This window comes from Lottia gigantea, assembly GCF_000327385.1.
Source record: "Lottia gigantea unplaced genomic scaffold LOTGIsca_19, whole genome shotgun sequence".
NCBI lineage: Eukaryota > Metazoa > Mollusca > Gastropoda > Lottiidae > Lottia > Lottia gigantea.
Window position 1 is genome coordinate 556,560 of NW_008708358.1, and position 72,089 is coordinate 628,648.

At 33.6% G+C, this 72,089-nt stretch overlaps 8 protein-coding genes across 8 annotated transcripts in view; 4 read left to right on the forward strand and 4 right to left on the reverse strand.

The window, feature by feature from the left end:
- The window catches only part of LOTGIDRAFT_159014 (hypothetical protein), a gene marked incomplete at both ends in the record, with an annotated part of 1,008 nt that extends 244 nt beyond the window's left edge, over positions 1-764 (reverse strand). The window contains one exon of the mRNA XM_009052682.1: positions 1-764. This exon is cut by the window's left edge and continues 244 nt beyond it. Coding sequence (XP_009050930.1) covers positions 1-764 — 764 coding nt within the window.
- Positions 765-11,573: 10,809 nt separating this feature from the next.
- On the forward strand, positions 11,574-15,510 carry LOTGIDRAFT_231339 (hypothetical protein). Its single transcript, XM_009052683.1, has 7 exons — positions 11,574-11,713; positions 11,944-12,114; positions 12,331-12,420; positions 12,739-12,828; positions 13,002-13,114; positions 13,488-13,638; positions 15,263-15,510. Exons 1-7 carry the CDS (start codon positions 11,644-11,646, stop codon positions 15,397-15,399), a joined length of 822 nt encoding a protein of 273 aa, XP_009050931.1. The 5' UTR covers positions 11,574-11,643; the 3' UTR covers positions 15,400-15,510.
- Positions 15,511-15,951: 441 nt separating this feature from the next.
- Positions 15,952-17,304, reverse strand: LOTGIDRAFT_78111 (hypothetical protein; the record flags this gene model as incomplete). Its single annotated transcript, XM_009052625.1, has 3 exons — positions 15,952-16,053; positions 16,548-16,665; positions 17,192-17,304. Coding segments are annotated over 3 exons (333 nt in total), but the record flags the coding sequence as incomplete, so codon positions are not given.
- Positions 17,305-19,003: 1,699 nt separating this feature from the next.
- Positions 19,004-25,031, forward strand: LOTGIDRAFT_213858 (hypothetical protein; the record flags this gene model as incomplete). Its single annotated transcript, XM_009052684.1, has 14 exons — positions 19,004-19,098; positions 19,333-19,369; positions 19,581-19,730; positions 19,969-20,077; positions 20,420-20,532; positions 20,838-21,070; positions 21,440-21,662; positions 21,767-21,897; positions 22,243-22,369; positions 22,646-22,729; positions 23,061-23,198; positions 23,584-23,820; positions 24,090-24,250; positions 24,584-25,031. 14 exons carry the CDS (start codon positions 19,004-19,006, stop codon positions 24,831-24,833), a joined length of 2,088 nt encoding a protein of 695 aa, XP_009050932.1. The 3' UTR covers positions 24,834-25,031.
- A 1,797-nt stretch (positions 25,032-26,828) lies between these two features.
- Positions 26,829-34,224, reverse strand: LOTGIDRAFT_203707 (hypothetical protein). The gene is made up of 13 exons (XM_009052685.1): positions 34,190-34,224; positions 32,951-33,113; positions 32,583-32,704; positions 32,180-32,364; positions 31,690-31,893; positions 31,145-31,332; positions 30,717-30,843; positions 29,763-29,974; positions 29,164-29,344; positions 28,877-28,972; positions 28,500-28,603; positions 28,113-28,275; positions 26,829-27,748 (listed from the first exon to the last, which is right to left on the reverse strand). Exons 2-13 carry the CDS (start codon positions 33,080-33,082, stop codon positions 27,561-27,563), a joined length of 1,902 nt encoding a protein of 633 aa, XP_009050933.1. The 5' UTR covers positions 33,083-33,113; positions 34,190-34,224; the 3' UTR covers positions 26,829-27,560.
- A 2,224-nt stretch (positions 34,225-36,448) lies between these two features.
- On the reverse strand, positions 36,449-40,985 carry LOTGIDRAFT_178121 (hypothetical protein; the record flags this gene model as incomplete). The annotated part of the gene is made up of 8 exons (XM_009052686.1): positions 36,449-36,909; positions 37,924-38,123; positions 38,343-38,550; positions 38,786-38,999; positions 39,253-39,440; positions 39,811-40,014; positions 40,277-40,461; positions 40,819-40,985. 8 exons carry the CDS (start codon positions 40,983-40,985, stop codon positions 36,449-36,451), a joined length of 1,827 nt encoding a protein of 608 aa, XP_009050934.1.
- A 7,282-nt stretch (positions 40,986-48,267) lies between these two features.
- Positions 48,268-51,141, forward strand: LOTGIDRAFT_187321 (hypothetical protein). The gene is made up of 4 exons (XM_009052687.1): positions 48,268-48,350; positions 48,890-48,966; positions 49,277-49,468; positions 49,914-51,141. The coding sequence occupies exons 1-4, from the start codon at positions 48,337-48,339 to the stop codon at positions 50,006-50,008; spliced, it is 378 nt and encodes a 125-aa protein (XP_009050935.1). The 5' UTR covers positions 48,268-48,336; the 3' UTR covers positions 50,009-51,141.
- Positions 51,142-52,371: 1,230 nt separating this feature from the next.
- On the forward strand, positions 52,372-68,912 carry LOTGIDRAFT_114323 (hypothetical protein; the record flags this gene model as incomplete). The annotated part of the gene is made up of 5 exons (XM_009052688.1): positions 52,372-52,680; positions 56,644-56,973; positions 65,739-66,020; positions 66,474-66,701; positions 68,229-68,912. The coding sequence occupies 5 exons, from the start codon at positions 52,372-52,374 to the stop codon at positions 68,910-68,912; spliced, it is 1,833 nt and encodes a 610-aa protein (XP_009050936.1).
- Positions 68,913-72,089: the final 3,177 nt, after the last annotated feature.

A 72,089-nucleotide genomic window follows, 5' to 3' on the forward strand; every position in this document is an offset into this window, starting at 1 on the left:
TTATCAACGGGACCAACTACAGTAACTACCAGCAATGGCAACCACGAAATAAAGAACAGTCCGAAAATTATCATAAAAGACCTCACTAACTTCATCTCTGATTCGAATCGACGTTTGTCATGAACAACCTCTCCGCAGCTCTTTCGCTGTGTTCTGCTGATATTCAAAATGTATCCATACAAACATGCTGTAATGACTGAAGCAATAAGAAATAAGACACCAACACAAATCATGTACGGCCGCGGTATCAGCCAAAAGACGTAACATGGTCGACATGGTCCCCAATGATTATAATACATTGGAATTGATCCTGTTATCAAGGAAAAAATCCACACAGACGTTATCAAAACAAGAGCCCTTTTACCAGTTGATATTAGTGGATAATGCAGAGGATATCCAATGTAGATCGTTCTGTCTACAGCAATGGCGACTATATGTAGTATTGAAGCTAATGCCGATACAAAAAATGACACATGTCGAAACAAACAGAAATATTCATCTTCACTATCGAATTTACGGACAACTGGAATATAGAATAATGCTTGTATTGGAACAGCCAAACCACCAACCAGCAAATCAGCTACTGCCAGAGAGACCACGTACATATTGGGTACAGTTCGTAATACTGGTGTTCTCCAAACCACTGCAATAGTCAGTATATTACCAGAACAAATAAATACACACAAAAACAAATTAACCACTGTATAAAATAGAGATTGGTCTTCAAATCCCATGAATTCTATTTCTAAAGTACAATTTTTCATCTTTAATTAGACTTATCAGGAATTTTTCACATCACAACTTTGTAATTTATTTTGCTCCGGTGATCATATGTACCGTTAAGATGAAATAAAGTGAATTGTATCCTCAGAAATGCCACATTTTGCAAATCCTTGACACATTAAATATAACAGATATTGTTAATCACAAAAAAAAAATAAAAAATTCATAAAAATCTTGTAATAGCAGGAATCTATAAAAATTAAAATTCACTAGTCAATAAGCTGTCAATATTTAGTGAAACACCGGGGAATTATGAGTTCCGGAGATGACCGATTTTATGAGTTCCGGAAGACAAAAGAACGATCGTTTTTTGATATGACAATAAGTTTATATTTGAACTGATAATCCTGATGAAATATATCCCAGAGAATGTCACATCTTAGGTGTGTTCAAGCAGAAACAATCGTTTTTTTTGTAGAAAGGTAATACCATTTTATTGTGACTGATAATCCTGATGCTTCTTGTTTAAGATTTTCATCCACACATTATGTATAACAGAATATTCAGTTCTCAGATCACAAGAAGAGTAATGGAGTAAAATCTCAAAACAGCAATTCAACAGTATACCTAAACTGTCAACATGTAGTGAAACATCCGGGGGAATGCATCCCGGGGAATGTCTATTTTAAGTCTTCAAGCTTTAACTTTGACATGCGGATGTCGTCCATATTTGTTGAATCTCGTTCAAGCTTAAACACTGACATATAATAATATCGTCCATAGTATAAGCTAAAACACAACTTTGATATCCTGATATCGTCAATAGATGATGAATCTAGTTCAAACTTCAATATAACTTTATCATGCGGATATCTTTAAAAGTTTATCAGGAAATATTCCTGCTATAAAGTATCGGATATTAAACACAATGCAGGTTATTATGATGATATTATAATAAACAGTTTGAAGACTGATATATGTAATTGGTGCCACAGTGATAAACGATCAACAATATTACTCTTAATGATTATTACATATTTAAATATCAAGATTTCCCTACTGAATAGCATCGCAATTCGACTACAAATTCTTTATTACACAGTTTCATTGATTATATGGTTTTGAAGGCTCCAATGGAAGCTCATTATTTTCTAATCCGAATCTTTTTTTTACAATTTTATGCTCTGGGCTCCAGTGGCGTTTTTAGGAAACATTAGTGGAGGGGGCCGAGAGGGGGCCGAGAGGGGGCCACAGAATTTTCAAGGGGGCGAAAGGCTATGCTTCACTATGTAAGTTGATAAAAAGTGGGGTGGAGGCCAAGCCCGGCCACCCCCTGGGCCCCTGTAGAAACGCAATACTTGGCTCCCTTTTGATTGGTCTGTGTTGTATTACTGTCAGAATGGATTTCGAGGGTGTTCATTAACTTTAACATTAACTTAACCAGTACATTTCTGAAAGTTTGCTCGCCTGATAATGACATTTTGAAAAGTGGAAACCATTGTTTCCAGCACTTTTTTTTATTTGAATAGTTTTATTGAAGAAAGTTTTATGACGAATAATATGATTCATGGAAAGAAAGAATTCAACGGTTTCCATGGATCTTCCATTGAATAAAGTTTCATTTTTTATATATATATATAGCACAGATGTATTTGATTATTTATAATTTTTGATTGAGTTTAATGTATATTTCTTGTCAAACGCTTTCATATTTTCATTGATTAATATCCTGGCATCCAGTCAAAGGTATTAAATGAAGTTTGGCTCCGTAGGTAAAGGTCAGCTGTAGAGGTAAATGAAAGACATGGCGCGTGCAATAATTAAAGGAGGAACTCGTTGTAATTTGCTGAGTACGTATAAAACATGTCTTTTAATCTTATTATAGATTTAGAGAAAAAGAAAAAAAAGATCAAACAAATTAATTTTCTCACATGATTACATTTAATTTCAGATCGAATGTAGATGTAAATTAAGTATCAAAAAGGAAAATTGCTAGATGGAAGTTGCATAAAGTGACTATATTTGAAGAGTATCGACCAAATCTCTATACGGTATATTGTATTTATTCCAAATCGATTTATCTGGAGCAAAATCAAATTTACAAGATTTCAATGCAATTATTTCCCATTGTTCTCATAATGCATGATTTAAGATGCCCATGAATAAATATACTAAACGATATTAGATGTGTAGACTCTCTGACATCCAGAGACAAACACAGGGCCCAAATGGAATATTATTTGAGGATTGATATCTACAAGGAAAGATTCCTTTAAGACAGTAATTGTGAGTCGGTGTATATCTGAAGTATATAATGATAATACCAGGTATGTAATATATTAGAACAACGTGAATCACACATTTACTTATATATCATTTATATATCATTTATAATCCGATACCACACAGATATAAAGTTCATACAGTGAAACCCGTATCAAAACTTCCCGTCTCTATCAGACATCTCATCTCGTACAGACATTTATTTCTGAGTAAAAAATCATACATGACGAGCATTAATAGGCCTTCTTATTTCAAAAGAACATCCAGATATGTATCGATATTTTTAAATTATGTAACCAAGGTTCAGAGCCAAAACCATATATCGTTGTCATATATCGTGGGCCATCGTGGTCATGCCTCGTTGGGCATCGTTGCCATATATTATCATTATGGGTCATTGATGTTTATCGTATAACGTTGTTGATCATTGTTATCTATCGCGGGTCATCGTGGTCATATATCGTGCAAGGTATCAAGCATACTGTTACTGGCAATATAACAGCTGATCATTATTTGTATTTAGAATCCAGACGTTGTAATTCGTTTCTAAACTTGATTTAGAGGTAAGAGATACCCCAGGCTGGGTATAATGATTTTGCCAAAGTTATTTCGAATCGTAACTGCCAATTCAGTTCTGTATTATCTATTCGATATTTTTTGAGATACATTTTTATTCAGTATTCCAAGGACGTGATGATCAAGGTATTACGTATTACAAAATAGCTATATGGACACATGTACTAATGAAAAAAAGGGGGAACAATTTGAAATATTGTGAAGTATTCAGTATACTGTACACCAGTATACTGTTTCGTCAAATAAACAGTGCAGCGAGTGCATGTTGCACCTGTTTTCTATATTCAAGGTAGATAATGCATTAATTGTGTTATTATTACAGTTTCTGTTATTATCTATTACATATAATGATTACATATTACTATAAATATTTATTCTGATATACTTAGCTACAGGAGATTCTGTTGCACGCTAATCAAGGCCGTTTGTTATTTACATTTAGACAAATTGATTTATATTATTGATGTGATTTCTGGGGGATACTTCTTTTAATATTGTTTTAAGCAGAGATTTGCAGCCTGGGGGTAATAAAGCGCTTTGTTGTCGAGCATAAAATGTTTGAACAATAATAATTTCAGTCGTTCTATTCAGGGAAAACCTGAGAGAAAATCACGAAATAGTCAGGATTTATAGGGGGCTTAGGGATGCAATTGATGAAGGATCCTAAAAGGGGTAATGGACAGAGTTAGAATGGACACGAGGGCATCCCAAAGAAACTAAAGCTTTTGAAAAACATCTACGTCTACACCAGGAACGTCAATGAACCCGAGAATATCAGCGACACCGTGAGCATTCAGATGAGCCCGAGTACATCACCTTACACGAAAGGTTTTCTGGCAGCAATAGAACATCATTAACGTCAACTGGTGGAAGTAGTCATTTTTGGATTATTGATGAACCTTGGACATCCTTGAACATGAACTCCGTGTTCGAACATCGATAAATAGGAGAAAACATTAGTAACAACAATGTCTCAGCTCAGTATCTCGGAAACGCCAGTGAACCTCTGGAAAATGCCAAAAACCTCAAAGAACGAAACGTCAATGGATCCAAAGCATCACGAAACTGAAAACCCTAGAGTACCATAAGAACTCCAATGAAAGGTGGATATTCCAGTATCTCGAAAAGTTTGGAGCATAATATATGTTTGTTGTTAATTTCAGACTAAAAATTTGATACAGCATTGCAACATCATTGAAGTAATGCACCAAAAACATTAATGAAACTTGTGTCTCAATGGAACAATTTATCACTTCAGGAATGAATTGGAAGGTAATCTACTATAATACAAAAAAGATGTATCTTATCTTAAAACCATTAAGTCAAAACACAATTTGTTATGCCAGTTAAAAAGTTAAGAGTAATTGGCAGAAGGAAGACATATTGTTAAACTAGCTGTCTGATTTGTCTTGATATCCTTCACAATATTCTACAGCAATCTGATATTATACACCTTATTTCTTATATATACTTCTTAATGTCAAATAAACAAACGAACATTGAACTGAGCGAAGATTGTTGTTTCGCAATCCGATAAGACTGATTTTAGTTTGGATTTTCTTTGTTTTATTTCTATGGTTTTAACTTTTACTCTTCACATTAGATTAGTTTTTTTTTTAAAAGTTTTTAAGAAGTTACACTGAAAAGGGAACGAAACAAAAGGGATCTGAATATCATTCTGAATAATATAAAAAGTATTCTTTCCTTGAAAGTTTAAATGTATAACGTTTAAGGAATGTTCTGATATTTTAGTTTTAAATCTATAGACGGATGTTCTGAGAAATTCAAATTTAAATTCAAATTCAAATCTTGAATGTAGGCCAATTGTATATCATACACGGTGTCATAGCCTACAATAATTGGCACTCTGTCCGTCTAATCTATTTATCAGTTGTGATTGGAAATGCTGACATGGCAAATTATCAGAACATTCGCTCATATGTTAGCACCATCTCAAGAAAAGTTAACATATAGGGCTTAGGCTGTCATAAGCATCATCTGATGATACAAAAAAAACCAATTTGAATTCGATTATTGTGTTATAAATTTTAGAAATATTCAGATACCAACAGATAAGCTATTCAGACAATGGGAAAGGAAAAGGGCACCACTATACATAACTATATATATACACGAAGAAGTTTGAAATCTGTTTGATTTAATGAATGGAATCAAACGAAATGTATATACATAACATACAGGCTACAGGTAAAAGTTTACTAGAACAACGTAACCTAGGCCTAACCAATGGAATCAATTAAGGAAATGTACATCAAAATATGATCGAACTATATTTAAATATACATACAAGAAAGTTTAAAAACTTACGCGTCTAAAATTTAAATCTGCAGTTTTGGATCGTCTGTAGTTCATTCTAAAACACAAAATACGCCACTTCTTTACTCCTTCATCAGACTTTGTTCCACCTTGACACTCTACTTCCGGTCACTTTCACCAGACGTTATGTGCAGTTACTGCACGCGCTAACTGGATGCAGACGTCGTCTTCTTATTATGAGGTAACCATTCACTGCAATCAAGTCCAACTTTCTTTCAGAATTTGTTCTCTTATCAAAATTTCCTCATATCAAATAAAGTTAACCACCACCTTTAAATAAAAAAAACACCAAATTTCCACTTGAAGTTTTAATTTATCGATTAACTGAATCAAAACAAGCAGAGTTTTTCACAAACAATATTTCGTTCCATGTTATCATCACAGGTAGAAATTTTAGAGATAAATCTTATCTTGAATATACCGTAAGGTAGTTCCAACTGAAGGTAATATAAGATATGCTTATCCGCGTGATTCCATGGCAACGTACCTGCCAGCTGTGTATGAAGTAAGTAAGTAAGGAGAGAGGGAGGGAGGATGAAAGAAAGGTAAAGAGAATTACGTGTGGTAATTCTTAGTAATGGGTACTTCAATTTATTTACCTCCACTAACTGACGATATGATACTCATATTAGTTACAGAACTTAGAAGATAACTTATATCTAAGTACGATCAAAGTTATGATGTGAGGAAGATTGGTTTCTCAGACATGAAGGATTTTGGATAAATAAACCATGTCCTAACGATCCGAACCGTAAAACGAAACCCGAAATATTGGCAAAACATTGGTAGCAGATAATGAGCTTTTCATATCATAAAGTATATCATTCATAAGTGAAGTATTTCATAATGAGCAGTGGTATCAGGTGTCTAGAAGAGTAAGTATACCCTGCTTGGCGCCACATCCGTCATAGCTGCTCAACACACATAACAAACACTGCAAATAGGAACTTGCAGACAGAAAAATAGCTTTCCTTTTACGAGAACTACTCCGTTTGATCATAAGCTTCTATACCCCTCTTATACGACCTTGTGAAATTGAGAACAAAGTTTCGCGTAAAATAAGACAAAGGGCTACTAGGGGAAACTATACATCAGACAGATAAACATTCACCCTTTGAACAGAGTGGTCTCAGAACGAAAATCTGCTAAGATCTTCCACTGGAACAATACAGAGGGACTCTAAGGGCTGTTAGACGCCATGGATTCATAAGAAGCTTGTGTATACTGCATCCTTATCGAATAGGATACAGGATGGTCTATAGATGTATCTGTTATACAAGGTTAGACAGGCTAACTTCACTTTGATCTGAATGAATGAATGAATGAAACAGATGCAGATAAAGATCTATTTATATACTGGTCTACCGTCCATTCGTCCAGTCACAATATTTATATGCTGGTAACTGGAGAGGTTAATGAGATATATAAAATTGATGAAGTGTTTATTACAGATTTTATGGTTTTCTGAATATAAAATACCAATAATGTAGCTCACTATAAAAGGTATTCATTGGGGATAGGGATATAAAATAATGTACATTCCCTTATCTTACAGCTCAGTTCTTGCTCAAGATATATTGGCCCTTACTTCGAGGACAAAGAATGTGAGTAAACTTACGACTGGAGGGCGTCAGCGTTACATAGCCGGCGTCTTTAATTTGAATCGCACTTGTTTGTAATTCTTTAAAGATTCTCACAAGAATGATCTTGATTTTGATATTTATTTTGTTACGGCATTAAATGGGAACGAACATATGGATTGCTTCATAACAGCTTGTGCTGCAGATAGATCACTTGAAGTTCTGTCTGAAGGCGATTAGGTGGTGCAAACCTGCTTCAAGTAATGTTAGTGACCCAACATATAACCGGGTGAATTGTTTCCGCTGCCAAACATCGTGAAACCATCTCTAGGAGCTCATATTCATAAAAGAAAACCCAGAAAGAAATCTGACAATTACTACAACTGAACTTTACAAATAAAAAAAGACCAGGAAAAAATTCAGACAGACATTAACAAGTAGAATCAACAAGACTATTACTAAATATATCTTTTCTTACTATAAATATATATTATAACATACCTTGGTATAAGTTCTTAAATAATATTCACCTCTAGGCTACTAGACAATTACGAAAACAATCTTTAGAATCTAGAAAATATAAGATATCACAATCAAAACCAGAGCGCCATAGGTAGATATTAGTTAAAAGTACTAGGTACTATCAGGAACTTCTATAGCCCAGTGCCCTTCTATCTAATCACAGACTGGTATCTGTAACCTAACACTTAACACTATACCAACTACTTTAATACACCTGCCAAAAAACATATAACACTGAACACATTCTGATAGACACAAAACATAGACAATCATTCTAAAAACAGTTCCAGTAATCAAACTAGATGTAATTTTCTTAAAATAGTTTTTAATTTCAATTTAAGTTCATCTGGTTTCATTGATAATCTTAAAATGCCAAATTAATTTAATCACTAAAGTATCCATTTCTCAAAGAAAGATTGAAGAAAAATGGGTTTCAAATAGAAAGTTTGAAAATTCAATCCTTTCTTTTTGTTTCCCACAAATTTAATATAAGTGCAATGGTATTATGAAAACTTCTTGTTAGATCAGTTACATCACGTAGATTTAGGGTAAACTTTTGGAAGCTTACCGCATAGTGTATAAATAACAAGCATATGCTAAATCTAATAATTTTGTCGATAATAACCAAATATTGCTGGGGTTTATACTTGTGGAATTGTGTCTCGGTATTTTCAAAATGAAGACTCCTGGTTTGAAAAGTAGGACCACTTTAACTCATTAATCAGTGCTTTCTCTTACAGAATTTAGTTAGTATTCTTTTACACCCTGGCAGATGACCAAAGAATTCTCAGGAACTATGGAAAATAAGATTAGTTTGAGCAAGGACTCAGTAATAACCAAGGTTTGGTTTGTCAGTAATTAATAAAGCATACTTTTTTCATGGTCCTGTAAACAACACAAACAGGTCGTTTTCAACATCTACATTACTATTTGTGGGTTGTGGACAGAAAATATATCTGTAACCTGCTGACCGCCATTCCCTCTGGATTGTCGACTGCAGTTTATCAAATTAGATGTCATGGTAAAAGGTTTCATCAATTTTTAGACATAAAAATATTAGATATTTTAAATCTAATAAAAATGCAGATTTGGATGTTATGTTAGGTTACCTATTTTGTCTGTGGACTGTCGGTGTCAAGCACATAAAATGCATGAGTATTTCGTCAGAGCACGGAAAGCAGGTGAAGTCTACGGCCCACGAAACAAACAAAAATGGATTGAGATATGCAGTTAAATCGGAATGACATATTTTATATTGTATGAAAGTTGTTTGAAAATGCACACAGAACATAAAACTATGGCTTTGTGAATCTTCACCTTGGAGTTATACACCTCACACGAATCTATTTATATAAATTAAAAATGTATACCGTAGGTTACAGAGACCAGTACTCAGCTCAATGGTAATTATCTGTTGTCAGAATGTATACCATAACACACTATATGATAGATATGCTACAACATTTGTTTTTTATTTATATATTGTATAGACAATATTCTTACTTCCTTTTATCTTGTCTTGAAGGCGTTCTATCTTGACCTATATATTCTACTTTGTAGGTCATGCTGTCCCAAATAATCGGCATCTTTTCAACCACCTTAGGCATGAAAACGAATAATCTTATTTCGTGGAATTTCGGCTGCATATTGAATTCATAAGCAAATCGTCGAATTAACATTAACACTGTGCTCGTATGACCAATTAGATGCAGAAACGTAAGGCACAACACTCCATTTCGTCAGAAAGAAACAAAATGATAACAAATTGGTCGTAGTTTTAGTAATTCAGAACTTCTCAATATTTATTCAATATGCGAAAAAGTACCATTAATCTGAAAGTAGCTGTGGTGCTTATTCTGATCCAATACTCTTCTGAGAGACCACAGGGTCTTCACAGGGTTTTCAACCACAGGGTTATGTCCCAAAGGGGCATTAGAAAACCTGTTCACATCCTCTTTGTGTAAATTCGACGAAGAAATATATTGAAAGGTTTCAAAATTCCCCTTCTTTGTTAGTTTAAGACTTTTCATGTTTGTGATTTTTTTTACATGGAGATTTCATTAAAGAGGCTGTCCCATATAAACATTTTTAGAAGACATAATCCTAGACCGGATAATTCTATTGAAAACCTTTGGCAATATCAACTGAAATAAATTTGAAATGAATCCTAGTCATAGTTTATAACTGATGGTGGCTCCAAGTCAAAATTGACCTTCACAGCCATAACAGTACTCTAAGGTACGGTCACCATTTTCGGTAGTAAAAAGTCAAATTTTACGTCTTTAAAGTACCAAAAAAGGTTGACTTACTGACGCATACTTGTTAAATCTGAAAACTAACCTATTTCAAAAATAAAGAAGACTACTGTAGGGTAAAACACCCATCTGGGATATCACCTGCGAATGTCACATGCTGTTTTCTTGCTTTAATCAGAATGATACATAAAGGACATGCAAGTGATGTTTACATACATCAATATCGCTATGTTTATATAAAAATAAAGAATAAAATAGAAACTGCAACTATAAACTGCCCGCAAATACACACAAGAAAAATGTTTGTTCTGTCATTTACAAGATGATTTCTTGAAAGAATATATTTAAAAACCCTTCTTTCACATACAAATTGAATAATGACAAACACACCCTTGACAAACATCCTTGTTGAATAATCAACAATAGCCTAATGATGTGCGTTATTGATATCTCCGGTACATCTCACGTCGTATAATAATAACTTGAAGATAATCATGCTAATTTGATTTAAAGGAACTGATACGCCATTTGGGGGGGATTTCTGTTCAAATTCTTCAGAATTACTAAAAATGATAGAAAATCACATAATTCTTTCAAAAATACTTCGGAACTAGGAATTCTACTCTACATATGTCTTTTCTATATATCATAGAGTATCTTAAAAAGACAAGTCGTCATTTCAACACTCAACGCGGATAATTTTGGATACACATGGCTTTAAATGCTCCAATTTCGACGATGAGCTGTGAACACTATTACTGTTATCCAAAAAATAAATTGTTGCAACTGTCCGTTTAAGATTAAAGGGAAACAGGAACGCAATTTCGAATTTTCGATTAATGGTATGCTCCCTCTAAGGAAGATGTCAAAACGATAATTAAGTAATTATCCAATAAACTAAATAATTTTGAAACCCGCTTAAAAAAATTTTCATGGATATATCGTCTTATATATAGATTATATTCTTTAGTCATGGAAGTCCATAATACTCTTATTGACAAAGTTTGAGACTTCAAATTCTAAGAGGTAGTATCCCTTTAATAGGTGTAACCATCGTCCATGCAAATAATGGAATCTGTGAGCAATTGAACTGTCAACGACTCGTGATAGATAACATTGAGAATAAGTCAGCCTTAGATTCTTCATCGAGAGAGCAGGTTTGAGTCAAAATCTGAATTACCAATTTTCTAGAAAATAGAACAACCCTTTTAACCTTTTTTAACATAGAAATTTACATTATAGCCCTTTACGTAAATAACGCACTTGGAGTAAATTGGATATATTGTGATGGTTTAAGATTAAAATCACCATCCGGGATTGGGGTATTTAAACCACCAAAACTGTTAAATTGTCACACTATTACAAATATGTCCAAGATGGGATATATGGCATATATATTGGTGGTCTTTGCTCTCTTGTGTTTCTATGTTAACGCAGGTAGGTTTAGCGTTTTGGATTGTCTGTCGTTCTGCCATAAATCCGAAATTTAAAAATCAGAATTTCGTTCAAGAAAAACAATGCAAAGATTGCTCCATTCATAACCAGAATGGAAAAGAGCATAAATTATTTTACGGTAACAAAAATTGATAAAGCTGTGTACACATGGGAAATGAGATTCTTGTTCTTTTATTTAGAATTTTACAAAATGTTCTTTTACTATATTTTAGATCAATGTACCTATCGAGGAGGACAGTGTAAAAGGTCTTCCGGTGGTTGGTGGTTTTGGTCCAGGAGGCCATCATGTTACAATGGAAGATTTGTCAATGGTCTTTGTTCTTCCAACTACAAATGTTGTGTTCCAAATACTCCAAAACCAACTAAAACAACTCCACCCCCAGGTAAGATATTTAAATCATATCAATGAGCTTTAATCTAATCTCCTGGAACACCAGAAAATCTGTAAATTCTTCAATTGTAATATTCCTATGCGTGCGTGAAATAGATGAAGAGAATTTTTTCGGTCAGAGTCTCATATCTTTCAGAGTCCAATATTCAGAGTTCATTTTCCAAAATATTTCTTTCGCTAATGATTATTGGTTTGTTTTATGATTAAGTTTCCTACCAGTGTTATGGTGATTTTATGAAGTTGAATCCAACAGGGGCCGGCAAATTAACTTCTGGACAAGATTGGTTGAAATATACAGGTAAGAATTCCAAAGGGTATACATGTTTTCTATTTTTATAAAAAGATAAATGCCTCAATTATCTTATGATCTGATGATTCCATAACATAACAAGAATATTGTGGCACTTTTTTAGAAAGACGAAGGGCGAAAGTTCATCGAAATGTGTGCCATTGGTGCGACAGATGACCATCAATCGATGTACAGAGAGGATGCAGAAGCAAACCATCACGATGATTTTCTGTCGTTTTGTCCTCGATAACTAGACTCAAACTGAAAGAAACAATTTCTTGGTTTATTACTGAGTGATGATGATAAACATGATGTTTCTGTTTTTAGGAGTACGCGCGTCTAATAAGATGTTGGATACTGATTTAGCTGAATTGAACAAACGTAAACAGTGTTACATCCGAGCCGGAAGAAACAGTTGTAAGTTCTCACTCAATAATTGAAGTTGTAGCTATTGATCAATGTGTCAAATTTCAGTTTAAGTAATTCGTTGTTTTGGCATTCACATCTTTTATCAGCTGGAAAAACGAACCCAGGATGTGGGGGTTTGACACAGAAATTTATACCCTTTTGTGTTCCGTTTTATAATACAGGTATCCATCCAGCGATTATTGCAGCTATTGCCAGTCGTGAGTCAAGGGGAGGTAGACTGTTGTATGCTAGCAATGGATTGGGAGATAAGAAGAAAGCGTGGGGCATCATGCAGGTAAAACTACCCAGTTTTAGTTAAAAGACGTGTTGGGCTCTTAGATGTATCTTTGAGGTGGTATGTTAACCACGCCCCCATTCGTCATAAATGTCAAAACCCGTATTCGGGATACGATGGTTATTAGTCAAGCGTATCTTTCGTTGTCGTTTGCATATAGTTTTCATGTAACTTCAAACCTCCAAGCAAGTTCTTCTTCTTAATACCCATGAAAATGGTGTGATGTGTATCTGTTATGCTTAGTTTTAGTATTTACGTTCCGCGGTCCTTTGAGAAACTGTCTAATGGAATAAAGGGACCGCAACTACTGTAACTACGGATCTGATTTGGTTTGCTCTAAGCACACACGAAGTTCTTTTTTTTATACATTTAGTGTGACTTACACAAATCCGGACAAGATTGTAAAAAATACAAATGGGACAGCTGTGACCATATCAACCATATGACTCAAACAGTCTTATTGCCGTTTGTTAAAACTATCAAACGTAATCATCCAAGTTGGGCTGCGAAGTACCAACTTAAAGGTAAGTAGTGCCTTTCGTTATATAAACTAGTGTTCAAAAGAAACGATACCAACTTATTTTCAAAATTGTTTTTTACTAAGTGAATTGTCTAATATGAAAACATGCCAATTCGTATTGCACATCCCAAACACAGCATAGTCGATAAAAATACCGGGAACACGTGATCACTTCCGGGAAAAAACGTAAATTTCGTGAAAGTGACATTTCCCTCTCTAGCATGTTCTGCACGTGCATAAAAACTGTATAAAACGGCTGATCAGACACGTTGATATCACAGCAACAAAAAGAACACAAGATATGCCACGTTTGACAGCCATCGAGAGAGAGATCCGTTGGAATGGTCCAACAAGGAGCGACACACGTCGACGTCGCCAGAAGGTTGGGCTGCGCACGCATCACTATCACCAGGTTGATGCAGCGGTTACGTCAGACGTCAGACAGGCCCAGAAGTGGAAGACCACGAGTAACCACGCCCCGTGAATATCGTTACATCCGGGTATTACACGTGAGGAACCGCACCGTAACAGCGACGCCCACGGCGGCTACAGCACTGGGACACAGGATCAGTCGACAGACCGTCTACAGGAGACTACGGCAGTATGGTATCCGGCCTCGTCATCCCTACCGCGGACCACTCCTGACGCCTCGACACCGGAACAACAGACTGATCTGGGCCAGGCGAGTTCGACGTTGGCAACGGCGGGACTGGGCACGTGTTATGTTCTCTGATGAGAGCAGATTCCTCATCTTCAAAAACGATGGACGGCAGCTTGTATACCGACGATTTGGTGAACGTTTGGCGCCTAACTATATCCAACAGGTCCGGCCGTTTACGAGGAAACCTGAATGCACAGCGTTATATTGATGACATCCTACGGCCTGTTGTGGTGCCCTTTATTCAGCAACAGCCTCGTGGACTCCTTTTCCAACATGACAATGCAAGGCCACACACAGCAAGATTGACACAGAACTTCCTTGCCAACGCCAACGTACAGGTTTTGCCATGGCCCGCATGTTCACCGGACATGAATCCCATCGAGCACTTATGGGACCACGTCGATCGGCAAATCCGACGTCGCCGTGTGCCTCCAGTCAACGTCCAGGACTTGGAACGATGTCTCCTCGAGGAATGGCAACGCATCACTCCCAACGTCATCAGACGTTTGACGGCATCAGTCCGTAGGCGTGTTCTGGCATGTATTGATGCTCACGGTGGACATACCCGCTACTGACTTGACTTTGTGACGTGTGGTGTGACATTTCCCGTTGTTTCTGTGATCAGTGCTCTAACGAAATGTTCTTTTTTCGACCCCACCCATCTTTAAAGGCTTGTCATATTGGTTGTACAGATTTTATTGAAATGAAATTTTTGTACAGATGTTGTGAAAGGATTTCTCAAAAGCATAACACCAATCCTAAACTTCTGCATTGTTTAGTTTTTCTTTTATGTCGTTGCAAACAGGCGGTATCGTTTCTTTTGGACACTAGTTTACTTCAAAGCAATGAATACCGTGCAGTTTAGCTATCTGAAATGCAGTCACCATTTTGTTCCTTAAGCTTCATCGATGGCTTAATCAGTGGCTTCTGGGGGTAGAGTTCATACCAATCTTTACATATTTTACAGGAGGGGTAGCAGCCTACAATTTCGGTCCCGGCAATGTTCAAACTATTCCTGGAATGGATGATAAAACGACTGGTGATGATTACAGTAATGACGTCATTGCTCGAGCACAACGTCTTGTCAAAGCATATGGCTGGTAAAATGTATCTATATAAAAGAAGTTTATTTACAAATTTAAGCGATATTACACTTCATTTATTATGATTTGTTTTGTTAATACATGTAGTCTAGTATTAAATTTTGAAAATGTACATTTGTGTGGTAATGTTTTAATAGGTTAAGATATTGAGTTCATCAAATCCAACATAGCTTAGGATTATTACTTTAGTTATAAGAAGTTATAAGCTTAACAAAAACATTCTATTTAGAAATTAAAAGGGTGTAAAATTGCGGTAAAGCAAAGTTTACGAAAGCACAGGCACAGGCATGCACTCATTACAAAAGTGAAAGGGTACCCCTGTCCTTCTCTATCCTTCTTAGCAATCATATGATTCAAGTCTATGTACACTCATTTAGATATAGTGTTCAACCATCAGCATCATTTAAAATGTCATATTATGCAGGTACTATGCGTCAAATTTGTGAGATTAATCCGGTTATCGCCCAACAGGGGCATGAATGATTCTGGTTGGCCTTTTTCTCATGGTCATTTTAGACAATCGTGCGGCTGAACCTTGCCACCTTGACCCATCCGAATAACCAATAACACAACATCCCATTCTCGAACCAGCATTACCAGACGACAAACTTCCTGTATTACCTCCCCTTCCCAAATCATCTTCTCTACTGTGCAACTATAATGATGAAAATATCATTATTAGCCCGACCAATCTGGCCCCATCCGTTCGGGCGTTATATACGAATGTGATATCATCACGGTTACATAGAAGTCAATATCACATCTGCATATCACGTCCGAGGAACTGGAAGTGCCGGATTTGTCGGGCTAATAATGTGTATACGAAATGGCGTAAGAGGACATGGAAGTATGGAGGAGGATGGGGGATGAAATAAAAAGCAGGTTAATATTTTCTGCAATTTTCTTGTGATTCTGAGTTGCCTATAAATATGTATTTGTAGTTGCCAAAGCTGAACGGTTGTTTGTCGCAAAGTCCATATAGGGTTACGCCTCGACTGATCATCAGGTAGCATTTAGGACAGTTGCCAAGCCATTTACGGCTGGGTTTGTCAACTTGGCAACTCTTGCAGAAAGCCAACATATCAATTAAATAAAGCATTTTGAGGATATTTCGACAGAAACTTGCCGTCAATGTACTCAATTACTTACCACCATAGATCTACCATTGATAGAATATGTACCAGTCAATGTAGCTACTTTATCAGTTAAAATGGTTTTTATATTACCATAATTATCTTCTTCCAAGTTCCCTAAGTCACCATAATGTCTGAAAAATATACATGTATGAAGCTATCGGGAATTTAAACTCTTAATCATAATCACGAGGCTAAAGGAACACCCTGAGCAAATGCTCTAGCAACGATCGGAAGGGCACATGATCCTCTACTCATACTTCCCCTATTATATATCATAATATATATTGCCGAACTCCTTCCTATCTATCCTGACTGCTTTGTATATATTTATCTTTACTGTCTAGTACCTTATACCTTTCTATCTTCGTACCTCTCTATTTTGGCTGTTCGTTACCTATCTATCTGACTGCTTTATACCTATCTATCCTGATTGTTTGTTACCTATAATATATCCTAGCTGCTATATATCTATTTATACTGCTTTGTATCTATCTATCCTGACTGCATTGACATATCTACCCTGTTGTTCTGATCTATCTATATCGACCGACCGTATCTATCTATCGTGACTGCTCAGTACCTACCAATCCTGCATTGTATTCTCTATCTTGACTGTTAGGTGTCTATATATCCTGACAGTCAGTAATCAGTACCCACCTATCTTGAGTGTCCGGACCTCCATGCTGACCACTAAAAGGATTGTAATGACCACCAGTAGGATCACATCCGTTAGTTATATCCCCTAGTTGGTGGATATGGAAACCATGCTTTTTAATACTATCTGTTATAGGTAAACCTTGAATATCAACTTTCATCTCTAAGTCTCCTGTCGCTTCACATCGTGTATTCTATAATACCAGAAAGTAGCGAGTGAGAAATATCATCTGATTCAAAGAGATTTTCATAGAAAAATTAATAGACGTTCTGGAAGAGTATGGACGCGAATGGGGGCGTTTTGCCAAACATTGTTCCGTTCTGGCCATAGAAAACTGTCGCATATTTGATCTTCCAGAGCCTTAAAATGATGTCTCCTTCAACTTAAACCGAAATGCAAAACACACCTACTGATTTGTCAAAAGGTAATTGCCAAGGCGTTTCTTGACATTCACATTGTTTAATCCCATACATGAAACTGTCGTATAGAGCACCAATAGAAAATACGACACTTGTTTTGGCACTTTTCTGTGGACTGACAAATTGCATCTTACCCATTCCAGTTTGACAACCAACTTCTCTGGTTTGAGCTTGTATCGTAGCTAATTGTACCATCTGTAGAAATGAATTCAAATTTAGCGCCATTCCATTTCCTCCTAGAGCAGGCGGCACATTACTTATTGCATCCATTGCAGACATCTTCTTCTGTAGATCAAATATAAACTTACATGAAATAAGATATTAGAAATATTAAAACAGAACTTGCAACATGTTGTTACTCGGAGTTTCAGGCTATGTGATCTTCAGACAAATGAAATAAGATATTAAAAAAATATTTTGACGCAAGAGTAGACTAATCTGCTGTCCAGGCAGATATTTCCTCACTGCACACTGCTAGGCGTTGTCCATCATCATTAGCCCAATCAGATGCAGTAGGATGTTTGACTGCATTTATTTCAATTGAACAGGCTTTACAAAAAAAAACTATGAAAATAAATAAAATACTTACTGTTTCGTCCAAGAAGTATTTTGCAAAATATCAACAGAAAAAATTATTTTCTGATTTAAATATTGTTTTGATCTTTTAATGTTCTAATCTTCTATTTGATGTCAACTTTGTATCGACTATTTCTCTTGAAAATTGTAAGTTTAAAGATACAAAATAAAGAAGAAATTTGGGAGTCACGTTTTGAAGTATCTGAGTCAATAAAGAAACACGACTTTAAGAAGAATCCTTTCAAATATCGTGACTTCGTCACCTTGAAGATGATAATGTATTTACAAGATTTAGACTTGATTAGGCTATAATCTGAATTAAACGAGATTATGGCTGCTAATTTTTTAATTAGCTATTCTTTGAAGTTCAAACATCCAGATTGACAGAAATTAAGACTTTTGTGGTGAGACCTAGTTAATTGGTTTCCACGACTCATGTCACAGAACGATCGCTTTATATTAGCTATAGTCTGTAGTAAAAAGAAATGGAGTTCTCTCCCCTCAACTGTTTTACTGTTTTTATCAAACATTTATACTTCTATGTTTTTATTTCAAAACATCAAATCTGATCGTGAAAATAATGTTCTTCAGTTTACACAACAAAAAATAACACGAATTGCCACCAAAGACCTCATTAGGATATAATTACATTTAATTACTTCGTTAATTTGCATAATTCATTCAAGAAGAGTTGTCTCCCCCTAAACAAGATGGCAGCCTCCATGAAATATTATTGGATACTATGAAATGCTATTTGTTTTTAATGTTTTATCGTCGTTTTGGGTGGAATCTTTCAATCATATAAAACAAAGGGTCAAAATGAGCACGTTTACTTCCAGGCTGTGTCCTATAACTGGTAAAATGCAGTGGATATTACAAGATGAAGAGTATGATTATCATCAAGAAATAGCCAGGTAATAAACTATCATCATATCACTTATCCATATCCGCATCAATATCGATAAATGGCATCAGATTCGAAGCCTTTTAGACTATGTGTAGATCAAACACTCTCAAGATATCTCCCGTCTGCCTAGTTTCTCTATGACTATGATAATGAAATGATCCACCTCTTGATCCCTTTTTGCAGTGCCCTTTTCTAGGCTACTAAGGCCATAGAGTGTATTTAATTCTATTAATAATTTCAGATCTGCGTATGCTGATATGTTACACGATACAGAAAGGGTAAATATTAATCATTTTTAATGTGTGGAAATTCATAAAGATTTCTCATACTTCTGAATTATTTAAATGATAAAATTTGGTACATATTCAGATCCATTTCAAATTTCATTGAGATAAAGCCTACACCTTTAAGAAAAATATTGTAATCTTCCTTCACACTCAATGTAATTGTTGCCTTTTTGCCATTGTTAAACTGTATTATATGTTTTAGAATAAGAAGTATTATACTGGTGTAAAGAAAGCTATAGAGATGATACATGCTAGAGGTGAAAAAGCTAAAGTATTAGATATTGGAACAGGTACTGGTTTATTGTCTATGATGGCAGCTGCTTCTGGTGCGGACCAAATTACTGCTTGTGAGGTTGGTAATTCTCTATACAGACTAAGCATTTTTGTCATTTTTGGACTGGATTGTAGGTTTCATTTATCTTTTTACTTTAAGCAAGGTCCAAGTTCAATTAAGCAATTTTGTCATCAACCATTTTGTCTTTAGAAAAAATATAGCAGACAAGAGAGAAAATAAAAATTTTGAATTATTAGGTTGCAGGAATCATAAATCTGCCCAAACAACTGTAATAATCGATTCCTTCCTATTTTAGGCCTTTGAACCAATGGCTAAATGTGCTGAAGAAATAATAAAGAAAAATAATTATGCTGATCAGATTAAGTTAATTCCAAAAAGATCAACAGAAATGAAATCAGGGCCAGGTAAAATTGATACATATCGATTTATTTGGTACTGACATACATTACCCTGAACTAATAATACTTCATATATCCTAAACTCCCAGTGATATAACTTGAGGAAAAAAAATGTTATATGGTTACAGCCGCTGGGGCAAATATTGCATAAATTTTTTGCCAGTATACCCGCCGCTAGAGTCAAGAGTGTTTGAATATTTTTAGTAGGGTTTTAAAGCAGTATTTTAATCTTATTGCATGTCAGATGAGCAAAACCAGGCAGATCAAGGGTGTTCTAGAGGAAAATTTTCTTCCTTGTTCCTGTTTAATGCCAAAGATATTCTTATGCTTAATTTGGCTTATTTGTAGGTAATGATATGGAAGATAGAGCCAATATTTTAGTAACTGAAGTTCTTGATACAGAGTTAATAGGAGAAGGGGCTATAGGAACTTATAATCATGCTCATAAACATTTATTAGAGGTAAATACAGCACATGGATATATATAGGCTCACTGACAACCCTTAATACACAGACTGAAAAGGGTATCTTATCCTTAAATTTCTTAACAGTCAATTTAGGACCTTCGATCTTCTTATTTGTATGATATTAAAAACATAATATAAATAACTACTCAAAGAATTTAAACTCTATTTCTAAATATTTCTGTTGTAGTTGGAATTGACATTTAAAGGTAATTACCTTGAACTGATAATGTGATTAACTTATCAATAATTTATAACATTTTAAGTGTTTCATATTTGAATATTTTTTTATTATTTTCCAGAAAAAATGTCTTGTCATTCCCAGAGCAGCTAATATGTATGTGCAATTAGTGTCTTCAGATTTCATCAAGAAATGGAATGTTTTACAACCAATAAAAACAAGTGAATCTAGGGCTATTTCCCCACCTCTAGCATGTTGTAAATGTAGTGGAGCTGCTTCTTTACATGATATACAGTTAGATCAACTAGATTCTACATTATTTACACCCATATCACAACCAGTACAGGTCTTTAGGTAAGGTCTGTTCATTAGTGTTTGCAGTATGTTTCTGTAATTTGAAATAACGTTAGGTTTTGGTTGGATTGTACACTAGTGAATACAGCCAATCAAAGCACTCAACATAAAGATTGTTAACAATATGACTGTGTGTGTTTTCGAGGGCTGTGATTGGCTGTATTTAAAAAGTGAAAAGTGCCAAATATTGTCAAGGTAATAAACAAAATTCATTATAGCTTGTCATTTAGATGACATTTTAGAGGTTGAGCTATTATTCCATTTTGGTGGCTCAATGCTACCATGTCATATTCTGTGTAGATGGACGTGAGGGTTGTGTTTGCTGGAGGCATTTTTTTCCTGGTTTACAACTCCTTAATTACCTTACAGGTTTGATTTTGCTAGTAAAGAAGGAATTCCTGAAGATGATAATTCAACAGTTATAATTAAATCTTTAAATAAGGGCAGTGTTGATGCTGTATTGATGTGGTGGGATATAGAAGTTGATCCACAAGGGGAGGTCATTCTCAGTTGTGCTCCTCGCTGGGCACATCCGGATGGTGATAGGCTTCAGGTAATTATAGGTATATCTATCATCAAATTTCTAGCTGGAGTAGGGGCTTTATCAAATTTTTGATTGCAGTGTGCCAGATTCGTCAAAGCAGTTTCCCCTTGCTAATGCCACTGTCCTCTTTTTTTTCTTTGTTTCTATCACAGTGGAGAGACCATTGGATGCAGGCTATATATTACCCTACAGTACCTATAACAGTTGATGTAAATCAATCTGTTAAAATATTGAGTAGTCATGATGAATATAGTTTATGGTTTGAAGTAGTTGACAGTCATGAGTAAGTTTTTAACATATTATGTATATTGTGTTATGTTTTCACAATGCCAAGTAATCTGTACTGTAAAGTCCAAATAAAATAGGTAGAATTATCAAAATGAATTTCAGTATGTACTTATACTTATAAATACTGTATCCAAAATAGTTATAAGTGTTTCTTACAATTAGTTTTGATTTCTGATTAAAGCCTTGGCTTGATTTATGTATATTGGTCTGGTTAAATATCATTATGATATTTTATACCACATGTACTTTTAAGTTTCTTACTATGGTAAGTATTTTAATGATGATTTGAAATATCTTTTTATTTTTAAAAATTTTATGTTTGATGTGCTTTTACTTGCAGTACGACCCCAGCAGAATTAGAAAGACCAATCTGTGAATGTGGTATACATACATCCATCAGTAGAACTAGAATAGGTCAGATTAATGATACACGAAGAAATGATGTCTTTATCTCAGTTTTAAAACAGGTAATCCAGAAATACTTCATATTAGTTGACTCTTGTTCTTGTGAGATTGGCTTAACTGAATGTCAAGAATGTAGTTATTGTGTTCTGAAAATGAATGTACATTCACCCAGATATTCTGAAAGCTTACTTAACTTTTAAGAAAAGTTCAAAGTAAGCAAAACATATTTTCCGAAACATAACAGTACATGTATGTAAATTATTCTATCATTTCTATTATCTCTAAGTTTTCTTCTTCCCTTTCTGTTCAAAGATTAATTTCTCTGTTTTGTATTTTAGAATCTAACGACCAACTCTATATGTTTATGTATAAGTGATGGAAGTTTACTTCCCTTGATGGCTGCTCAATTAGGCGCAAAAAAGGTAATTATTAGATTTAATTAGCTTTTGCGTTGTATGTGATAATGAAGGTTTTATCATAATTTCATGAATTTTGAAAGTATTTTTGATTATTTGTAAAATAAAAAATTGATATTTGTTAATATTTTCTAGGTTTTTGTAATCATTTTTCTAGGTATTTGTAAATATTTTCTAGGTATTTGTAAATATTTTTTAGGTATTTGTTAAAATTTCTCAAATATTTTCTAGGTACTTGTCAATATTTTCTTGGTATTTGTTTATAATTTCAAGGTATTATCTAGGTATACTTGCATATTATCTAAATATTTGTTAATAATTTGTTACCATTTTCTAGGTATTTGTAATAGAATCGAATCCTATGTGTGAGAGAGTATTAAAATCCTATATAAATTATAATAGACTGAATGATAAAATAACAGTATTTACTAAACCTTTAGAAGATATTACAGCAGAAGATTTATTTAAATACAAGGTTTGTAATTGATTGCTATAAACATATCTCTTTTCATGTCCCTCATACAATACATTTTTCGATGATTGATTTAAATTTTCAAGAAGTTTCCCAATATATTTATTTGTCTTCAGTCTCACATTTTTCTGGAAAGATCTTTCCCATTTCAAAATAATAGTATGGCATTTATAAGACTCAAAACCTGCGATCAACAAAACTATGGTCTTTTAGTCATCTCCTTAGAAATCAAGACCCTTTTCAGCAAACATTGCACATGCATGTAAAGTAGTTACCCTTCAAAACACCTTATTTCCATCCCACCAAGTAATTTGTCATTGTATCGCTTAGAAAAGGTCACACAGCTATCTATTCAGTGTTTTATCTTAAAAAATGTTGTTATTTTCAGATTAATGTAGTAATTGGTGAACCATTCTTCATGTCGTCTAACTTACCCTGGGAGAATATGTATTTCTGGTATGCTGTATCTGAACTCAGACAATTCATGGTGCCTGATGTAGCTATCTTACCCTATCAGATGACTATTAAAGCTGTAGGAATGCAGTTTAAAGATTTGTGGAAGATTAGAGCACCTGTTGGTAATTGTGAAGGGTTTGATTTAGATATATTTGACAACATTATACAGGTATATTCTATATGTTTATGGTGGTGATTTTTTTTTTTATGGTGGTGATTCACGGTTAGAAAGAATTTATAATGAAAGCTGGTTGCCCAAGTTCCAAGATTGTGTTGGATAGCATTGATCTCTCGTGTTGTCATTAAATATGCCACTGATCTTGTGATATTTATACAAAAATATCCCAATGAGTGCAAATTAAATGCTAATTTCTAAGAGACTGTAAATGAATATGATAATCAAATGACAGATTTTTAAATAAAATGTATTTATTTCAGAAGTCATCTGAAAAGTCTGATATTAATGTAGAACGTCAGCCATTATGGGAATATCCAGGTTTACCTCTAACAGATCCAGTGTCTATAGCTCAGTTGGATTGGTCAAAATCAGTATTTGATACTAAACCTGTATCTTCTACTACTAAACTACCATTCAATGTGTAAGTATTTTACTTTGTTTGTTTCAGATAATCGTGTGTTTCTATTTAACTGCTAAGCAAAAACACACATCAGGATAAATTTTTGCCAACGAATAACAAAATGTATATAAGATTGAGTGAAATCATTTTGTGGAAAGATCCTGTGGTATTGTCCAAAATAATTAACAATGTTTTCCTGATATTTTTAACAATGAAAACAAGTAAGTAATTATTTAAACGACTGGAATACAAATAAACTTTTGATATTTTTGTGAATTGGTCACAGTATACAGAAAATATTTTGCGTACAGTATTAATATAATATGTAGCTTTAACCCATCTTAATTTTATTAGGTCTGGTGAATTGAATGGTATTGCATTATGGGTAGAATATCAGTTTAGTGATAATAATGTGATATCAAATGGGCCGTTATTACCAGTTGTTAGTGAAACTAATGTTCGATGGGACTACTATTCTCAACAAGCTGTTCATCTATACAAACAACCAATATCCATACAACCTGATCAACATGTCGATATTAACTTTCATTTTAATCCTAAAACTGGAGAATTAGATTTTAAATTCCCTGCCACTGTATCTTGATGATGATTTTATCACTTATCTTGGCTCAAATGATATTGGGGCATATATACACCATGTGAATAATTGATAAAATGCTGTTATTATGTACTTTATTATGCTATTTCGCTCAAGCATTAATATATTTGAATAATTAAGTGTGCAGTATGGCTGCTGAAACAATGCAAAACTGAAATGGTCATAAATGATGCCTTGTATATGACAGATTGATAGGTGACCCTTTTAGAAAGATTTTATTCTCAGAAAGGCTTCATGACTTCAATGAATTTAAAATATCTTTTTAAGTCAGCCTTTCAGCACATTTTGTGTTAAATCAAAACATTTTTTATAAATTTAATGGCACATTGCTATAGAAAAAGATGGTTTCCCAGGACTTGAAACATTACAAGTACACAAGAAGTATAGGATAGGATAGGATATAAGGTTTAGAATGACAAAAATTTCTCACTGTTACAGTTTATAACAATGATTACACACAGATAGGTTTTTTTGTCATAAATTGTGGATAAATGTTGTTTGTTATTTGAGAGAGATTTAGATTAATGCACTTTTAAACATAATCAGGTACATGTATATATATTGTCTGCAACTTGTTGACTCTTATTTGATCTCTGAGAGATGTCATGCAGGTAGATTCACGGAAACAAGTTCTGCTGTATTATAATCTTTTCTGCATTTCCAAAGTAATTTTTTTAATGTACCGGTAACTGTATATTCCAAATTGTTCAAAAGTGAACATTATAATAATCAAAAAACCTGCTTTCTTCAAAGGCTTGTTATTCCCACTCCACTTAATCGACATCTATCATTGTAAATACCAAAGATCAGATAAGAGTTGGAAAGATTCAGACTTGTATAAATAGAGATTGACTATGCAGTTTTTAGATATTTCATTGTTTTTTGATAAATGCTATTTGATACAGTATTATATAGTTATGGCTACTCGATGTTCCAGTGGATGTAATCATAGTGTTTATTCTAGTTGGTGTGTTCAGATTGTATCTATTATTACAAACTATATCAATGGAGTGGTCATGGTTGTTAGTTGAGTTTGGGAAAAGATTTGATGTTAAACCTATGTGATTAGGTGCTTTGGTATTATTCATGTGAAAAAAAGAAATTGCTGATTCTACTTTTAAAATTGGTTGTAGTCTTGTCCCATCTATATCACCTAAACTAAGTATTGGGAAGTGGGGCTGAGACAACCAGGATATGTTTTGAATATATTGAAACCACAGGTACTTAAAGCATGTGAAATGACACATAAAATACTTGCTGAGAACCAAACAGCTTAAATATTACAGATAATTGTCACAATTTCAGAATATATGCATCAAATACCATTAGTATTTTGTTTCGTAAAAGTTGAATGGCAAGAGTTTTGAGAGTAATGTTGAATACACGCCTTGTTAAAAATTGCAAAATGTTCATATCACTTATTATTAGTAGTACAATATATTGTTAGAATTAATTTAGAAGTAGACAATATTAAAGTGTATTGTTGATTTTCTCAAAAGTATTTTCTTTTTTTTAACCCTGTGAATATTGTGGCTATTGTGGGATTTCCAGAGTAGTAGGAACCTCAGTATTTGTGGGATTTAGAAATTCAGATGCAATGCAATGGAATCAGAATGAACTATTGTCAATCATAGATGTTGATGCACATGTAATAAACAGGAAAAATTCACTAATATTTGATGGGCACACAGTTACAATTACCAATGACTACCAGTATAATGAACTGTATAATTGCGAATATAATTCCTTACCTCCATAAAATTGGGAAAAATTCATTTACTTGTAAATAATGTAATAAGGTGGTAAACTGCTATTGATTTTTCTTTGAAAAAAAGAACAGGATATGCAATTGCGCGACTAAATGGGTGCTAGTGGAAAGGACCGCTCTAATAGCTTCATGGTTTAGCTACTATCAAGGGCTGTGAAACAACGTCCTAGAGCTGTATTTAATAACATTGACAAGTTATATACAAGACATTATTCTATAACAAACATTTAATATAGCACTAGCTTACAATAAAGAAACATAATATAATATATGTATAGTTTATAACACAAACTGGTCCTGTATCCACAGAATTTCATTATATATCAATACAAATATTGATCTCTTCAATTTGAGCAAAATGGATACCTGCATGCTGAATGAAGACAGCACTAATATTTCATAATCTTAAAGAAAAAATACACTTAAATTATTGTGAGGTGCCACATACAAACAAGTGCCAATAATTAAGTAATTCCTGAATAATATATATAATACGATTAGAACACTAGATAAATGCTAAAGGAATTCTACGAACAATAACAAAATTGAATAGATACAAAGTATATCAATTGAATACAAACCAATAACATTATATTGGTCGTTAATGCATGAATATCCCAAACATAACATTGTGTCATTCTTTAACTTTAGAAGTTTTAGATTGATGTTTCAAAGAGCTGGATCCCATTTCACAAATAATCTTACAATTAATTGTGTCTTCAGTATTATATTTCTTAATGTCCAATTCCACACTTACCACAAACCAAGATTTTTTGGGCCCTGAATTTTAATTGAACACAATCATTTTAAATTTTTCTGTACAATTTTTTTGATGCTGGAATGATGAATTTGCAGAAAAGATTTTCAGATCTCAACTGTGCCACAGGACAAAATATATTGCTAAAAAATATTTACATGCGTACTGGCATTATGCAGAATCCAATTTACATCTTCTTGAAACTTTCTTCCTGTTCTTTAAGTAATTTCATGATGACCTCTGGAACATCGCAGCCCACTTGATCTTCTAAAAATCTGGTACTCTCGTGAGTATCATCTAACCAGTAATGTTTGGGAAGACTGAATAATTCATCCCAGTTGACTGGATCTTTTAAACCCTCCATTTTAATTGAACCTACAATAGAAATATGAGTTGGTAAAATATTTTCCCAATTATCTCCCTTAGACCACAAACAGGGACAGAAACCAAATGAAGTGAACTTACTCCAATGCAATATACATGTATCACAAAGAAAATCATTCATTTCAAATGTCATAATCTTAATACCTTTTTAACAAGGTGTAGATTAGTTAACTAATCTACCTATGGGTTTGGAAGGGTTTGATTCTCTTAAATACACAGGTCCAAGATGGAACAAATACTTCATTAAGAAATAGGAAGAGGCGGTCTGGATTGGCTGGTAGTTCTGATCGTAACCTTGATCTAATTTTCAAATTATCTCCCTTTGACCACAGGCCAACATCACAAGTTCACTAACCTTTCTTTGGTAAATAGCCAATGGGACTCTTGACAGCTATATCTTTTCCTTGACATCTCTGGATAATCCAGTCTAATACTCTGATATTTTCACCAAATCCTGGCCATAAAAATTTGCCGTGTTCATCCACCCTGAACCAATTTACATGGAATATCTTGGGCATCTATAAATAGAAACATGATAATTATTTTTGGCATAAATTATATGTTTACTTGGTAAATTGCTTGGAAGTTTTCCAATTTATCTATTTTGGATAATTAGATAAATCAAACAAATATTTGTATGTTTTTTTTATAATACTTCCACAAAAATCATGGCAAAATACAAAATATGATAAATCATTTTTATATGCCATATACTTTCTTACAAAAAAAATCCCATATTTACCTGTCTTCCATCTTTCTTCAATGATAACCAATGATCCAGATATTTTCCAAAATTGTATCCCATAAATGGCCTCATAGCCATTGGATCATGCATGATCTTTTTACCTAAATGGAGAGACTGTAAGTTAAGCTGGTTGAAAATGTGACACAATTTGCAAAGAAAGGCGCACTAAAGAAGTTACAGTGCTAAACAGCATGTGGAAGAAATTTCCTTGGCCGGTTTCAGACTATTTTAGTTATGTCTCTGTGAAACAGATCCTGGTTTGTATTCAGCATGAGTTTATTAAGCACAGGGTTATAGCATCCAAATCAATATTGGTCTGTTGTTAATAGCATTACAGATTAGTCACCTATGTCAGAAATAATATGAACCATTACCTTTGTGTTCAGCAGCAGCTGTAGATTCAGATTTAACACAAGCTCCAATCATAACCCCATGTTCCCAACTAAATGATTCTAATACTAATGGTACACCTATTAAAAACAAGAAATTTAAAATGTCCAAATATTCCCTTTGAAGTAGATGAATTTAAACCATTTGATTTGAAAGATTATTTGATTTTCTGTTCATTACATATACTATATTAAATCTTTGCATTATAAGTAAATCCACCTATAATTTCCTAAGACTCTTAAACTGAAAACCTTTAAATTTCAAATCATACCGGTAGGTCTTCTGCCACCAAATATAAGAGCACTAATTGGAACACCTTCAGGATCTTCCCATTTAGGATGCATAATAGGACATTGGCTAGCAGGACAGGTGAACCTAGCATTAGGATGAGCAGCAGTTCCTGCTTTACCAATTCTCCATTCTTGATTTAACCACGTTGTAATACTCATATTCTAAAAAAAGCAATTGACTTTTGTTATTCTAATACTATGTTTTTAATGGTTAGCAAGAAAGAACCATTAGTGCTCAAGGATCCTTTCTTCCTGCTGGAGCTGGTCCTGACCAAACCTCTTGTCATTCATCTTTCCAAGATTATACATACCCATTTCAAGCTGGGTTAATGAGGAAAGATGACTTATTTAATGTAGCCGGTCTTAGCTGACTGTCAGATAATAACCCACGACCACAATGCAAATGACACCATTCCACCTCTCCAACCACCTGTGATTCAGTCAGTATAATGCACTTAAAAAAACTGCACAATAATAATTCTATGGTTACCAAAAAATTGTTGTTAAATTGCAACAATACAACACCCAAAGCTTAACTCTCGACTACTGGGCTCAAAGTGTTATCTATATAGGGACAAACCTTATCTATTTCATCTTCTAGACCTTCCCAAAAGTAACCGCCATCAGCTGTTTCAGCTACATTAGTAAATATACTGTTTTTCTGGAAGGATCTCATGGCATTAGGATTGGTCTTAAAGTTGGTACCAGGAGCCACACCAAAGAAACCATTTTCAGGATTAATGCCACGTAGTTGACCTTTTGAGTTAAATCTCATCCAGGCAATATCATCTCCTGTAACGAACAAATATTGAAATGATGCTTAAAGTCCTACTTTTCTACATCTGTTTGAGTTAATGAACACATATAAATGTATAAGAGAAATTAGAATAAATATGCTGATACACGCTTAACTTGTGATGCAATAACTGTTTCAACACCCTAGATAGTCATATACTTAAATAAAATCTGTCGAAGATAGCTGAGATAACAGCTTATTTATACAAAGCTAGACATTACTATGGTTTTGTGTTCATTGAACTTTGGTTATTGTAAGAATGTATAACTAGGATATAATTATGCAATAGACATCATCACATATTGTTATCAACTGGGCCATATTACCTAACTTGCTTATGTCATATTGATAATACCTTACAGAGATTATATCACAACAGTTTCAATTGACCTTTTACTTAGCCCCAGCCCCCATGGTCCTGGCTTATATTCTGGTATTCATGCACAAAACATTTGGCAAAGATTCCTTCTGAATTTTGTAAAAAAGTACTCATAGAGTTAGTTAACTAACATAACAATCTAAACCAAGTTAAAAACCTTAGTTAAAATGATTGTAGTGTCTCAATCATCTGATTGGTCAAAGTTGATTTTGTTTTATTATCCAACCAGAATTCTGAATTTCTTAAAATCTGGATTTTATCTTATTTAAGTTTTTGAGATAGATAGATAGTTTTTTAATAGATTTTAATATATTTTTTGGCTAAATTTTAATTGTAAAATTCAAAATAAATAAACATACCAACACACTGTACTTTGTATCCAGGTAAAGTTGGTTGTATCATAGCTAAATTAGTTTTACCACAAGCACTTGGAAAGGCTGCAGCTATAAATGTTTCTTTACCATTTGGATCTGTAACACTCATAATCTGAAATAAAAACCAATATGCCAGAGTTAGTCAATTTTTCCATCCATAACCTGATCCTGTGACTGAAGAATTTAAATGTATTTGCCAGTCAATATATTGAGCATCACACTGGAGTACATTTAAACTGGTGCAGATTTTTTTTTAAACTCCTTCAATACTAGCTGCCATAAAAGTATGTTATATAGCAGCATCAATAGTGACGTCACATAAAATTAACGTCATACGGTTTATATATTTATTATTCAGGGTTTAGAGTATATAAATTGTCCTCAAAGGGTTAAATCTAAATAGCACTACCTACCAACATATGTTCAGCCATCCAACCTTCATCTCGAGCTATAACACTGGCAATACGGAGAGCAAAACATTTTTTACCCAATAGCGAGTTACCACCATAGCCACTACCATATGACTTAACTTTTCTTTCTTCAGGGAAATGAGCAATGATAACGTTGTCTGGATTACAGGGCCAATGATTGATAACCTTTCCTGTTGGAGAAAAAAGAAATAATGTAGTTATTTCATATATATATGTTTGAAAAAAAGGAGTTTTTATTAACTTCTTATAATATTTTGACCAGTATTATTAACGGATGTAGGATAGTTGCTCACAGGATAGTTGCTCACAGGAGCTCATCATAGCTCACTGGACAAATGTTCATCGTACCCTATTATAGACAATATCACCTAAATATTAATCAAGAATCTCAAAGTTTCACCTAGCAGAATCCAAACAATTGTTAATAGAGCTTTCATTTGGTATTTAAGGACATATACTTGTATAAATAGTAGGCTAAAGTAAGATTATTGAAGAAAATTTCTCAAAATGTTTATATTTTCACTTACTCTCAACAGGTCTAGGGCATCCAACAGAATGAAGACATTTAACAAAATCATGATCTCCCATAAATTCAAATACACGAGGTGAAACTCTGGTCATTATTCTCATACATAATAATACATAGTTAGAATCAGTTAACTGTACTCCAATCTTACTCAGTGGTGACCCAATAGGTCCCATACTAAATGGTATTACATACATTGTTCTTCCTGAAAATACAAAATAATACAATTTGGCAACACTCACGGTCTGTTCTAAGAGGTCTTATCCCCCTTCCTCAGAAAAAAATTTGAAAAATTAATTTAAATTGTGCTTCCCAATACATAATAGGGCAAATGACATGAAATTACATAGCTCAAGATTACAAACATCTTATTTTGAAATTTTTTAACATGAAGCAGAGGTAAATGTCTTTCTCTCTCCCCTGTATCTCTACTTGCGTTGCTTCTGCCCTTATGACCACAATGTTCTTTAAAAGAATTATTACAAAATTACCTTTCATACATCCAGGAAATCTTTCGTCTATTTCTTTCTTCATGTCATGAGGACTCATCCACTGTCCTAAAATGCCCTTGACCCCTTCTCTTACATGTGGCACTGTATCATATTTCTCAGGGGTGGTAATCCAGGTCTTAGATTCTACACGTGCCACATCACTAGGATCAGTTCGACAGAGGTAGCTAAAATATAAATATAAAGGACATTAAAATAAGGTAGAGATTATTTTTTATGTGTATTGGGGTCATTCATGGCTTCCGTATGTATCATTCAAATATTCTGTCAGATGTATGTGGTTCCTGCTATTATAGAAATGCTTAACTATATTTGACATCACTTTGCAAAACATTCTGATAAATAATTAGCAGCAATTGTGAAGGTTATATCATAAAAGTTTTACCATTCTTCATATTTAGTAAGTTTAGTTAAAGTTCCTCGTTCCAGTAATTTATGAGTAACTTCATCAGCTTCTGGTTTAGACCCATCACAAATATAGATAGCTCTTGGTTGGCAAATATTCACCTAAAACATATACATTCACATGCATAACTATTCACTTAATAATCATGTTATACGTGCTTTAAAAACAGAACGATGATATTGTTAGTAGCATCCTTCAATCAAATTGGTGGATTCAAGCCACATCCATTTCTACCCCCTGTCTTGGGAGGCTGATGCCGCCACTGGCATCAAGCATCGTTAAAGACAAACCTCCACTGTTAGCAATGCCTATCAGACAAATCGCATTTGAAATCTAAGGATACTTACAGAGTGAATAACCCATTTCTGAACTTTTGATGGTAGCTTCTTAAAATCTCCCTTAGCAACTGGAATGTGACCAAGTTTCTGGGTGACAATTTCATGCACTTCCATAAAGGGTTCTTCTTCATTGTCAGACATCTTGATTTAGCTTCAAGGATTTCAAATTGAGCTGAAAAAATTCATAAATGTATTTAGTAGGTCATCAGAATCATTTAGAAAGTGTCCACTCTTCGTGGAAATAACAGTAGCCAAACCTCTCAAAAATTGACCTGGAAGGAAAAGGAAAAAGTCTATTTTATTTTTTTGCTCAATTTGGGATTTATGGTGTTAACTGATTCTGAATCATATATCAAAAAAAAGCAATTGACCTGGAGGTGAAAAGTCAAAGGTTACAGGGTCGTGAATTTTCTTGCACTAATGTAAAAACTTCTGTTTGTCTTGTATCCATGTCAAGCTACTACGAACTTTGTCTTATACATTGACTCAAATAGCCATCTTCCTCGTTTCACAGAATGCACAATTTGATTGCATTGTACACCAGGAAATGCATCAAGTAAGAGCCCTGAACAGAAAAAAGGTAAGCATTATGGCTTAGTGTTTGCATACTTTCTGTTAAGGCCCCTGATTGGCTGTCTTCGATAGCATACAATCCAATTGTTGCATTTACAAACTTCTGTTATATGAGAAAAGTGGCTTTGCAGTCAAGGTATTAGAGGCAGTTCATAATATCTTGACATTGTGAAGATGTCTTGTAGTCTACCTGGATCCATGATTTGTATAAAGAAACATACAGCATTTGAATAGTTACAGATTAGTCAAGTAAAGGGCTATACCAACCCTGTGTTTTTAGTATGCATAAGATGAGGCCTATATATATCAAATACATGAACTAATAACTAAGTATAATATCTGTTAAGATTTCAAAACAAAACTATTATTATATAATGCCATTGCAATGGGAACTATGACATCATATTCCTGATAACAAGATCACTTGTCTGAAAAGCACCACCCACATCACAATGTAGGACATCAGAATCATAACATGTTTTCTATTGATTCTAACCTAATAATGCTAGTGTAGTATGCCAATGTAAATGCCCGATAAAAGTACATAATGTATAGCAATTGGTATATTTTATGCTGACTGCACTAATCTAGTAAATAATCATTCAGTAATTATAATCGTGTAACCAAACACTTGCTTTCCTGCGCAATAAAAAACAGAAATCTTGCAATACATACATGTTCAAGATGCGTCTGCAAAGTGTCCAGCCTGCACGAATAGCCAGTCAATAATAGATTTACAAGACCTCTACCTTGATTATGGCCTTGAATGTGACCTTGAACCTAAACAGAGTTTATGAAAGGTCATATTTTCTAGATTCACCGCTCACGTTCCAGCTCTTTCTTGAACAATCAATTCTGTTTGTGAACGATAAAGGTTGATATGTGGTCACTCGATGAATTTTGCTACAAGTGCGCGTGGGGTTTAATGATCCTACTCTAGAAATTTGAGTTCATAATTTGCGATTGGTCATTGATCATAAAGTCGATCATAACTACTGCATCGAAAGGATGTCTGTAGGCTACACGTTGTCTATTTTATAAAGCTATGGGCTTACATTTCATTATATTTAGTTGCTGTTGTTTTCAGTATGTTCATCTGAACAAGAATTATTGTGCTGTATGAAATGATATGGAAAGGAGAACCTCCAATTACATGTGAATATATATCTTTAGAAAATTAGGTCATATGTGAAGACTCAAGTTAATTTTGATTGGCTGTCATGAAGTATGACGTAAACTTGACCCATTTAATTCGCCTTACGTTGCAAATTATGACGTACGTCGTACCAGCAGACGAGCATGTGAAAATTTTGGCGGGAGCTTTCCTTCGGGCACGAGAGACTACTTAGCTTTGTTGCCTTAAACTGTAAAATGTTGTTCAGTGATACAAAATTGTCATTCCAGTGTCGCAAGTAGACCTGTCTGTATAGGTAGGCCTAAATTAGGTAGGTAATTTAATAGACGTCAGTAGACTATTACTATTAGGGCCTGAGTTTCTGACAACAATCTGTACTTCCTAAGGAAAAGGTGGGTGTATTGCGGCCAACTACAATCCAACACAGTTTTCGAGCCATGCAGGGGTTGATATTAAGGTGTAGCCTATCGTCGAGACGAAACTCAAAGAAGCCACTGGCCACTGAGGTCGATTGTAGTCTAAAAACGAAACCGGGCGAGTTCAGCATTGCCAGTGATGTTTCTGTAACTTTGCTCAATGTCAATGCCACAGTGGTTTTTCCACCTCTATTCCAGCCTCTCTCTCCTATTTTTAAGTGAAGACTGGTCAGTTTTGCATTTAAATCTTAGGGGAGAGGGTTCAATGTTGATCTAAAATTCAATGAATTCAATAATACATAGGTTTAAATCAGTTTTATTATAGACACCAGTAAGAATTAACAGTTTCCACAAGGTTACTATAATATTTCATAAAAATATGACTTTTACACTCTTTATCCATTCATTCATACAAACATTATATTGCATAATATATATTTATGATATACAATACAGTCATTGCACATCCAGGGACAGTGTTGAGAAGAGTCTACTATTTTCTAGTTGACGGATCTGAAAATGCCTCTATATAATAGCTCTTTGGCTTCGACTTGCTCTGCCTCAAATTTAAAGTAAACTACTCTTGTTTACCTTTGGATTGTCCAAGGATGTCCAAGACATACTCAACCGACTATGTTAATTTATATAATAAATGTGCAAAGGGGTTTTTAAACAAACCCATGAGACCCACAACATATTCAATTTACAATTCCCTGTATTAACAAATTTATAAATTACATATCACTTTATCACAGATAAAAGGTAAAATGGCTTCACATGGGCCATGATTTTTATCCCTGAATATTAAAGACGGGAATAGATTGGAATCGGAAAGAAATTATAATTGAAACATAAAAATGAATAAGGTTATCAAATGCAAATGAAATTTAATAAATGCTCTTAATCAATTGAAATAGACTTCATTAAATGAAATATGCTTTTATATAATTCATTGTTCTGTTAATTTCTAACAAATTATATTTGTTTTCACTAAAAAATGAAATGCAATAAAAGTTTTTGAGATGAATTGTATCATAAATATTCTTCTTCACTCTAAATTATTCATTGTATAACATTACATGAATAAATCAATGGATAAACATCAAAATGAGGGTGAAATAGAAATCATAATTAAATAATGAATAAATTAATTGGCATAATTATTAAAATAATTAGACACTATTGTTAAAATCATGTAAATAAACTTCATTTTCCATTTAAAAATTAATAAATTATACACAATACGGTATGGATTATTAATAAGTGATTTTCTAAATGAAATAGATAAAATGAAATCTACTATAATAATATGTACAACTTACATAGTAAGCAATTCTGAAAGTTTATGGAATGAATATGAATGGTTTACAATGAAATGTGAATTTATGCACTATTTTTCACTCTTTCTTCCAACTTTTTCAATTCCTCTCTAATCTGAGGAGGTAAATCTACATTCACTTGTTCTTCAAAATATTTCTCTAAAGCTTTCACTTCATCCAGCCAGAATTCTTTGGGGATGTTAAATAATGCCTCTAAATCAACAGGGTTATCTAACCCATCTAAATTTAAAGAGTCAAATTTGGGTAAGAGACCAATGGGTGATTTCTGAGTAATGTCTTCATTATTTATTCTTCGAAAGATCCAATCTAAAACACGAGCGTTTTCGCCAAATCCTGGCCACAGAAACTGCCCTTCACTGTTTTTACGGAACCAATTAACATGAAAGATTTTGGGTAAATTCAAATTCTTCTTGTCTTGGAAGCTCATCCAATGCTTCAAATAATCTCCAAAATTATATCCAAAGAAGGGTCTCATAGCAAATGGATCATGCATTAAACTTTTTGCTGAAAAGAGAAAAAAAAATATTTTCTAATATGAGATGCTGCCAGTGACCACAATACACATACTCTTGGAATCCTATAAGCCTATACTATATATAAAAGAAGCTTGATATTGTAATACTATTCTTAGTTAACATATCTAATTATCTTAATCTTTAACTTGCACCTTGTTTTATCATAAATCTTTACTTTGTGACCTAGGCCAGTGCTTTCATGAGACCATGTTCTCATCACCATCTAACAGTGTTAGACTAAAACTATATACTTAAGTCAGTTTATTTGATGAATGCCCTATATAATGTAATACTAGACACTAAACCCCACTTGACCTGACCTTTACCACTGGTAAATAAAATTCTACAGTTACTATTAGCAATTATCTTACTTTCCATACAAAAACAACAATAGGAGCTAAACAACATTGGTTAATGACATTGTTTACAGTTAGCCAAGCAAGGTCAGCCTAACTAAAAAGCTAATAATAAAGAGTTTTTCATCCATTATTTAGAAGGGCTATCATCATGATAAATGAAGTTATATCAAGCCAACCCCAACAAATGTTCAAATAAAATTTATCTATGGACATATGGAATATCAAAAATCTTAGACATTTGATTCATTAAATATATTTATCAACATTTATGTCTTACAGGTCACGTTTAAAAATGTATTCAGTGAAAAGAACCAACTTTCTATTACACTTAAAATCTCATCAGTTAAACAGAGATTTGACTTCATTGAACCACTGTTATTGTATAATTGAAATATTTTACTAATATATTCACAGGACAAATGTCTTTAATGCAGTCTACTTTAAATCATTCATAAATGTTTCTTCAACATAATGTAATGAGATAACCTTGAAGTTTTGTTGCAACTGCCCTTTAGTTTGTAGCCCAAGAAATACCTTATTCAAACTGAACTTATAACTCAGCATTGTTAAGATAATAATTCTAAATTCTTTTAGTTTTACAGCATACTAGTTTAATTCTTTAGTTGAAAATCAAATTTACCAACCTTTATGTTCAGCTGCCGCAGTGGCTTCAGATCTCATTGAGGCACCCAGAAATACACCATGTTGCCAGTTGAAAGCTTCATAAACCAGAGGAACACCATCTGGTCTTCTACCACCAAATATGATAGCATCTATTGGAACACCTTTAGGACATTCCCACTCTTTATCAAGTATTGGACATTGACTAGCTGGTGTACAGAATCTACAGAAAAAATAATAAGCTAAAAATAAGAACAAAAATCTTATGATTTGGTTAAACACGAAACTTTCATGTGAAAAGGGGTTCACAAAGTTTACACAAATTTCCAATATCAAATCCATCATATGGGCAAATGGTATCGTACATGTAATGCATGTTAATTTGTAATAAGTTTTTCAAATATACTTTTGACAATATAACTTGAAGATTATGATATTTTACCTTGAATTGGGATGAGCTGCAGTCTTTGAACTTTTTTCTTTCGTCCAATGTTCTTCGCCTAACCATGATGTTATTTCTACATCATCATCGATCTCTTTCTCTAACCCTTCCCAGAACACACCACCATCACTAGTCTCAGCAACATTAGTAAATATGGTATTGGTTTGTATGGTGTCCATAGCACAAGGGTTGGTTTTGTTTGATGTTCCTAAAACAAAAAACTTTTAAATTAGGAGGCAACAAGAAACAAAACTAAAAGCATCAACATTCACTCGGGATATTGGTGCTTGGAAATGAAGTTTTATTTCCATAACAGCACTGGCTAAGCTCGTGAATACCCGAAATGTTATTCATTTTCAATACACATTATTAACATCAACAAGAAAATTTTATGATAATATATCAATCTTTCTTTGCTATTCAGAGTTAGGTGAAATCCTTACCTGGGGCTACACCAAAGAACCCATTTTCAGGATTGATGGCACGAAGTTGACCATTCTCATCGAATCTCATCCAGGCAATATCGTCTCCAACACATGTGACTTTATAACCAGGTAAAAGTGGGGTCATCATAGCTAGATTAGTTTTACCACAAGCACTAGGGAAGGCTGCAGCAATATATTTCTTTTCTCCTTTACTGTTCTCCAATCCCAGAATCTGAAAGAAGGTTAAAATTAGATTTATTTTATCCAAAATATGTTCTGCTTCACAAAGAAAATTTTAAAGCAATTTCAAAATAAACAATTATTTTTTATCACATTAAAACTTGCTATTTGATAAACATATCCAAATTATGATTCTAGCGGAAATTTTATCCAAATTTTTTTTCTATTTGAAATTTCAATAATAAATGTGTCAAATAAAATGTAGCATAATTGATCACTAGATAGAAATAAAGATCCTATCTTACCAACATGTGTTCAGCAAACCAGCCTTCTCTCTGAGCTAACTTAGATCCAATTCTCAAAGCAAAACATTTCTTTCCTAATAAGGAATTTCCACCATAACCACTACCAAATGAACAGATTTCATTTCTCTCTTGGAAGTGAGCTACCAGTGTATTTTTAGGATCACAAGGCCAGTTATTGTGAAGTGGGGCTAAAAAGAAAAGAGAAAAATATTGAAATTGAATAACTTTTTGATTTATATATACCCTTATCTTTTGAAGTTTTAAGACCTTACTGCTTGTACCTCAAAAGACTGAACAGACTGATTATGTTTCTATTGAAACTTCAGGTCAGGATAATAAAGTGATAAACATTGATCAATAAAACTAGATAAATGTTTCAAATTTCTAGCAATTAATAAGTAATTATATATTCATCAGTAATAATTACAAATATACCTAGATAAGATCGCAGGCTGTTGATATGGCTGATAGGATGTGAGCTACCAGTAGATGCGCTGGGTTTTTATGGATTCAGGGCCTTAACCATCCGTAACCATCAAACAGTTTTAATATACTTACCAGTAAGGGGTAAAGGACGGCCAACAGAATGTAAACATTTCACAAAGTCACCATCTTTAAGAGAATCTAAAACTTTGACTCCCATTCTGGTCATGATGTTCATACTGGCCACAACATATGGCGAGTCTGTACACTGAATACCAATCTTACTCAGTGGTGACCCAATAGGTCCCATACTAAATGGTATCACATACATGGTTCTTCCTGAAAAATTAAAATCAATTCATTTTTTTTAAATTTACTTTTCTGTGTTTATCTCAGTGAATTTATTTTGTTTAAGGACAACAGACTGCAAATATATCGAGATCTTCTATAGACAAGTCTATCAATAATGCATAGCCATATATCACATCTATTGATTTGGTCTTTTCCCCAAGGTAATAAATGCTGGGCATGTGCTTGTCCTATCAATATCTACAATGGTGTTTTTGTTGCCAGTCAAAGTAATTTCAATCTGTGTACAAACCTTTCATACATTCAGGAAATCTCATAAAAAGCTGTTCCTCCATATCAGCTGGAGACATCCAGTTACCCAGCTGACTTGCTACACCAGTCTTAGGAGTTGGTATGGTATCACGTTTTAACTCTGTAGAAATGTATGTTAATCTTTCTACTCTGGCAACATCAGCAGGATCTGTTTTAGCCAACCAACTGAAAATAAGAAAATATTATCAATTAGGTTACTTAATCAAATCTTCGAAATTGAAGATCTAACACCCATCCAAGAAAATATCAGGGGACAATTAAGAGGGGACTATAATAAATATTGCTCCGAACTAAAGAGTAAGTCGTAATATACAAACTAATCTTCTATTTATCTTTACTTCCACCTAAACTATGACCTATGAAACTGTCCTTGTTTACTTTTCAAAGTATTTCCAGATGGTCACACATTTAAAGACTGTGTCCTCCCTAATTTAACCGAAGCTGTTGATCGGTCTTAGATGCATAATAAGGAAAGCATCAAGTGGATTTAATTATGCTATGTTTCAAAGACTTCTGACCTACCAGTTTTTATATTTTGGTAATTTTTTCAGGATGCCATCCTTTTGTAACTGATATAATAAGATGTCATTTTCCATCTGTGAGCCATCACAAATATGGACAGAATCTGGTTTACATAGGTTTATATTTTCTTCTACATAATTGAAGACCTTTTCTGGCAGTTGACTCATCTCTCCATAGATGACTCTGTAATTTCTGTTCTGTATACATTGTCTCTTGAATACTGGTGAATGTTTTAAAACACTAGGAACATTTCTGAAAAGATAAGACAATGTGAAGATAAAAATTTGTTAAATTCAAGATAAAAACCATTCATGTCAGCCTAAAGTTTGAGGGTTTGAGGTTATATGGGAAAAGATTACACAAAACATCACTTGCTTATTAAGAGCATTTATGAAAAGATAACAAAAAAGATAGTAGTAATTCACTCTATTCAAATTATAAAATATTCAACCAAGATCAACCCCTAAATTTTCCCTATGTAGTTGGATCAGTATTTACTGAACAGTGTATTTGATTGGTTCAACCTGGTAATGACCAATGAACTTGTGCTTCATAAAAAAAAAATGTTCAGATCAATGATGGAAAGAGGAAGCCCTTATACAAAACCAAACATTCATATTTCATTTTCGAATAGATTGTCATATTAAAGTGATCATTTATTAAAATTTGACATTTTTAGTAGGCCTACAAGTAATCATATATTCAGAAGCGTCAGAATGAATATATACTATACAGTGGGTCACAAAATTATGTCACATCGCCATAAAGGGCTGGTAATAACAATATCCCTTTAACAAGAACTAACCCCCCAGGCCAGTGACTGCACTCTTTCAGTTTCAATGAAGTTTTAGTCATATGCCTATCCACCCAAAAAACATAAAACTTTTCTATATTTTTTTGACGTATTAATTATATTTTTTTGACAAAAGCAATCAATTTGAAATAATAAAATAGCCGAATATTGTCCGGACACAAATTTGGATGCTGTGGCTACCGGCCGCAATCTGGTTGAATCTACTGGTCTATTTTTAGACTTTAAAAAAGCAGTCAACGTGTGAGTATGCAAAAGGTAAATCAATAATAACCACGAATATGTCAGAAAAACTTACAGGAAGGACAACGGAAATTTGACAAAGCATACCTTATAAACTGTGTTAGCAAACCCATTTTCAAAACTATGCTTCTTCAATTTCAAAACTGATAGAACTTTAAATTAACTTCATCCAATAAAATTAATGAGGACAGCCACCACCTTTCCTTGTCAATGACCAAATGGATGACGTGCTTGTTCAACGCCTGCTCGTAGTAATTTCAATGGTGACAACAATACAATTTTAAAATCATATCGGAGAAAGCACCATTTCGTCGAATTTATAACAGATGTCGACAGGCAATTTGACAATATTGGGTCCTCATGAAAATCATTTTTTCCTTTTGAGAAAATTCCTATCTAACAGGATCTACATGTTGTTCCGCACCGCTTCACACCATGGATATGCATAATGGGCGTGGTTTAGACCAGGACATTATTGTGAGTGACATTATGTAATCAGCTGTTACATTGCCACAACTATTATTTACTACAGTTATCGCGACATGCAGATGAGCTTTGCCCGACTTTTTAAAGGGCTATTCACATAGAACTCACGTTTCCTTGAAATGTGTGACGGGGGTACATTTTGGGGACATTTTAACAACCATCAACTGGTAAATTTTCAGGGTAAACGATAGATACTAAACGTGCTGATATGCCATAAAACCGAATAGAATTTTAGAAACATGCTGACCGAATTTAAATGAGATAACGAGAAAATATTCTGATTTACTAAAAACTAAATTAGTCGTATGTCCAGGGTCTAGACGAATGACAGATAAGAGAGTCAAAGTCCAGCGATTTTTTATATTTTTCGCCAATAGGAATTCGGGTATGTAAACATTGCCTCTTTCAACATTGGAAGATCGGTATCATGCAATAAATGATTTTGCATTTGCACGATCATGTCATGGTTCATGTTAACCTGCAATATTTGCACAAGTCATTGATAATCCGATGCACGTGCAAACAAAAATGCGGTCAATGACCTGATTATTGCAGAGCTAAAAGAGAACTTTGGACCTAAACATTATATTTGTTTTCCAAATCGGTCAAATCTGGATTTCATTAGCTAGAAACTGGGAATAAGCTTATATATTAAAATCACGACATATTCAAGATGAATTCCGTCATAGGTCTATAATAAATGCAGTAAATACATATTAAGTTTAATAGATTTATAAAGGCAGCTCATGGATGTAAATTACGAAAAACGGACAGCTTAATGATCACAGCATGTTTAATTCGAAAAGGTCATAGATAAGATAAAACTAATTTCCTTATATATATATATATATATATATTGCCCTATAAAGAATTTTACATGAAAGAAGGAAATTTATTACATATTATATAGCCAATCCTGTATGCTACATACACGTGTAGGCCAATAATGAAATGCAAGTCATATCCGTGTAATGTACTGAACTGACGCAATGTACAAATGGCCATGATCAAAAGAAAAGTTTATAAATAGAATGAAAGTTCTCATCAATTCGGAAATTTGCATATCTGGTATTTCGAAATTGCGTGCGCAACAATAAATTTGGGCACACCCGTACACTCATACGTATTCTATAGCCAACACATCCCGACCGCAGGTATATTTCACACCTTGTTGAACTATCGACAAATCTAATCAAAGGCCAGTTATTGTCATGTTTATTAACCTTGGGATATGGACTATTGTGACTGATTGTCTATTGACAATGTAATATTATTTATAAATATGACTGACCGCTGTTATTATTGGATATTGAACCTTGATCAACTCTGTTGAAATAATGGACGTCGCGATCGATTTTTCTTTAGTCTTATATTGTTCAGTCAATGAATTGAAGAAGAAGAAGATCTGAATACTGATTTTGCGAAAATTTCTGCAAATACCGGGAATCCGAGAAAATTACAATACAGATCAATTCAATATTTTAGTCGAACCCTTCAGAATAAGAAGTGACATATTTCTCTACAATTTGCTTTGTTACATTCATACATTAGTTTTCCAATATCAACCAAGAAACACATCGACGTTTAAATGTTTACGTAAACCTTTTAACTAGTTTCGGCGTTCTAACATTAACGGCAAGATACTTTACATTAAAACTTTCTGACACGTTAGGGAATATATTATGACCCCAGATTTTGGGGTATAGTTTTCATAAATTTGACCAAAAACATTTCGACATTTAGACTAAAAAATCGGATTCCTTCTTTAAGGATGCATCTCTATCCATTTTGACGCAAATTACATCCGCGAAATATCGGAATACAGATTATTCAAGAATAGCCTGCTGCAGATATACAGAATTGAACAGTTCTTTACAAATAACATTTGAAAGCTTATTTCTGTTCCAAAATTTTTAAAAGAGTAGATCAAGGCTATTGAATGATCGTCGTCGATACCCGAAATTACGCACACAGAATAACGTTGTGATCTTAAATATTTATCTTCAAAATTTTCACATAGTCTAATAGGAATTCCGCAACACAAAATATTTTGAAAAACCACCATCTGATGATGATCAAGACGAGTTAATAATAAACATAATGTTATGTGCTAATTTAGCTTCGATTTTATCGACTGACGGACAATAAATAGCCAAATTAATCAATCGATAGATCAACTTCATAATAAGAAAAAAATAACTTACGTTTGTTCTTTTTTCATTTCCATATTGTTTTCTAATTCTGGCATGATGAAGGTTTTGAGATTCCAAATGAAGAAAGAGCGCAGATTTTATTTAGGTATCGATTGAACCCTCCGATCATTCACTATAGCTGTCTAACTTTCCTCTTGCTTTCTCAGCTGATGAGCTTCTATTTATAGTGTTTACTATTCACTACGTCACAAGTCTTTGACGGGCAACCACACTTCTCGTGGTTTCCTTTTAACACGGTTAGATACAACGATGTGTTATTGTTGTTCTGTTTCCAAAAATAGAATCGCAAGTCAATTAACATAATAATGTAATCTATGTAAGAATCAGCTCTAATCCTATTGGACTCTATGAACCGTGATTGACTAATCCAGTTATATTAAGACCTTTCTTTCATGGATGATGACATAAGTTAAAAATTACAAGTTATAGCCTCTTTAGGAGTCTATTTTAATATATTTTATTTAACTTCTCTGCTTTAGTAGGTCTACCAAGGCAAAGCATGACATGGCCTACTTAATATCTGATGCTTTTTGCACTTAGGTTGTAAATCACAGATTACGTTCATTTTGGGATAATGACAAGTTGAACATGACAAGCTAGCCTAATTAGGAGTAGCCTACATTTCAATCTTTTGAACTTCGCTGCCATGCTTAGTCACCACGGCAATGCATTCTGCAATACCTGATGCTTTTATGTACTTAGATTGACTTGATTAATCCAATCACCGATAGCTTTCCTTTCTGAGATAATGACATATAGGGCATACGTAAAAAACGACAAAGCTGGCTTAATTAGGAGTCCATTTCAATATTTTAAACTACGTACAAATGCAATGCATGACAGCTTAATTCTGCCACTCTACATTTAGTTTGTCAAATCGGCACATCAACGCTTAGGAGGTTTGTTGACCATGAAAGTTATGCGACAGCCCTAGGCCTAGTAAGTTTAAGTGAGCCAAATCTGATCAAATTGAGCCTATTATATAAACGGGTCTGACCAAGCTGGGATAATCTGTGGCTGCTTTCAGTTCAGAGAAACCAAAAAATATTTTTGCCCCCTTTTTTACAAAAAACTTAATGCATATTGCGCTTCAAACACAATTTTTTATAGTATCATTTCATAGATACTGAAAACGTGAATCAAAACTCGGTCATTGCATCATCACATTCAACGTGTAGACTACTTTTGCTTTCAGGTGAATGTGACCTTCACCTTATCTCGGTCAATTAGGCGTGGCTAAGAAATGAGAGAATTTGATTGGACAAAAAGAAGGAACGCCCTTGGAATGATCAGCTGTTTATGACAGTCGAAGCCACGTAAACGTAAACAGTTCAAAGATCGGATAATTTGCTGGTTTGCCTAAATTCGTACGATAAGTATTTTTCTCCAACAAACACTGTTCTCAAATTAAACACTGCCTGAAAAAAATAGGTCAATCTCGTCAGCTGATCGACATTGCGGTAACACGGTAACTAAGAAGACCTTACATCAGTTTAAACAAGATTTCATCATCACTTTCGTGAGTCAAGTAACTGTAAAAACTTGATTATTCGCAATCAATCAACGAAAAGGTTATAAAGTACGAGTTTTTATAGTGATCTATTTACTTTTTTTTCTCAATTTTAAACTAACTGTATGCTAGACTTTTCCCTGCACAGAGCCGAGGCAACTTCTGGTCGAGATTATCAAGTTAGATGTTCCAGTTTAAAAACGAAAAAGAGCGCATCGTAGCAAACCTAAGGAGCTCCATCATGCCTATTCTAAGCCCACAACCCCCAGATGGGTAAAGACGGGTGTGGGTGGAGAGCTGTCTTTTTGCCCTTTCTTAGGTCGAGGCCTACACTTTGCATAATGTCTTTATGTTGATCAAATCAATTGAGGTGAAATGGAAGAGTTGTTGCCACTGAAAATATTTCCCCATTCTGCACTTTTCTTGACACAACAGCATTTTTTTTATTACCTTCGATGCCATCTACCCAGTCTGTGACTTCAACAGACTTCAATAGTATTTCACCTGTTCATTAAGGAGACCGTCGTTTATGTACCGGTATATTTTGTATCTACGTAGGCCTGCACCTGTTACAAAAGTGGACCGAATCCATAATAATATTTTAGTTTTAAACATAATTCGGGTAGATATTGATTTTAATATCAAGTACATGTATTTCATCATCATTTTATTATATACTGGGCAATTTCTCTGGTTTGAATGGGACATCCTTCTGCAGTTTACTAGGAAATTAAAAGGCTTGAATCATTTAATTATATATATGTAGCTACTATTATACTTTTCAGAAATGAGTTGTCAATAAAGCTTGTAATAAAGGAAAACTGATGTCCATCATTGCTATTATGGTCCAGATTCATCATCATTCCTACAAAATACTGGGCGATTTCTTTCCGTTGATTAGAACACCCTTCAATAGTTTACTAAATATGAAAAGGATATAGTCATCTAATATATAGAAATGGTAGCAACTTTTAGGCCTACTTTTATCAGAATATGAGTGTGCTCGCATTAAAGAAGCGAGGAATAAGTAAGTTACCAGTTAAAACCTTTTTTTTTGCGTGGACAATAGCATTCCAAAGCCAAAATTTACATATCAACGGGTCATCATTTCCAATAATTCAACCCAAAAAGTTGATTCCGTAAAAGTCTCCGTAACTGAAGAGAAGATCCTGATCAGTGGGTAAGGCAATATAACATTGTAAAGTAGAAATTGATCTTTTAAATTTCGAGTATTTCATCATCACTGTACGTTGGTAGTAGGCGTTTAATTTTATATCAATGGATATGACATCCTTTAGTAATCTTCTGGGAAATTTATCAAAATGAAGTAAATATGAATGTATTTCGTGACTGCCCAACCCTTTATTGAATTATTGTTGTACCCAAACACCCAGCGACTTCGGTGCACCTTTTTTGACAATTTATTTGTCAATGTTTTGATTTGGTTATAACATATTTAGAAAAGGAATAACAACCCAGACACTTTATTTTGTAGGTATGAGTGTATGCTCGAGAGAAGCGACTGAGACGCCCAATCAGTGGGTTTGGACCAAGCACTGGTGGGCCTACCTTTCGGGCAAACTTTCTTTTTTTCTAGTGGATATACACCAGTGGTTTGGGAGCTCATACGCTTATATATTGTTAGAGATTAGGGTGATTGAAGAGTAACAAGTTACTATTCAATATAAGGCACTGGCACAGGGTTAATTGTTAGAGAGAGAGTATATAAATAAAAAAAAAAGCACCAATGATCTGAACCGCAAATCAAAACCCGAAATCCTCCGTTTTGAGGAAACATTGGTAGCAGCTATTGAACTTTTCACATGAGAAAGTAGGCCTTTATCAATTTTAAGTAAGTATTTCATAATGAAAAGTGGTATCAGATGTTTAGAAGAGTAAGCATACATTGCCTGGCATAGCTGCAAATATAGTATACAAGTTGATGTTTTGTTCAAAGAAAAGTTGTCCATATAAGAATTGAATTGACATCTGCTTTTCTGTTCCAGAGGGATCTAAAGTTACTTTTACTATAAAAAGTCATTTATCGATTAATTATGGCCAAGCAAATTCGTAACATAATGGGTGTAACGAACACATTCCGATTGAAAAATTAAATATGTTCTGAATAAAGTAGAGTTGTGTCCCTTCCTTTAGTCACTCTCTAATGTTGAGGTTAAATCGGTATACTGCGTCTTTCTCACGACTGGCGCCATTGTTTATACCGGTTGATAAAATAATTTGTAATCCAAGCCATCATGAAATTAGTGAGGTATGATTCCGTGTAACAAGAATACATATGAAAGATAAATTATTTTTGAGGCTTTTTCAATTTGATCCGAGTTTGTTATGATCGTTCTTATATACCATTTTAACATGAAATCTAGATAGGGTCTCTTCTCATATCAACAATGAGATGCTTTCGGGATTTGTCCACTTAGACCACTGTTTCCTTCAAAAACGTACGATTGGCTGCTGAAATGCTGTGCCAAATCTATCTTCCATAGGGCTGCATAATGTCATGTTATGATTATCCTGCAGAATTACATAGTTGCTACCAGTAACTCGAAGGAATTGTGGATCATTTTGATCCTAAAATGGATGAGATCTAGCCAGTGAGTTGATCTCGATCGGATTTGTTTTGAAATTTCAATTTAACATTTTACCCTGATGAATTTGTTGCCATTTCAAGTGGCAATGACATGCCTAATAGAACAAAAACTTTGTATAATGGAACTGAACTTTGCAATACAAATGAATTGGGACGTAAGTGATGATATTGTATATTAATACTTCTTGTTTTGATTACAGATTTTTAATGAAGTTGAGTCATGAGACTGTCACTATAGAATTAAAAAATGGTACACAAGTTCATGGAACAGTTACTGGTAGGTCTTAATCATGCAAATGAGACAGGACTGACATTGGATAAGTGTGAAACATTTCGTTACAACCAATAGATTGAACAGAGATGCTGACAATGTTCATTGGAGATTCATATGTCGCTATTTACCATGGTTACCTCAGCTTGGCCCTCAACCAAAATGGTCCCACAACTTTGTCATAATGGCCACTGGAAAAAGTAATTAAACTGCTGCCATACTTACTTATTGCATATTGTTTTCTCAGAAAACATGGCTGATTAAACTTAATTGGATCTTGTTATAAAAAAAATAACAAGATTTTCTCTTATTTCAGGTGTTGATGTTTGTATGAATACACATTTAAAAGCAGTGAAAATGACAATTAAAAATAAAGATCCAGTTCAAATAGACACTTTAAGTATTCGTGGAAACAATATTCGTTATTTTATATTACCTGATAGTTTACCGTTAGACACTTTATTAATAGATGATACACCAAAAGCAAGACAGAGAAAACGAGAAGGAGGTTTGTATTTAATTGATAATTTTGACTTAAACAGCTTCAACGACTGTGTATGTCACTTGTTTCATGTCAGTCATTTTTTACATGGCATGGTGGATCAACTTAAATAAAATGAAATATTAGACCCAAAGAACTGGTTCTATGCCTCTGTTATTTTAAATTCTACATCCCCTTCATATTTTTACTTTTGTGATTCAGCATTATATGTTCACTACACCCTAAAATATTCAGCATTCATTTGATGGACTTCGGAGGATTCAAAATTTGGTTTTGAGCCTCATTGCCTGTATTGGGACCATTTATATCTTTCATTGGCACATTCTGACTTCCCTTTCAATTTCCTTTCATTTATATCTTCTAATGTCCTTACTCTTGCAATATTTTTTAGGATTTATGAGAAACTTTTGGAAAAGAAACATTTATTTAAAATTTCTTCTCTGTATTTCAGGTGCCATGGGCAGAGGTCGTGGTGGTATGAGAGGAGGACGAGGGGGTAGAGGTGGAAGAGGAGGCAGGGGTGGTCGAGGGCGTGGCAGGAGATAATCCCCCCTGTTATTGTTTCATTCTGTATATATTAACATTATCATGTGTAAATATTTTTTATCATGTCAAAATGACATACAAAACGTTCAATTGACACGAGTAAATATTGTGATTTTAGTTGTATTGTAAACAGAATTGCCAAAACTTGGTAAGAACTTTCATGCCGGAACCAACTTGGGTTCTTGGTGTGTAAAATCTTAAAGGCATGATGGTTTTGCATTCAGTTATATGAAACCTGTTGGCCTGTATTGAAACCTGTTCAGCACAGTTTAGAAGATTTTGCTATCTGAATGCAGGCTTGCCTGATGTAAATGTTGGAAATATATGATAAGTTTTGTCTGCTATAATAACTATTCATGCAAACATTTGTCTCACCTCTCAGCTTCTTTACTTTATATATTATTTGTAAATTTTGTTTGTGCTCTTTTTCTTTATCTACAATAGATTATTGTAATGGGCAATTAAATGTAGATCAAATAATTCTGCAGTCTTTGGTTTACTTTGATGTATTATATTTAGAAAATACATTATTAGGATAGCAAACTCAAATATTTTTTATGCCATAGGTCTAGTCTTTAAATCTTACAACAAATTTTTGTCGGAAGCCTCATTTTTAACATGCAATTTTCACACTTCTGACAAATTTTTATTGCAAGATTTCAGGAAAATCTAATTCTGAAAAAAAGTTCACTTCAGTACTAAAGGGATAGTCTTCAAAATGTCTGTTTTATCAGTCAACAAAACTCAATATCTGTTATTTGTGCTACTTTCTAGTATTGAAATCTGTTGTCTCACAAAAATGGAATGTGTGAGTTTAAACTGTTGTCCTCACTGGACAGTATTAATAAGATGATTCTGCACATGAATATTGATCTTGAGATATGACATAGATACTTATTGTATAAGAACTAGGTGTATGCTTTAATTTCTGAAATGTGCTGAAATTGAGCTCTTATCAGCTCGCAAGCAATATTTAAATGAATATTTTCAAATGAATATGTTTTTCATGTCAAACCTTGAATCTATAATCTATTTTCATATTGTTTTGTATACCAAATCAAGATTTATCATTTCAAAAAGTGGTTGAGTTCTCAACAAATTATACTTCATTAAAAAAGATATCACATTTTCAACTTTTATTGTGTTTATATTCACCTGAAATATGCTGATTTCCTCTTTTAAAAATGTGGAAGAGATTTCTTTATGAAGCCCAATATGTTATACCATTAAGTAACGGACACCATTTTAAGGAGTAGTATACCATAAAATTGTCCGTTATTTGATGTGATCTCTACTCCTAAATGTTGCTAAAGGATTAATATTTTATACCTTAGCCTTACCCATGATTGCATATGCACTTGTAGTATTATACTTAGGATCTGAAATTGAAAGGAATATTTTGCAATTCAATGAAGGATTATCTGCAACCTTTTATATTTGCATTAGAAAATACTGCTACCGTTATATGGAAGGAGGGGAGGGGCCTTTTGAGAGGATCAAGATTTTTTAGAGAATAGATTTATCTTGAGAAAATGCATTTGGGGGGTAATTTGAAGCTACTAGTTGAAAGTGCTGGACTGAGTTGAGGTAACACTATTTTTATCACAGTTTTATCAATGATTGGTCATCTAGTCATAGGGATAACCTACTAAAACATGCCATTTGAGGAATAGTGATTCTTTGATCACTTAGTGAGGTTTTCATTATAGTATATCACTAAGGGATGGATTGTAATATACCTTTCATTTATGCAATTACTAATCAGTAATGGCTGTTGTAACAGTTAAGTGACGAAAGGTTATTTTGAAGCTGAGAGACATGTCATACAATTTATATATAGTTATAGGCTACTACTTTTCCTTATGATCGGGAGTATATACTGAAGACGAAGTTTTAAAAGTGACGTGCATTATTTCCTGATAAAACCATACTCGTAGTTATCTCCCTTAGTAATGGCCGACAAGAAATGGAGGCCAAGCGTTATGTTTATTTACTTGCAAGAATTCGAGATATTTGCAGAAATTGTACAGAGGAAAATGTAGTTTTCACGTGCTTTGATTGAATTTTAGTATGCTTATTCATAAAATGGATTCTGAACTATATAAACTTCATTTCAATCATAGTAATTTGAAAAAAAACTATAAACTTATCCATGGACGTTAATTACATTGTGATTTTTCGATTTCCGGGTTGCAGCTATCAAGTTGTGGCTTGAATGTGATCAGAATTAAGGAAAATTTGAAACTTTTATTTGACAGTAATGTTTTTAAAATACAGCAATTCTATTTGTGGTGCAGTGTGCATAGGACTCGGTATTGTTTTGTGAGCAATTGATATACTTTTATGTGCCGTGGAATATCAAAATGGCCGACATAGAATCAGAACCTGACAATAACTCAAACGAAAATGCTAATGGTGATTCGATAGCTCAAAAACCTTATGTTTGTGATATCTGTAACTCTAGATTTTCTGTGAAAATCAGTTTAGTCAGACATAAAATAATTCACACAGATTTACATATTTGTAAATTTTGTGGTAAACATTTTTCAAGCAAGTACGATTTGGAAATCAGACACATGTACATTCATACGCACGAATTTCCCTTCAAATGTGATGTTTGTGGAAAGGGATTTAAACGGAGAATGCTGCTAACGCAACATATTTGCAGTGGTGTGCCATCTGACGAGTCATCAAGTAATTCTGGGGCAATGGCAGAGAGTGTGAATATAAAGCGTAAATCAATTGAAAGTAACAACCAAGCCATAGACATCAAGAAATCAAAATCAGATATTGGTTCAGAGGTTTTGTCAGCTCCCTTGCAGAATCCTGAAAACAATATGTCTATTGATCATCATGTGGACCCTATTAATTCTCTAATACCAGTGGATACTGCCAATTATGACACTACAAATGGTGCCAGTGTGAAACAAGTGTCAGAAACTGATTTAAATTCTCTCAGTGCAGCTAATAATTACTATGATAACCAAATGCCTTCATCTAACTTATTGTATGAACAAAATGTAGCTAGTTATGAACAAATGTTGCCAACAACTGTTTATGATCAGTCAACTATGCCAGCATCAAGTGACATTTATAATCTTACAGCTGTGCCGATAACTAATAATATGTATGATCATACTGTTCCTGTAACTAACCATATGTATACTGGTGCTCAATATGCTGCCCCTGATCCTAATAGTTACAGTCATATTGATTTAGACAGTGCCGAAATGAACAATTATATCCCAGTTCATCAGGAACAATCAGGTGTAATACCAGTAGAACAACAAACTAGCTCCACATCAAATCAAGATCTCATAAACTCTCTCAATGTTCCTACAGCTGATGGTTCAAGTGTTGTTAAAAACGAATTATTGACAATGTTGATGTCAGGTACAAGTCTTGACAATTTTAATACTAATATTAATTCACACTTATATTCAATGCCAGGGGTTTCAAACCAAGGAGCTAACAAAGGGTTGCCAACTTTTCGGGACACTTTTGCTCAAAATTCTCAGTATGTTCTATCACCTCAACCAGCCCCTGTCATGAATACTTTTGTTAATCCAAATTCTGGCATGCCAATTCAAATTCAGTCTCAGTTAACAGCTTCGTCCCCAGATTTGAAACCAGAAACCTATACCAGTCCCTCAACACCAGATTCTGTAATGACTACAGATGACATTAATGAAGAACAAGCAGGTGGTCTTGTTAAAAGGAGAAACAAAAACTTTAAGTGCCACATATGTAAAAAACGCTATCATAAACAGGCATCAGTTGACAAACACATGAGAATTCACTTGGATCCATTTGTTTGTAAGATTTGTGACAAACGCTTTCTCAAGGAAATTCATCTGGAAAAACATTTGTTGGCACATAATGCTGAAGATAATATTAAAAACAATGTTTCAAGTGGCTTAGATGACATTCTAGAAACTGTTTCAAGTGCAGATTTTGTGGTGGAAAATGATAGGTTTGATACTGGGAACGAAGACAGTATTTCAGATTCTATAGAGGACGACTCTTCATCAATTTTAAGTCCCTCATCTACAGTCACCGAGGAGAATAAACCTTTGTCCTGTTCAGTATGCAAAAAATCATATCAGACTAAACTTCATCTTGATAAACACATGATTATTCACACCAATCCTTACGTATGTACTATATGCCGAAAAAAATTCTTACGATTGGAATTTCTGGAGAAACATATTGCTATGCATCGAGCAGAAGAGGACTACAGAAAAGAAACTGAAAATATGCAAAAAAATGGAGTCAGTCCTCAAGCATCATCTTATAATCCAATTTCAACACCACAGAATACTACAGTTGTTTCTACACCACAGTTTACTTCAGCAGGGCTTGTGCAGCTACCAACTCCCAACACCACAGAAGAATACCATCCAGAGAAGATCAGAGCATCAAAACCATTCTCCTGCAACATCTGTAAGAAATCTTATGTACTTGAAAGTCATTATGCTAAGCATATGGTTCTTCATAATAATCCTTTTAAATGCCACATTTGTTCAAGGACTTTTACTACCAAAACTTTTTTACGTATTCATTTACGCAAATTCCATGATGTAAATCTAGAATCAGAAAATCTGGACATCAATCTTGGTGATTATGATACTGACAATGCATTGTTATCAGAAATAAATCTGAATGAAATTAATCCAACTATTATGGAACATTTATCGCAAAATCAGACTCCCTTTCTTTCACCAACATCTACTCAAAATACCAGTTCATTGCCATCTACAATTCCTGTACATGATGTTTCATCCTTACAGATACAGATGCCTATGGTAAATAATCCTAAAAAAGATGCACAAGTTCCAGCTTACCAGACAACAGTTGAAGCTAATCAGCCCAACCTGATACCTGCAACCACCATTATTTCTACATCTGCACAAAGCCAGCCAGCTATGGAAAGAGATACAGCGATGATAATGAAGTCTGAGAATGAACCAAAATTAAAGCCTTTTGCCTGCACCCACTGCAATAAGCGGTACCAAATGCAGGCCAACTTAGCAGCTCATATGAAAGTCCACACGGATCCTGTAATCTGTAAAATCTGTGGTAAGAAATTTGCTTCTCCATATCTTTTAAATAAACTGCACATGCCAGTTCATAATGTTGATGGTGAAGCTAAATCAGTTATCAAAATTGAACCAACTTCTTCCACATCGGACAGTCATGAAGGAACCACATCACAGACATCTGGAACACCTACCATACCCACACTAGTCTCTAATGACCAATCCTTGCCTCAACCAACTTCTAATGATGATGTTCAAAGATTGACCTCGACCAATACAATGACCACTAACTTGTCATCAGAACCACAAGCTCAGTTTTCTAATGAAATGCTTGCAAACACAGCTCTCCAAAATAAACCGTTTGTATGTCACATTTGTAACAAGAGATATTCAGTGAAAATTAATTTAACCAAACACATGGTGATTCACATGAATCCTTTTGTTTGCAAAATTTGTGGGAAAAAGTTTTTGAACAAGAAAGCTTTAGAAGAAAAACATATGCCTGTACATGCTGCTGAAACAAGAAATTTAGAAAAGCCCAATATATTACCTGCTCTGGCACCTCAACCACCTGTTCATCGACCTGCACAAGTTCAGCAATTTGCTTTTCAGCCATTGACAGCAATACCTCCTCCTTTAGCTCAAACCTTTACCATGAATCCAATTCAACAAACTCATGAAATCCCAATGACAACCTACGACATTAAACCACAATCGAACACCAACAGCATTTTTTCATGTCCAATTTGTCATAAACGCTTCTTCAAAAAAGAAAAATTAGATGTACACTATTTTAATCACAGTAAGAAATATTCTTGTGTTATTTGTGGTGAATCATTCTCAAATAGAAAAGAACTAGAAGAAGTACATTTGAAGAAACATGAAAACCAGCAACAAGTAACGGGATCTGATGGTGCTGTAACAGTAACAGAAAACAGCAGTCAAGGACAAGATAAGGAACCACAACCTGTAAATGGAGCTGAAGCCTTAATGATGATAACCTATGACTGTTCAACATGTGGCAAGAAATATAACAGTCCAAAGTTTTTGAAAAGACATTTGAAATTGCACACTGGTGCATTTGCTTGTAAAATATGTGGCAAACTTTTCTCCAATCAATATCTTTTAGATAAAAAACACATGTTAACACATCTTGATAAAACCTCTGCCTTTAATCCAGAGTTAGGAATAGGCCTCTTCAAATGCTCTTTTTGCAAGAAAACATACACTTTTAAAAAGAACCTTGATAAACATTTGGATGGCCACAAGGTTCCAAGTTACTGTAAAGTTTGTCCACAAGTTTGTGTAACAAAAGAAGATCTACTGAAGCATCAGACCGATCATTTAGAAAATGAAATGATGCCAATAGAAAATGTAGGTCAACCACCACCAGTAAATGCTACTAAAGGTCCCCCAACGCTCCAGTATTTTGCTGCTTTAGCTGTTATGATGTATCCACGTGGTGATGAAGTTCAACTAGCTCTCGGAGAAAAGTTGGCAGAATTGACGCTTCAAAAATTGGAACAAGATGAATTGAAATCGAACACAGGTCTGGATGAAGCTGACACGAGTTTAACAGAAGAAAAGGACAACAAGTCTTCATGGCTAGATTGTCCACATTGTGATAAGAAATATTCTCAAAAGCAATATTTGGAACGTCACATAACTGTTCATACCAATCCCTATGTGTGTAAGATTTGCGGCAAGGCTTTTTCATCCAGTTATGCGTTGGATGTTAAGCACATGCTTATCCATTCTGAAGAAAGACCATTTAAGTGCACTGTATGTGGTATGGGTTTTAAAGAACTAAGACGACTTCGTGACCATGTAAAGAAAAAGCATTATGAACAAACTCCTCATGTGTGTGGTAAATGTGGTTTTCGGTTTGAACAAGAGCGGGAACTTGAGGAACATATGAAAACTCATGTGAAACAAAACTTCCGGTGTGGGGACTGTTTAAAACTATGCCATTCTCAATTTACTTTAAATGAACACATGAAACGTCATACCGGTCAAAAAAATGTCCATTGTGAACAGTGTGGAAATATGTTTGTGTATCAATCTATGTTTGATAAACATCTTCTTTACACTGATAAAGAAAACATCCAATATGTGTGCCCTCCATGTAGTCAAAGCTTTTCAGACAGAGCTCAGTTCTACGTTATTGGACTAATGTTCGAAGGGAAGAATTCCAAGGGAAACAAACGCGTAAAAACTGATGTCTCTGAAAGTAACCCTGCCATTGCATCCGCAAAATATTCAGATATTCAAAATCCTGATAATCAGGTCGATGACGTAACAATTTCGGAATCAAATTTATATGATTCACAAAATTCTGGTGATTTACCAATAGTGACTGATTCAACGAATAATATTCAAATGGCCTCTATCAATAGCTCTGAAATCATGGAAACTGAGGCTTCTTCATCACTAGTGATTGAAAGTGATGCAGAAGCTTCAGCTGTTAAAATAGAGAGTGAAACTGTGGTGTTCAATGAATCTGGGGTACCTCAACCAGAAAATATTGCAGAATTAAATAATTCTGAAAATGTGAATTGTGAATCTATAAATGGAAATATTTCTGATATCCAATCTGTGCAAAATATCTATGATCAAAGTGTTCACAATGATAGTGTTCCTAGTAATGATGTTCAAATGGAATTTAGTGGCAATATATCGCAATCAGAATCATATGAAAATGTTGCCTCAGAAATAAGTGGTAAGGACTCTGTATCTAATTCAGGGAATAATGTCGAAAAAAACCCTGACAAAGAAATCACACCATGTGTACCTGTTTTAGTACCTGAAAAACTAAATTCAGAGTTTAGCATATTAAAAAGTGCCTTGACAAAACCACAAACTATCAATCCTGTGTCCGAAAAACCTGTGAATTCTAATAGTTCATCATTTTCAGATAAACCCAACATGGCGAAAGATTTTAAGACTTTTACTGACATAATGATTGAAAAACTAGTTTGTCAAGATGATAAACCAAGTGGTGCTAATAAACCCTCGATACTTGATCAATTAATTAAATCAGAATCAGCAACCAATAACACAAAATCCACAAGTTAGTTTGTAGAAATAAATGTGTTCAAATAGTACCTGTTAATTAAGCTCCTGACAGTGGAATCCATTCAGATGTGTCAAATTGTTTTTTTTTTATTGAATTATAATGAATCCCAAGATTCTGACATGTTCTATTAATCAATAGCCTCATGAATAAATTATAGAAATTGTTTCTCCTTACTTAATGCTATTAACCAACAATATTCACTGTGACATTAGCTGCGTTAAAACTGCCTTCAAAATTGGTCTGCTTGAAGATCATTTTTGCTTTTGAAATTTGGAATTGATTGGATTCCACTGATCAGATATACTGTAGGTGTAACTGTCGTTGATTAACGTACAAAAACTTGAATCTGAAAGTGTAGTAAATGTATTAGTAGTTTTGTCAGTTTTCTCCTCATGGTTGATAATTGTATGCCATATTTTGTAGTTTTTCATCCATTTTTAGATTAGATGTATGTGTTCTTTGTAAAACTTCATTTTTCATGTAGTGTGTTTTTAAGTGTTTCTTTTATTGTTTGATGTTGTTTTTGGATCAGATAAAGACTGTTTAAATATATATTTATATTTAAATATACAATTAACAGCCCTGCATCAGATTTTATTAGTGTTGGTAATCAAGCTTATAATTTGTCTAAAACCAATGTTAACCAAACCATAAATTATGCATAATACTAAATTATAACCAAAAATTTCCATTGTAGACTTTGCATGGAAATATATCATGACCGATTGAAGTTTATGCTGCCTTTTGTTAACCAGAGTAGTTATTTTCTTATGTTGAAAATTTTTTGTTAATTTTTTTAATGTTTGGTATGAACTTAAAATTTGTACTAAATGAGTGCTTTAGAATATAGAAATGATCTCAATTCAATGCTATTAGCTCAACAGCAAGTTTTTGCTACTGGACTGATTTCATTTCTTGTTTTGGTTATTGAACAAGGGTATAATGAATAAGAATAATTAAGATTTTTTTAGCTTAAAAAACTGTGGGATATTGTATGTCGGATGAGTTATAGCCTATTATTCTAATTAAGTGACATATGAAGATAATTTATAATATTAAAAATTATTATAATTATGTATTATTGAATACAAGGTAATTAAGATTTTTATGATACATTTAACACCAATTTATTTGATAGAATATATTTTTGTAAAACTCTGTTTCTGTAAAACAAATCCTATATGTTATAATTTGTATCATTTTAAATCAACCTCTTCAAAACCAAGGAATATGATGATTTTATGTTTATTAATCAGAAGCATAAGAGCATGGAGACATTTCTCAATAAATCTTAGTTATGAACTAATTGTAAGTGTTGAAATTTACATTGAGAAATACTATACTTAGGACAAAATTAACTGTGTCATTTTTGTGTGAAATGAGACTCTGCTCTTATTCGGCATATGCAAATGAAATAAATTACTAATGACTGATATTGATTGACATCTGTTGTAAGATTTTTGCTCTATTTACGTCTGATATCCAGTGGCATTTCTACTTTTTTCTTTTTATCTTTTTACATAGTGAAAGAATTGCCTGTGCCCCCCTGGAAAATTTTGTGGCCCCTGCTCGGCCCCTTCAACTATTGTTTCCCTGATATCTCTTACCTCCATTCTGTACTGGGATATCTCTCTTTTAAGCTAGCATAAATTAGAATAATATACATTCTTCTAAATTTTTTAGTTGTCATTATATACAGATAAATGTTGCCGACTTTGACAAAAATTTAATGGCGCTATTTACTCAAGGCACAAACAACAAAATTTAGAAATTAAGAAACATGAGCCCTTGTTTCATATCTTTAATTAATCTTTTGCATACCATTTTTGACAGAATTAGGCCTATAAGAGTCAGCAAAGCAAAAATTTAAACCAATCAATAAAACCTTCAATTAGTGATAAAAAATATAAGATATGCATCATTGAAATTGTCACATATGTCATTTAAGTATTATTTAGATATTTTCCGCATATTTGAATTTTTGTGCTAGAATGTGGAAAAGAGAGATTACTGAAGCCAAGTTGCATAAATGATACTGCTTAACCCCGGTAACTGGAGGGGATGAACATATGATGAACGTGCTCTGAGAACATGGTTTGGATTTAAAACGCGTTTTATGGATTGAAGATAAAGATAGGACAATGTTTTACAGAAAATATTAAATAATTGAATTATAATCTATTCTACTAATCAAAAACATTTTAAACTGTCTTTGTATAAGTTAAAGGGCCTATTGAGTGAATGATGCAATCTTGATTCTCATACAATTGAACATAAATGTACTATTCAAATTTATATTGTCGTTACTTCAAGCGTATTATTAAAATTCTCATGTGATGTTATGATTTCGGTGATTACTGCATGCAAGGAGATCTAGAGAAGTGACAACAGTCTTAAGCAGTAACATTTGTTGAATTGTCATACTTTCATTCACGAGATATCAACTGTTAAAGCAAATATTGAGATGACTGTATCCCCTTAAAGGGACAATTGCAGCGCTTTTTTTGACCAATCAAACTTTAGTACCAGAAACGGGAATGTTTCAACTAAGCCAATCAGAAATAGTGTTCACAGCTCATCGTCGAAATTTGAGCCTTCAAATCTATGTAAATCCAGAATTTGTGTGATTTTCATATAATTCTAGTACTTCTTGAATTTACATTTATTAAAGACTAAAATGAACCCCCCAAAATGGCGCATCTGTCCCTTTGAGGCAATTTATTGGCAATTTATCTTATAAATTAACTCGTATCTATATGTTGTAGTCTAACATTTTTTTTTGTATAATAGGTCAAAGATATTTATTCACATCTGAGGAACACAGAATAGTTATTTTGTGGAAAAATAGCAGTTTACTTTATATCAAAGGGAATGTAAAGAGGTTTTCTAAATTTTGTATGTGTATCAAGGACAATGATAGCATCAATTTGGGTCTGTGCTTCTAGCAATAAGTGTTTTATGACGTCACCCCCTCAAAGGTCTTATGTGTTACAAGCAAATTTTGCAGAGCTTGACGTCATATAACACCTAGTAGTAGTGGAATTGCAAGAACCACAGAAGTCTGATTGAAATGGTGCAAATTAGAATGGCGCAAATTGATGCTATCAGTGTTCCTGATAAGCATAAAACATGTAGAAATCCTCTTTACAATGCTTTTAAGGTAAAGAATTCCTTTATTGTTCATTCTACCAAAGGAATATATCTTTGACTGCGATAAATATCTTTGACCAAGGGATTTGTTGGGATTGTCACCCTTTTTGTGTTTGAAGGTTGATTATAGTGTTGAATTATTTCTTGTCAACTTAAAACCAATACAATGTATAAACCATGTTATTTATTTACATGTTCATGTCTTTTTTCTACCATAGTTCTATCAAAAAGTCTATTTTTTTGTACATTTTCATAGCATTATACATTTTACATATAAATTATTTCAGAGTAAATAAATTTTATTTTCAAAAATCATTAGGCTGATCATGAATATTCAGGTTTATAATTGGGTTTTTCTGATTTTTAAATTAACAGGTAATTCATCAGTCATCTGTTGCCAAGGCTTGGTTATACATATTCAATTAATGTATGTTTTTTAATTCACCATCATTGTAGGAATTCAAACTTGATTTAGTGCACTACTGCTTGATGCAGTTTTTTTAAAAACTTGTGAAATATTGGATTCTATTTTATGATAATTAGCAAGGTTACAAACTCATCATTCTCAAAAATAAAACACTAGCACCACAATGAGAGTATGAAATGGACCATGATCCTTTAGCTTTACATCTAACTGGTGAATCCCTAATTTTCTGGAAATTTGAAACAAGTGGTTGAAAATTAAACCTATTCAAACTAGTTCATGGGTAGATAAATCAACCAGCCAAGCCTTGTATCAAATTATAAACCAATATTCTGAGTGCCATATACACCACTGAATTGAATATGTGAATGCAACATGTGTGTTTCTGGTTTTTTTATTCACTTGCATTTTACAAGTAGGGCTTTTTCAAACTCTTGTTTTTTTGTATCATTTTTGACAGGTCATATTAAGTATGCATTATACTATTGAAGTGGCAGAGACATTGTTTTTTCAATGAAATGGATATATTTAATCTATTGATTGGTGTGATGATAATTTTAGTTTATATTACATTTTTTTAATTATTAAACTGTAAATATTTCTTCAGAGAATTTTATTCATTCCCCTTCTTTCTCTTTCTTAACAAACTGGAACTTTGGTGTTGAAAATTAAACCAACACAAATAACCTGGGCCCATAGACGAAGCTGAAGCAATGCCCCTGAAAAAATTCTGCTGGTTGAGCATTATCTCACTGCAACTTACACCACACTCCATTGCCCCTCTGGTTATATTATTTGTTCATTTATTTGGCTTTTTTTTAATCTCCAAAATAATCAGCTGATAAATTAACGATATAATTTAATCTCTTTAATAGTATTGGTATAACCACATTAATCCTGGTTCAAAACCTTGGATACGCTGTTATTAGAGGTGAACACTGTTTTATAACAACACTAAGTCTGTCTAGTATGCGTACGATTCGCGACTTGTTGCCTATATCGAAAAGTAGGAAAAGGGTTACAAAAGAGTGCAAAACTTTTGGAAAATACAATAGCACATTTTATTTTCATAAATGTCCTAAAAGCCAAGCCAAAGCTCGTGTGGAAGGAGCATAAAGTAATGAAGCATCTGTGTACGAACACGCACTATAGGACAATGTGCTATCTATAAGTATCACGCTTTACCATTTAACTGCTTTCACTTGGAACAATATGAACATCAATTTATCTATCTGCATCATCAATAGATTTACTAGCACACAGGATAAATTGAATTACTTCCCCTCATCTATTTGCGCATGAAAGCAAATACTCTCTGATGAAACTACGACCGGCAACCCGAAGTAAAAAGTTTGTCTTGCCTATGTCTTGGCACGGTGCATTTCGAAATTCCGGCAAATCAACTTTTTACATTATTACTGGAATATTGGCTGACTCAAACCAGATTGACAACCTAAAATTCAGGTGAATAGCCAGTAGAAAATATATTTTCTTAAACGTGATTCTATTGGCTTTCACTTTTTCCCGCGTAAGTGACGTTTTTGTGACGTTGACGTTTATCGAACGAGACCACTCATTGGTTTGATTGGGTCACGTGTCTTTTACCTCGCATTTGCAGCCATGCAAACTTGTTGTTTTCAAGAAGCTTACGACGGTGGGTCAGGTTCGGAAACTCTTGGAACTCTTTACATTTTAAAAAGGTAGGGTCTCTTCATTTATGCAGATCGGTTTGCATTAGAATATTCGAAATCATTTCATTTGTAAACTTCGCTCAGCATCAATAGGCTAACGGAATTGTCTTGCTTGTACGGATTTTATCAACAGAAGGCTATGCCTAATTGATGAAAAAGCTGGTTGATTTAGATCATTGAAAGCTAGCCAGATTGTCACAGAATTGTAACTTTTGAAGTGAAGTCCTTGTAGCCAGGATGTGAAAGTGATATTCTTTTAGCCTTCAGCGTTTATAACATACTTGTAGGCTTTGTTTATCTTGGTATAGTGTGTCTGGAATTTGCATTAGGCCTAATCAGTGAGTACTGCACGACCTCAAGTTTTACACTTGTGAAGTAGCTGAGTCGGTTGGCTGGGTGCAGTTGCCTCTCTAATCCATATATTTTCGGAAAGCAGTTACCCTGAATCGGTAAGTTTTCGGAAAAATGGTTCTTTTGGAATAGATATACAATAATATAAATATCTGTATTATTTCTATTTTAAATTCCTGCTTTATTCTTTGAGTTCACATATTTGAAAGATTTATCAATTGACTGGCTCTAAGACTTTTGAAAGATCCAAATAAGCTTTTTTATTGTAAATTAACTATTTGTCATATACGTTATCGGAGACGCCTACTCACATCTACAGGCCATATACCAATAGTGAGGGCCTTAGACGTGTTAATATGTTGGGGGTAAAATAATATTTAGCCTCGGGTGTAAGTGTGGTAATAGTTTATTAAGCAGAAAATAATTTTCTTTAGCGACATGATTGTCCTTAAAAGTCGCTGGCAATGACAATGTGTGTACAGTTTTATGACAAAGGTCATAATATTAGTAGTCCTACGTAAATAGCACGCCTAAACAATATGTAAACCGTACAGCTTAACAAGAAAGATTGGTATCTGTCTACTCGGTGTCCTAAAGACAATCTTGTAACACCTTACCCGGGTCAATTCATACACTTGCTCAATCTATTCCATACTTTTGCGCAATTTGTTAATCCAATTCTTAGCAATTCAACTAAATCACAAATTAAAACAACCATGAGCATTTGTAAGGTGTGAAGTGTATTGTTTAATCATCTAGTGGACTTCATACTTCATTTATCAAGAGTATCACATTGATCGCACCCCTAATGAAGCACGCGACAAACGAGTTTATTTCGCGTGAAGTAAAGCTGACGTGCAGTATTTAACAAAGAAAGTGTTTATAGAGTTAGCTCCCCTTTAGGAAAAGATAACCGGAACCGCTCATCCAGATTTCTTTGTTTATTCATTTCATCAAAAATTTTATCCTGAAAGAGGTCAAATGTTAATTTTTTTGTGTCTGGATTGTGCTAACTGTTGCAAAAACTCTTCCTGGATGTAATCGGACATGTAGATTGTGTTATATTTGCGACCATAACGAAGGATGATATGAATATATTATCCCATTTTATGAAAAATGACAGCATAATTAAAACTCATAAAATATGTCAGTGTCAGAATGGCGGAATACCTACATTTTGTTTAGTAAAACAGTATTCTAGACGGCTTTGTTGGAATTTCTCATCTAGAGAGAGTGTGTTTGTGACTGTAAAGGACTATATTTACGGTTTGCAGACAATTGATGTTGGTGCCTATTGCGAGAAAAAAGTTGTTGCATTTCTTTGACTGTTGTGTTTATCAAAAAAAGATTATGTTATTATGAAAATAGTAAACATGATGTAAAGAATTAGGAGAACTGTGCCATAATAAGTCTAGATGAACATGTTTATTAATTTCTGAAAGTAATATTGGAAGGGTTTATTAGATTATAGAATCTTTATGAATTCCAGAACATTAAAACACCATTTAAAGGCCACACCATTGGACCTGAATCATCCATGGCCAATAATTTAGTGTGCAATCAGTGTGGCTCATGTTTTTTAGAACGCAAAGATTTAAGTGTTCATATTAAACTTCAACACAGTATGGATACTCCATATGTCTGTACTGAATGTGGAATAGGATTTAAAAAAGAAACAGAATTAAAAGTTCATACAATAATCCATGCAGCAGCTCGTGAACTGACGTGTAAAGAATGTGGTATTGGTTTTCAGAATGAAGTGGATTTAAAAGCACATATAGCTGCTCATTCTAAAGACAAAGTTTTCACCTGCTCGGTGCCAACCTGTAAAAGCACTTTTCCTGAGAAAAAGGACTTGGACTCTCATCTTTTAACTCATACTCAATCAGAATTAATCTCTAAACCAGCACAAGTCTTTACCTGTGAACATTGTGGTTGCAGTTTTAGCAGTTTAGAAGAATCAGGGAAACATATTTGCACTGTAGATACTTTAGTTAAGAAAGTGGGTGACAGTTCAGAGAAAGATCATGTGTGTAAAATTTGTGGCAAATCATTTGCTAGCAAATATCAGTTAGAGAAGAAACATATGTTGATTCATTCTAGTGAAAAACCTCATGTTTGTGATGTATGTGGTAAAGGATTTATTGAGAAATCTAGACTTAAGCGTCATTCTTACATGCACACCACTGAGAAACCATTTGTGTGTCAAATGTGTGGACGTGGATTTACTGTGAAGAAAAATCTGAAAGCTCATGAAGAAACTCATAAACCCATAGACACTGTCAATTCTGAAACTAATTCAAGTGAAAGATCAACCCCCATATCAACTCCCCTGGTTGCAGGACATTTTGGTGAGAATATAAACGGAATATTAACATTTATCCCAGACTCAAATATTCATACAGGTGGTTTGTTACAAATTGCTCCTACGCCTACTCCTGATCCAGCTGAGTCTGAATATCAAACTGAGAATACTATTCCAAACATGCCAAGTGACTCTCTAGTCCCTGAAGTACCTGTTACTCCTGAAATCATGATGGAATACTCTTGTGACATCTGTCAGAGTCAGTTTGAAAAACAAATTGATTTAGAGGCACATTCTCTAACACATACTGGCAGTATACCTAAAACTAATTTGTATGCATGTCAGAAATGTAAAATTAGTTTTAGCTCAGAGGAAAAGTTTCAAAGTCACCGCTGCTCCATTGGTGTATCCAAATCTCCTGAGAGAAAGTATGCTTGTGAAACCTGTGGAAAACTCTTTCATCAAAAATACAGTGTTAAGAAACACATGTTGACACACAGCGATACAAAACCATTTGTGTGTGATATATGTGGCAAAGGATTTATAGAAAGATCCAGATTAAAACGTCATAGTTACACACACACACAGGAACGACCATTTTCTTGTGAAAAATGTGGTCATGGTTATCTTGATCGTGCCAAATGTAAAGCTCATGAAGTCAATTGTAAAGGCCCTACAATGCACACCAAAATCAACACTATCCCTACATCAAAACCACTCCAGCAAGCACCACCAACTATTCTGTCACCAGTGAGTGTTGTGTCTACTCCACAACATTCTCAAACAGTCACAGTTCCAGTACCAGTTGCCCCTACACTTAATACAGTTCCGGTGATAGAGGGTAGTGCAGGAAATTTGATCCAACTTCAAAATGTAGCCCCAACAAGTTTCATCTACACACAAGCTGATTTAAATAGTCTGAACAATGGAACTGTTTTAGCTACGACTGATATCCTTGGAAATACAATCAACACTGTTGTATTGCAAGGATCATTAGGAGAGCAGGTCATACATACACCACTTGGTGATCAAGTTCAACAAATTGGCCAGCTTATACCAATGGATACATCTGGTGCTACAGAAACTCAGTCAGCTACCGAATTACTCACTGCTATGACAGATAAAGATGGTGTTACTCCTGTTATGAATCTCATTCAAGACTATTTTGTGGATGTTCCTATAGCCTACGCAAGTGCTGAAAATCTCAGTCAGTTACAAACGGAAGGACTGAATCACATACAATCTGTACAAACTGACAATTCTGAAAGTCAAGAAGGCATTCATTCACAAATTGATCAAAATGGACACATAAGTGAAGTGCCGGTGCTGGATATGAATGCTACTACACAAGGACTTGAAAGAGTTGATCAATCAAAGATACTGTTTAGCAACCAATTGTCAGAAAATGACCTCAAAGTGATAATGGCTGCAGGTCAAGACAAAGAATTGATTACTTTGTCAGAATATGGTGGAGAGTTCCCCTACCAAACAACATATCATACTGAAAATGCAGTCCATAACAACTCCAATGCAACCATTATCAATTTAGAAAAGGTTGCATTACCAGTAACTCATATTCAAACTGATCATAATGGTACAACTCAGTACCTTAATATAGCAGTTCAAGATGATAAAACATCCCAATTGCCCCAAACTGCTGAATTTCAACAATTTGTCAATAAAGATGGTATGTTAATGAATGGAGGTTACGAATTTCATGATATCTACCCTGAACCTATGGATACTCAGAGTTATGAAAAAACCTATGATCTTCAATCTACGCTCGAAACTGAGATGAAAACCTATGCTGAATTAAGTAACGTTATTGTTGATAAACTTTGTTCTGAAAGTGTCAAATTACAATCCCAATCTAGTCCTATTATGCCAACAATGCCAGTACCTATGGAAATTAAAGAGGAGCAAAATGCTGTTCTTGAAAATCATGTTGAAAACTCAACAATTGATCAAAAATTACTGAATGCAGAAGAAGCTGAAGTAACATTGCCACTACCCAATAATTCAGCACCACAACAATCAGCACCAAAAGTACCAGAAAAGAAAGAAAAGAATACTCCAAATGAAAAATCAAAAATAAAAGCCACTGAACTGGATGAAGAAAAACCTTATTGCTGTGACATATGTGGTAGTAAATTTATTCATCATAGAAGTTTACTTAGACATAAGGGAATTCATAACAACCCGTATGTGTGTAAATTATGTGGTAGACATTTCTCAAACAAGTATGACTTAGAAAAGAAACATATGCTCACTCATACCTCAGAAACACCATTTGGGTGTAACATTTGTGATAAGGCATACAAAGATAAGAAGAGATTGAGAGCTCATATGACAACACATACCGGATTGGAGCCATTTATTTGCCCAGTGTGTAACAAAGGGTTTTCAGAAAAGAAGAAAATGACACTTCATATTTCTAATGAACACCCTGAAGCTCATCTGTTTTCTTGCCCAGAGTGCAAACGTGGTTTTTCTAATAAAAAGTCAATGCAGAGTCACATATCTTCTGCACATAAATCGAAGTTATTCAATTGTAGTGAATGTAAAAAGCATTTTAATACACAGGCAGCGCTAAATGAACACATGAAAATACATGATGATGAGCAGAAAACAGTGGCTTGTGAACAGTGTAAAAAGGAGTTTATTTTTCAATCACCTGTTGATAGACAATTGTTATTAAATACTGATAAACCATGTATCTGTCAGGACTGTAGTCAAACACATGCAGATACATCACAATTTATTGTTTTGGGAGTGATGTCGGATGGAAAACCCAATCAAAATGAACTTCAAAATGGTGCTGATGGTGTGGAATCATCACCTGGTGGTCAGTTACTGCCAACAAGTTAAAACTGGGTCATCAGGGTCTATTTATTTATCAACATCATCATTTGTTAAGTATTTTTTCATGTATTACGCATGAGTAACATCTCCATATGTCTATACTTATTGTTAGTTAATTATCTGTTTTTTTCTTTGTTTCAAAAATGTCCACATGTTCAGAGTGTTAAATGGAGGTAATAGATCAGTTTGAAAGGATTTAAGATCAATTAGTGATGGTTAATTAGACAGGTGAAAGAAACATAATGAATTTAATGATTTTAACAATTTTATGAGTGACCTCCTGTCATAGACATGTTTGTGGCTTTAGTAGTTACAAGTAGATGCCAAAAGATTTTTGAAAAACTGGTACTTTTAAGTTTTTTTTTTACTGAAATGAGCTTTAAACTGTTATGTTATATTGTCTCACTGAGTATTCTCAGTACACTTATATAGACTGATATTACTATTCTTATGCTTTAGAAATAGTAATCTAGCTAAAGATTCCCTATCAATTATTAGGGCTAATTTTATTATTGAGTATGAGTTTTGAAATTGCTTGCACTTTAAAAGCACTAGATTTTATTCAGTTTGAAAATTTAGTTAAATGTTCTATATCAAAGAAAATACTTTTATAATTAAAACTTAAAACTTAAGATATTTGACAGATTTGATATGAACTACATAATCTAAGTACATATATATTGACCAAATAATAGATTGTATGAAAACACCTGCTCACAGCTCTTTCATCAATCATTGAGATTTTATGTTACCATACAGTATCATGTCAAACTGTTATTCTTTCTGCATTTTGAATGTCATCTGTTTGTTTTTCATACTTATTTCATGAGAGCAGATTGTGTTTTGAAAACTTTCAACTGAGATTTGACCATATGTGATCAATTGTGTTAAATAAATTCAGTCAGTCCCCAAATTGATTAATCATATTCATACCTTTATATAGTTAGCTACAGTCTATCACTCAATGCTATATTTATGTGGATTAAATATATGGACAAATGATAGCAGATTATTATGTTTTGAAGTAAAATAAGAAAAATTGAAACCTACACAAGTAAAATATATTTTGTCCTTTCCACTTAAAGTTTCTAAATTATTTAAATGTTCCTGTTGGGATTTGGAACCATCATCCCTAGATGTGCATTAGATTGACTGCAATCTTGGTAATTATAAATCAATCATGCCAAACAGCTCAAAATATCTAGGCTTCCATCATTACCATAGAAAAGTAAAAAGAAAACCCACATTATTTAGAAATGTACTAATATATATTGTTTAAATTTGCAAGCAATTTCTAATATGAAATCAGAATATCAGACAGCTGTATGAATATTTGAATTGATCATCAGATGGTTTTAAAACTGATGCATTAAAAGAAATGAATTTTGGAAAGTTAACTATTCATATTACAAGTGTTATTTTGGCATTTATGCTTAAAAGATATTAATTTGATTGATTTTAGACAAATATTTGAAGTGAAGTGAAAAAAGCTTTCTTGTGTAAAAGCATAACACTACGGTTAAATAGAGTTGAAATTCTTTGTATTTTCTTCTATTGCCAGACTTTACTTTGCCAAGAGGGCTGGTTTTATGAAAAATGAACTTAGAATCCCTGTTAAAAAGGCCTATTTGATAAAAAATACATTTGATTTGTTAATATGACAATATTCAAAATTGATTTCAGTGATTGACCAAGCAGACGGCAATGATTTAAATATTATTAAAATCTTTCACCCATTCATGATTGATAGTCAGATCCATGTTGATTCTATTAAGCTGTTGAAAAATTTCATGCGATCAAATAATTTTTATTGTGCTATAATGGCAGTGGGTTTGCAAGTTGTGCCTTGTTAGAAGCATGATACATGTAAAAAATTGTATCCCAAACTGCCTAAACCTGAACAAATAAGGAGAGCCTCATTACATTCTTCATTCTGATCATACAAGGTGTATTTCTCTCATCTTTGAAGAAAATAGAATCTCAATATGAATGTCTTATATATGTTTAGAGAAGTAATGTTTATATATTTGTTAATATTGAATGTTAAATATAAAACTATACCCTCTATATATTCTTAATTCTTCTTTGTGCTGTGTAAAATTCATGTATATATTATATACTCTTTTTAGATTTAGTAATTTTTGACATTTGACCTATTAATTATGAAATGATATTTAACATAATTTTTAATCACATTATATTATATATTCATTATATGTTGTTGATTCATAGATATTATAGATTTAAAACAGTTAGTATTATGAATAGGATGTTAACTGTTGAAAAATTTGGAATATCTAATGTTTTATTTTTTTGCTTTCATTTTGTGTTGTATTCATACAACCATGTTCATAATTTTTTGACAAAACCAAAATGTTTTTTTTTAAAACGAAAGTGATTAAACAAGGTATAAAATGTATAATATTGACTACAAATGGTCACAATTATCTGGTTTTGTAGTTAACTCTTTATGTGCTTCTTCATGACATTGTTGCAAAATGATTCTTCTCCAAGTGCTTATTGTAATGTTTAAATTATTTAGTGTTAATAAGGACATTGTTGTATATTGAGATTAAGGAAAATATACAAAAACTTTATTTCAAAGTTCAATTTTTTCAAAGACATGCAGTTGTCTTATTATTCGCTTTACTAGCATTTTCAGAAATTTAGATTTTGAGATGATTCAGCTTTGATAAACAACACAAGCAATGAATCTGTGAAACTGGCATTGGATTGACAAATGCTATGGATAATTAAAGTAGACATACCAGCTGGTAAACCAAATAATCAGATGACAGTATCCCTATGATAAGTATAGTATTTTATAGTATAGGATTATCAGCATATTGCCTATTTGAACTAATAAATGTAATAAACACCATAATGTGCTATCTGAGTTGTAGAATCTCTTAACATAATATTTTTTAAAATAAAGTTTAACAGTTTCCATGACTTAAACATAATGCTTAAGTTTTGTTAATGTTTTTTTTAAAATTATGTATCTGTTTTCTATGTTATTGTTGCCTGTAAATGCTTTTGTTTCTTTACCTTTAAATAGTGAACCTTCTTGACAAAATTAGATTTTATCAGTTTTTAGAATTTTGAATCTGTTGTGAATTAATGATTATTAGAATTTTTTTTAATTGTTATATTGGTGTAAATGAAATGTTGAGAATTTTGTTA

Bases quoted from the DNA above. Each gene is read 5' to 3' on its own strand.
- LOTGIDRAFT_231339 (XM_009052683.1), top strand. From the start codon at position 11,644: ATGTCCAAGATGGGATATATGGCATATATATTGGTGGTCTTTGCTCTC. The intron at 12,115-12,330 runs GTAAGATATTTA...TTTATGATTAAG, and splicing joins TAAAACAACTCCACCCCCAG to TTTCCTACCAGTGTTATGGT. The intron at 13,115-13,487 runs GTAAAACTACCC...TTATACATTTAG, and splicing joins AAGCGTGGGGCATCATGCAG to TGTGACTTACACAAATCCGG.
- LOTGIDRAFT_203707 (XM_009052685.1), bottom strand. From the start codon at position 33,082: ATGTCTGACAATGAAGAAGAACCCTTTATGGAAGTGCATGAAATTGTC. The intron at 28,604-28,876 runs GTAATGGTTCAT...CTCTCCATTTAG, and splicing joins AGCTGCTGCTGAACACAAAG to GTAAAAAGATCATGCATGAT. The intron at 28,276-28,499 runs GTAAATATGGGA...TTCTATTTATAG, and splicing joins TGAAGAAAGATGGAAGACAG to ATGCCCAAGATATTCCATGT.
- LOTGIDRAFT_187321 (XM_009052687.1), top strand. The intron at 48,967-49,276 runs GTAGGTCTTAAT...CTCTTATTTCAG, and splicing joins AGTTCATGGAACAGTTACTG to GTGTTGATGTTTGTATGAAT. The intron at 49,469-49,913 runs GTTTGTATTTAA...TCTGTATTTCAG, and splicing joins ACAGAGAAAACGAGAAGGAG to GTGCCATGGGCAGAGGTCGT.